Source organism: Labrus bergylta, chromosome 2 (assembly GCF_963930695.1).
Source record: "Labrus bergylta chromosome 2, fLabBer1.1, whole genome shotgun sequence".
Taxonomy (NCBI): Eukaryota; Metazoa; Chordata; class Actinopteri; order Labriformes; family Labridae; genus Labrus; species Labrus bergylta.
In genome coordinates this window covers 13633048-13693995 of record NC_089196.1, presented here as the reverse complement: position 1 = coordinate 13693995, position 60948 = coordinate 13633048, and the positions used below count along the sequence as shown (strand labels likewise).

At 40.4% G+C, this 60948-nt stretch overlaps 1 protein-coding gene across 1 annotated transcript; it reads left to right on the top strand.

Moving 5' to 3' along the window:
• Positions 1 to 431: 431 nt before the first annotated feature.
• si:dkey-40c11.2 (drebrin-like protein A) lies at positions 432 to 31435 on the top strand. Its single transcript, XM_065965242.1, has 17 exons — positions 432 to 762; positions 17979 to 18034; positions 18224 to 18274; positions 18339 to 18400; positions 19332 to 19406; positions 24815 to 24958; positions 25226 to 25303; positions 25434 to 25585; positions 25706 to 25760; positions 27060 to 27134; positions 27318 to 27426; positions 27546 to 28052; positions 28549 to 28956; positions 29131 to 29217; positions 29306 to 29442; positions 30103 to 30154; positions 30269 to 31435. Exons 1-17 carry the CDS (start codon positions 671 to 673, stop codon positions 30403 to 30405), a joined length of 2277 nt encoding a protein of 758 aa, XP_065821314.1. The 5' UTR covers positions 432 to 670; the 3' UTR covers positions 30406 to 31435.
• The last annotated feature ends 29513 nt before the right edge of the window (positions 31436 to 60948 follow it).

The following is a 60948-nucleotide window of genomic DNA, read 5'->3' as shown; positions in this document are numbered from 1 at the left end:
GAGAGAGAAAAAGAAACTGACAGATCCAGGGATGTGGCCCAGCCCCTTTAGACCCTTTAATAAACATCAACAATACTGCCTGGAATTTAAAAAAAAAAAGGTTAGAGCTCATTTACTGTCTTATTTTTGAATTAATTACAAAGCAAAAATGATTGTATTGTCCCATGCTTCCGACTGTTGGCCATCATTCATTAGTAGCATGATTATGAAATAGTATGCACCTAGGCAATTTATTGCGCAGGAAAGCTGTTCCATATAAACCAATATTAAGTTGATTATGGGGTAAAGTATGCACGTATGATCAGTACAAGTAAATAAGTTGTTAAGTTTCTTTAGAGTGACCCAGCTTGCAGTGAAGTCATTATGCTTTCCACTCTCTCAACGGGAGGTGGGGCTTTTTAGTGCAAACTTCTCCTTCTCCGCTGCACAAAGACCAGTGTGCAGTCTCAGTCTCCTCCACACTGAGTGCGCAGCGCCTTCACAGAACTCTCCAGTTTGGAACTTAAACCCCACACTGCATGAACTTGCAAACCTCCGCTGCTGTTTTCTTGCCTGTGAACGACCTTAAGTGTACCGCTGTGGCAGTTTTCCAGCAGATAGTCGGACCCCGAAAAGCGTCGGGACCAGTGAATAGAGAAGCTGCGGGAGTGGTCTGGAAACTCTTGCCATCATGAGCACCCGAGGGGTCGACCTTGATACCTACAGTCTGTCGCTGCTCACAGCCAAAGAGGACATCCTTAACCCCCGGTCCTCCACCAACTGGTAACTTCACAGTGCTTTTGAACTAGACTGCATCTGGCGAATATTATCGTTTTTTTCTTCTACTTTTTGACTGCTTCAGTGTTATGAGACTATAGCCTACAAAGACATTAAGATACCGTAACTATAGTTAAAATTTCATATTCTCCAGCATAGACATATACTGTCATTATTTAGTCGTTTACGCATAATAAAATGCTCGTAAGCAGAGGCTTGATTTCGATTAATCCAATGAGGGCAACTAAGTTGCCAACGCAGGGACTGCACGCAACCTGTACTATATTTACGTGCAGCAGTGACTAATGCATCCAGGCTTGTTAATTAGCACAGCGAGTGCTGTGTTAAATTGTGGCTAGTCGTCCATTACGCACGCCAGGCGGCTGGTGTGGACGGCACCTGGCCGGCGGCCCAGTTTGTCCTGCGCTCCATGACTTTGCTTTTCTCCACCAGGAGCCGTGAGGCTTCATTCTCTGTGCTGCAGGATCACGTTTCTGCTCTTTGTGCTGATCTCTGACAGGGTTTGTCTTTCAAGGAGAGGCATTTAAATTTGACAGCTTGCACACATGAGGAACATCCACATAAAAATATATAAAAAAAGATAATGATGATAATGATAATATCAACCAATAACTAAGATGTCTATAAATAAGATGTGCAGAGTTTTGAGAACCCATACACTATTTAAATGACCATTCAAGAATAAGTAAACACAAAGAATTTCTAGCTCACAGTTTAGAATCGACTGATCTTTAACATCAAATGTTGACATCATTTGTGATTAATTCTGCTCTGACATGTGTGAGACCTCATCATGCTACAACCTGACCACCTGATACCTCCCTCATTCTGTTACTTTGCCACAGGGTCTGTTACTATGGTCACCCATTCATCTTTTCCAAACATCAACACTCAACCTATTTTTTTCTTCTTCTCTTATGCTGTCTTTGAATTTGCGATATTGTCATCTCCATCGACTTCATGTTTTCATTGGCAATACTCAGGTAGAGCAGGAAGAAAAAACATCTGTTGTACTTTGATATTGCTCTTCAGGTGTCCACTTGTTTTGATGTACCATAGGTATACTTAAAGGAAGTGGGCCAGGGCCCACACACACAAACACATGTTCTCGTGGAAGTAGAGGACTGATGCGGTCCATCTCTTTTTCATCGTCCTCTGCCACAGGGCTTTGCTGCCCACTTTCCTTTTACCTTCTTCTAACCTCTTCATGATGAGATGGGACTTGGAGTTATGAGATCCAGCTCAAGTGAACTCAGTCCGAGTGAACTGTTGTCTTCAAAAAATTTGTGGAAAGAAAGAAATTCTCCACCCAGGCAGAAATTGCTCAGTTTCCATTCTTTCTTGCATTTGGAAGATCTTAAAAAGTTTCCACATTTAGTATCATTATGGAGGTTTTGTCCCAACACCTCCATAATGATATACCACGTATTTCAAGATGCATGCACATGTTTGGTTGTACTTAGAAGATAATAAAATAAGAAGGAAAAAGAAAGAGAGAGAGAGAGAGAAATCCCCCAGCATTCCCTAAACCCACTTGGCTAAATAACTCTGCTGTGACTGAATTGAGAGGTGGGAGGGGGACAGGATGATGTCATGATTCCCACTGTCAAACCGCAGACGAGCCAGCAAGTGTGTGTCTGTGTGCACTGAAGGGATTTTATAAGCGTGCATGTGAGTTTGCATGTGAATGTATTTGTGTCATGGTGTGCATATGCATCCTGCAGGGACTATTAAAGTGAGTCGGGGCTGTTGAGAAGTTTGCATGGGGTTGAAGGGTAGGAGGCTGGTTTTGCCAAACCATCCCGCCCCCACTACGTGGCCTTGAGGTTCCTATGTGTATTATCTAATGACCTTGTGTGTCCTGAATGGGAAACAGACCCTTTGTGGGTGAGGCTGTGTGAAGAAAAGAATAGCAATTGCAATGCATTCGTCATTCAGACCTCTTGGCTCAACATGCAGCCTTGGAGGTCTCCCCTCGGTCTCTAACACCACCGAGGACTGCGAAGTGTCTCACTTGTGGGTTGGAATTATACTATCTGCATGTGTTATGTTTTTGTGTGTGCTTGTAGACACAGGAAAAAGGATAACTGTAAAAAAGCTCTTCCCAAGGACATTGTGTAATCCTCCGAACAGGAAATTCCTCCAATTCCTCACCACAGAAACCACATTTATGTCCAGTTTACACCCAAATAAATGATTCAAATTGGCACTTTAGGTGAGCTCACTGTTGTTATTGTGTTTTTTAAAGCAACAATGCAGAGTTCTTTTATTTAGGCCTTTGTGTTTCAAAAGTTCTCTTGCTTGTTATTTTTCTTTTTACAGTACTATTAAACACCCCACGTCAGTGGTTCATTCTTCACATGTTAAACACACACTTTCTACTTGGCCAATAGCATTTTGTAAATAAGAGCAATTTTCCAAAGCAGCAAAATGCATTGCCAGGGGTGTCATCTTGCCAAGTATCACATAGTGCAGCAACCAGTTAAGAAGAAAAATCAGTTCAGACAAATGATTGTACAAAGCATATCCGATGGGAATTCCTATTGAGCTGTGGAGCAGTTTGAACTCTATTCATCAGATTGGGGCGTGGGCTGAATCCAAACATCTGTGGGCCCTGGTGACTTTGTACACACCTTCATTAAGACATCTATCTTGCAGTCCACATTTTGATACTATGTGCTTTAGTTCTAAGTGTATCAGCGTGTTCTCTTGCAGGGATCATTACAGGCAGTGACACATTAAGTAAATATCTGATTCATTGTAGTAACAGAGAAAATCAGTCCAGTGAAGCTTGTCTCTATTCATCACAGGTCAAAAGTCTAGTTCTAGAATTAGGTCAGATATGACTAAATCATTTACTGGCCATATTATGCTCAGAGACGTTGTGCCCCCCCCGATTCATTATTAATTTGAATCAGAATTAACTGTAAGGGACTTTGAGAAATACTTAACCTTTAATAGAAAACTCTAACATTGGATAAAAACCAACCAGATATACCGTATATAATACTGGCCTCCACTTCTGGTGCCTCTCTCCGGGGGCTTCTGGCTCATCCTACACTTTAAATTAGCTAATCATATGAGTGTCTGTTGTAACAATTGTAATAATTGTGTCCATCCTGTTTGTAAAACTGGCTGTGCGTTCTTTTGTGAGCTATCCTGAGGTGTCCTGTTATTGTAAATTGGTTTGAGTTTTTTGTGAGTAACTGTCTTAGAACTTCCTGTACAGATACATCCAGTATATTGACATAGATCGTATTGCTGATATGTTGATTAATGTGCATTTCCCCTTATTCATAGCAGAACTATAGCTGCAGTGTGATCTGCGATGGTCATGGATATAACAGATATTAGTTTTCTGTTTTAAAATTGTTTTGAATTAGAAATGCACCTCTGGCAAAACCTTAAGTAATCAATATGTTACACTGTTGCAGCTGTTAAAAACATTCCTCCATATCATCATACAAAAGTTAATTTAAACTTTGGAATTCAGAAATTAACTAGATTCAGAAAACAAGTGTGACAGACCTTTGTTGTATTTTTTCTTTAATTTTGACCTTCTGTGGGAAACTGAAGTAATCAATCATACTCATTTTCATTCGAGAAACAACACCCAATCCTCTTCTCTGCAGGGCCTTTGAGCTCATGAGAAGGGACTCTGGTGACGATAAAGGCAGCAGGCTTTATTTCAGTGCAGGCCCGGGGTGTTTGTGTTGCTGCTACTTGCCAGAATTTCCACAGGCTCATGCATGATTAACCACGACCTAAAGAGCTCCCGTGTCTAAAGTTACGTCGTATGGAAGACACCTGTGTGGGGACAAGATGGGAGGGAGGCAAAAAAGTACTGCCATTGTGCATGAATGCTTACCGAAGTGCGCCTGCATGTGTGCGAGTGTGCATTATTTACTGACTGCAGAGGGAGATTACAGGTGGAAGAGTGTTATGTTATCTTGTTTGTAAAGATAAATAACCCTATCATCACACTGTTATCAAGAAGTTACTGCTTAAACTTCCCTGAATATGTTCTGCTTTTTCAGTTCTCTTATGAAAGGTCAACTGAGGGTGAAAACTCTATCACCTTTCAATGTTTGAGCTGATGTGTTATCCTTATCCATTTTAGTAAAGGTTGTCATTGATGCTATGTTAAAACAATTCCTTCTGACCACCTGACTCTGCAGTCTCACAGGAAGAAAACAAGCAGTCTGGTTGGCTTCCTCTGGCTGTTCAGGATAAGGCTTCAAAGGTTGCTCACAGTGTTGATACAGGCTGGATAGTAATGTTTGATCGATCGCTATATAAATAGCGGTATATTTTAAATGGCTGGTCACACAATGGTTTGCCTGGACTATTGCCTGCTCTTTGCTGAGCTGCTGTCTCTTTCTGTTAGATAGGTTAGATGTCTGTGTGAAATGGATCTCCATCGGTTTCTAAAGACACATTCATCTTATCACATATCCTACTATTTTTAGTGTGAACCATTGCATCACCAGTTTTGATGTGTTTCAGTTAACCAAAAGGATAATGAATGAGCCTTAAAATCCAATATAAGGGCTCCCATTGATACCATGGTGTTCACAGACAATGTAAGAGGCAGTCATGAGAAACATACATTTTAGGGGATGCCAATATTGTCAAACTTTATGATTTTTTTTTTAGTGTGGTGATTGAGTAAAAAAAAACAATCTGGATTATTAATATGTTTGATGAGAATCAGAGATGTTAATAAAAGTTTAGCTTCTCATCTCCAAGCATCTAGAGTCAGTTTTAATCAAAAGCATAAAACTTCATGCTGAGCTCTCATTGGTTCGTAGCCGGGAAGGGGCACAAGTATTACACAGTTCAAGTGGTTGTTGTGTGACATTTGAGCAACATGGGCATGTTCCTGTTTTTATAAATGTTTAAAAAGCTATTTTCCACCACAAACACACTCCCTGTTTCAAAGATACTGTACAGGGTTTGCACCTTTGCACTTTCCACAGAATAACCTCAGCTTTCCTATTTGCTTGTGTGAGCATGTCTGTAGGTGGCATGTTGGAAGATGATGACAATGAGGGCTGTAATAGCTGGTATTTGAATGTCTGTTTGGATGAACTTAGTAAATGATTCAAACAGGCCCCTGAAAATATTGTTTAGATCCATCTGAGGTCTTAGATGGAGCTGCGTGGTAATAGTAGGTATCAGGCATGATGAGGCCTGACTGCAGGAGGTTATTCTCTTTGTGTAATGGCGAAAACTTAAGGGTGCAATACTGCCAATTCACATGTTGAGGTGTGACTTGTAACTGTCCTGTAAAAGAAAGGACGTTAATAATGTGTCATGACTTGGTGGCACTGCAGAGCTGTTATTCTTCCTTGTGTTGCCTTGTTAAATCATTCAGACAAACAAACTTCTAACTAAGATATGGCATCCAGCATTTGCGTGTTTCTTCTCTGCTTGTCATAGACGTTTTAAACACCATCATCACCACATCATAAACCATAACTATCTAAGTATTTCATTATTCTCACACCTGACCTTTCTGTCAGAATGCTCCTTTTCTTTGTTTCGGTGCCTCTCACAGCAGTTGACCTTAATCCAGATGCCTCCTGCACATTGTTTCCACTGGAAAGCTTCTCTTTATATTATACCCACACAACCACAGTGAACACTACAAATGCTTTATTGTTTGCCTTTGCAGTTTAAGATCCAGGCTGGGAAACTCTACTGGAAAATGTTGGCTGTCTCTATGTGAAAGCAGATGCATTTTTTTCTGCAGTTGTAATGAAAAATGGAAGCTGGATTGAGGTGAATTGTTTGTTTAATCTAACTAATGAGCTGTGAGTGTTGCAGGCAGTGCAGGATTTTATGGGTGTGTCAAATAGCTGTCTAAGAACATCTGTATTTTAGTGTTTTTGCAAACATTGGCAAGAGAATGAATACAGTGTACGGTGTGTGTGTGTCTGATTGTGTGAGGCACTTTTAGGGGATGTCTGAGCAACTATTTGAAATCGAGGGACTATGCTAAACTGCTGGAGTTTACTTGTGCTTGAGTAACAACGTTTTCCTTCCCTATCTTGATGTTGTTACCTTGGTTGGTTTGCAAAATGAATGAATGAATGAATTAGGAGATGGTGAGACACAATATTCTCTTCAGCTGTTTCATCTTCGTTCCAAGTGTAGACCACAGACAGCTGTTTAGGTGCTGAAGAATTAAGGTTGGTGTAGGCAGCTTTGATGAAAAGAAATATACAAGAATTAGGTTGATTTTGAAATGATCAACTCCCCTACACACTCCTTATATTATTTTGTAAATAACTTAATTACACAGGTCCTGATATTTTCAGGAATTTAACTTTCACACATGCATATCATCAACCTTGCCTCTCGCTCGCAGTGAATGTTCCAGACTGTTACCTGCTGCATTCACACATCAGCTCAATGATACTTTATGCGGACGTTTTACTCGGACAAAAAGTCTTCTTCAATCTTAGGTAAACTGATTCAGCAGTGTCCTTTCACATATGCATTCTATTCAGTGTCGGGGAAATTCTCAGGAGTGCAGGGCATGTGTGAAAGGGGCTTTACATTGTGAGTGTACGAGATCATTTCATACCTTGTTTGCCTTAGCTGGTGGAAAAAAAACAACTTTTCTCATTCACAATTAATGCATGGGCAGAATGAGGACAGACGGGTATTTATGGACAGGCTGATTAGCCTTCCAAACACCCATCATTTATTTTTTTCAAAAAAAAAAATGATCAAACCGGCTTACAGTATCTCAATGTTTTCCCTTTTTCGTCAAAGCATTTATTTTATTGATTGCTGTCAAGAAATCTTTTGGAATTTTAACAAATAGAGCAAAACAATTCTTCTTAACAAATTGCTTTCCATGTAGCTTTAACGTACAATACATATGGACCTAGAATCAGCCTTTATATAATGTTCAATTCTTATCCAGAAAATACTCAAATTTCATGTGTCCTCTCTTCTTTCTGGCATCTTTAGCTCCTGAAGTATCCAGAGCCTCATTGAAAGTTGCAAAAGGTGTAACAAAGTGCACATGGTCATGTTTTCTGTTGCTATGACCCGTCTATCAGTGAGCCTGCCAAACTCAGCACTCAGAGTCTGACAGAATCTGATACTCTGAAAGACCAAAACATATTTATTGTCCTTCTCTTAATTATTGATTTGATCAGATAAACACATTTACACTGTCACTGATATCTTATCCAATTATATAAAATTCAAAAACATATTGTCCAATTGTCCTGCTACTGTTTGTGATCATCAGCTGTCTTTGCTGCCTCATCACCATGGTTACAGAGAAGCGCCATGGTTATAAACACAACAGTCTGGGGTTAACTATATTAGCATCTTACAGGGCCTTGACTGGGAACTCCACTTTTCCTTTCTCTTTCTTATTTGTTCACTTGCTGCTAGTGCGATCAGGGCTGTGGGTGAGATGAGGCGATTCGGGGGGCTCCGTTGTCCTGACGACCCTTGTGGGAAAGCTTGGTTGTTTGTTAAGGGAGACTGAATAAAGCGGGTTAGATGAGTGGAAAAGGGCTGGGGAGGCTGGGAAAGGGGGAGAAAAATAATAGGCAAGGGCTTTAGATAAGAAATATAGAGGAATAACGAGATGAGGAAGTAGCAAGAGGGAGGAATCAGCCAAGAATTACAGTGCATAAAGACAAGGTGAAGTTGGGGGGAGTGACGGAGCAAAGAAGATGGTAAGATGAGAAGAGGACAGGTGGAGGAGGAACAGGAGGAGTACGATCAAAGCTTTAAGAAGGGCAGCAAAATGAGGTCTAAGTGGACATGTGATACTTGAGAATTTGCTTTGATGAACTGAAGGAAATGAATGAAGATAAGAAGTCATCATGTTGTTACTGGTCCTATTATAACTTAGATATGGTGACAGGAGACAGGAGGCTTGTGTGTGTGTGTGTGTGTGTGTGTGTGTGTGTGTGTGTGTGTGTGTGTGTGTGTGCGTGTGCGTGTGTGCGTGCGTGCGTGTGAGAGTAATGTAGTATTGGAGTGTGATTCTGCATGCACAGGAAATGCCAGAGAAATCCCAAAGGACCACAATTTTGGAGTTTTATCTCCTCTCCTCTCCTCTCCTCTCCTCTCCTCTCCTCTCCTCTCCTCTCTTCTCTTCTCTTCTCTTCTCTTCTCTTCTCTTCTCTTCTCTTCTCTTCTCCTCTCCTCTCTTCTCTTCTCTTCTCTTCTCTTCTCTTCTCTTCTCTTCTCTTCTCTTCTCTTCTCTTCTCTTCTCTTCTCTTCTCTTCTCTTCTCTTCTCTTCTCTTCTCTTCTCTTCTCTTCTCTTCTCCTCTCCTCTCCTCTCCTCCATACTTATACTTAGGTGTAAATTCTGTTGTCACCCCCCCCCCCCCCCCCCCCCCCCCCCCCCAGCTTTACTTCCCAGCTAGACACATAACAATTTACCCCATAGAGACCCTTTCTTTAAGACACTCGCCCCCAATAACCACATATTCCTCTGCCCCCTTGGAAACCTCCCACACACTCAGGGTGTTTCCCTTTGTGTGCTATTGTTTAAAGTGCCCCTACTAGCCTGCTCATTTATACCTATCTACATCCCCTGGTGCTTTTCATCTTTTCCCCAGCGTGAACCCCATCTTGTCGCCATCACTCTCTCTACCCTCACATCAACTCACCTATCTTAAACACACACTTGCAAGACATTGTACCACATGTACCCATCTTTACCTAACCCTTGAACACAGAATTGTACTACAGTTTTAGCCTCAAAGTGCTGCTGTCTTTTCCAACAAGTGCAAAAGTTATGCAAAACTGAACAATTTTAGCAACTCTTGTCGTCTGAAAAAGTACCTCATATCTTATTGTGAAGCCTTTCCTGTATATGCATTGATAGTATTTTCTGAAACACAATCTTCTCATATTTATTTTTACAATCAAACTAACAGAACAAATGTCATCAGGGTTTTTCAACAGTGTGTAATGTCTTACAGTGACTTGGTGTGCTGTTAACAGGCATTACAGTTTTTTAAAAATAAATAATGAATCTTATTTTTGATGGGCTCATAATGTTTTGATTATGCATTATTGTCATGTTGAAGCTATGTCATCAATATTCATTTGTGTCTATTTCATTGCTAGTTAGAAACTCCTCACAGGTTGATTAAGTAAAATATGATTAGGACAGAAAACACACCAGCATCCTCTCTTATCAGACCTCATTCTTCATATCACACAACAGGCGAGGTCTGTTTCCACGTTCTGTGTTGAAAGATACCTCGTGCTTTGAAAACAAGTGTGACAGAGTTTCTAAAGTTCCAACCTTTCAAAAGTAAAAAAAACCAAAACAAATACGTCATATAGGGTCATAAATATTGCCCTCAAATTCTATCTTTACAATTTATGTTATAATTGATGTATTTATGTTACGATTTACAAAAAACCCTGTCACACGCATACACAAACTCATACACTTGCATGTCTTGATGGTGCAGATTAGATTACATGGAGAGAAATGTGGTAGTCAGTTAATTACTGTGTGCATCTTCATACAATAACGGGTTAATGTTAACAGTGGATTAAGTCACAGCTGTAACAGGAGACAGACAGATCCACCACTTCACACTGCCTCACAGTTCATCACCTGATTGTATAGTGTCATTGTTGTTTCACGAGGTTTTGAATGGACATCTCGCCACACAGCCGCATGTTTGTTGTGTCTCTTTCTGCCTTTGTCCATGCCTCGCTCTTTTCCATCCGCCTCCGCACACAGAGGGCCGCTTCCTCTCACTGCTCCTTGGCAGAGAGTTAATTACTTATTTGTTTAGTTTGTCATATTGTAAACTTCTCTGGCTCTGTGTTTTGCTGAGAAGCGAAGTTTTTCCTCCCTCCCCTCCTCCTGTCAGCATTCCTTCCAGTCTCTCCCTCACTCTCCGCCTCTCACCCCCACCCCACCACAACCCACCCCCCAGCCACCACACTGGCTGATATTATATGCTCCCTGTCTTTCCCCCCAAATTCTACTGCATTTAATTAACCTACACTTTCTTTTCTTTCTTATAATTTTGTCTTCCCTGGCCTCTGTCATTTCTTCTACTATTTACCCGTTTCTTCAGGCCAAATAGCTGCAGTGGTCTGTAATAGTCTCCAGAGGAGTCTGCTGTGTCCTCCACCCAGTCAAATAACACAGATAAGTGAGTGTTACTCAGAGGGAGGATCTGAGCAACTTTTCTTATGGGGCAAATATGACGCCAACCTACATTTCACATTGACTTACACAGCTGTCTGTTTCATGTGGCGTTAAACATGATTTATAAACTGTATTAGACATTCTCTAATATCTAATGTAGTATAAAAAAAGCTTGGGCATCTAGATGTGCTACTCACAACATTCAAGTAGAAACAAATCATTTATAAACTAACAAGTAGAGCCAAAGCTGCGAGGAACCACCTTACAAAAACAGTTGTGACTTTGGGTGATTTAAATGAGGTCAGAGTTTCACCCCAACATGTCTCACTCCTGTCAGAAATGTACAGAAATATTTGAAGCCTGAAGAGCAAGCAGTCATTTTTGGATTGTGAGGGTCAAAGAGCCCTGTACGCTTACTATATTTCTTGATGTCTATTGATAAAATAAGACTTGAACCAGAAACCAGACATGTCTATGTGATGTTTACATTTGTTTATGTTTCTTGAGATAAGAAAGGCAAACCTTTTTTTGTAAGCTTTCAGTTTTTACGGCTTCTATAGGCAGGTGGGTTTAACATGATGCATAGCTGGTTTTGTGCTTATTTCCTTATCCTTCATTATATTTATCTAAAAAACTTTAGATAAGTCTAGACTGTTAAGTATAACCCTTTCATCTACTCTAACACTGCTGTAAATTACTGAATGTGAAGCTTTGAATGAATCCAACTTTGTGTGTGTGTGTGTGTGTGTGTGTGTGTGTGTGTGTGTGTGTGTGTGTGTGTGTGTGTGTGTGTGTATGTCAAGCGAGATATACTTACAGTCCAGTTGTCTGGTGTTAATGGTGTTGATTGGGGCTTGGCATGGTTCGGTAATTGGATCAAGGTTTCTGTGCTAGGCACCAGCATCACATCATAACCCTCACACAGAGCCTCTGCCAGGTTAATGTAAGACCTTTTCCCAGAGCCAGCTTCACTCCTGGCACAGTAATACACGTGTAGGAGACCAGACAGTCTAAGTTTTATAATAAGAATAAGTATTTTTACATGATTTTGTTTTATGTAGTCCTTGTCAATCAAATCTTACTGGGAGAGGGGCATGTTGAGTATAAACTTGGGATGTAATGAATGCAAAGAGATATTACACCTTGGATTATCAACTGCTGCTTGAGAATGTTTGGTTTGTATACATATGAGCTTTTCTCTTTGCTTTTTGAACACTGCATGTCTCATGACTCTAACAGCACATCAATGATTTTTTATGTTCCGATGAGCAACACATTTAAATGTTAATGCAATGTTCCTGTTCATTTGAAAACAAGTTACATTTCATTTGTAAATATTACTTCACTTATGTAATTTTAAGATTTCCTCTGGGAGTCTTTTGGTTCCGTGTTTCTATCCCCTCTTTCTCTGCAGATCTTATTAAGGGGCCCTGTAGCTTGGTCTGTTGGGATTACAGGTTACAGCCCACTCTCTGTAGGGCACCTGACTGAACTCTGGAGCAATGCAGAGAGCCATGAGTATGGGGACCAAGACAAAACCTTTTTTTTAATGCTTTTCCAATCTCTATTTTTCCATTCAGCCTTCCCTGTTCCCTAGCTGTTTTTCAAAAGAGATTGTTGCACATTTTCTCAATATTTCTCCCTCCTTATTGTGTCTCTTTTGTTCTCTTGAGCAATCTTCCTCTGAGTAATCTAGGTCATTGCGGGATATTAGGAAAGCACAGAGCAGCAGTGTTAACATAAACATCATCCTTCAGCATCAGTCTACATCATATTGACATTCATGTTTTGATTACGGAACCTGGTTAATACTGAACAGTCTGCATGCTGTTCCTTGTATTGATTAACTTTAAATACAAGGTGAAAACCGAATGAAAATGTTTTACGTTTTTAAGTGAAAATAAACCCATCAATATATTTGATCATAGCATTACTCATATGTCTCTCTGGTATCCAGTGTCAGATTTGAAGTCATGACGTTTGATTGGATGCATCACTGTACTGCATGAAATTCACAGGCCTCTAAACCAAACAAACATTATTCTATTATTTCTTTGTCCGTTTCTCTTCTTCTCAGTCACCCTCTGATTCCATCACTTCCTTTCTTACTCATATTTCCTAACCTCTTCCCATAAACCGCCACATGTTTCAGCAGTCCAGACGGACGGAGGAATGTGTGTACTGCTGGGGTCGCCGCATGGACACTATATGAGCAACATGCCGAACGGGGTGGGGGACGGCATTTTCAGAATTGCATTTGGCTGGACTTTTTTTGCCCATGTTTGGTGAGAGGAAATGAGTGCTGTGTGCATAGGGGATGTCTCTGAGTTCCCCCCACTCTCCAACACAGACGGAGAGGTAGACAGGCTAAAAATAGCTCTGAGGGCCCAGGTCAGCTTCGAGCCAAGAGTAAGAAGTTGGGGGTCTTAGCAAGGAGGAGAGAAAAACATATGATGTAAAATGAAGTGAACAGAAAGAAGCTTGTTGAAGGCAAAATTAAAGTGTGAAAGAAGTATGGGCATGAAATATGCATTCAAAAGAGTACGCTTTTAATATCACAGATCTTGATAAATGTCTGACAGAGTCTGTTGGACCACTGTGGATGTTTTTGCAATATGTTATAGGGTAAGAGCAAGAAAGAAGGACAGATCTGATGGAGAGCTTAATCTTGGCAGTGAATTCTGGCCAGAGCTCCCAACCTCTCATCCATTTTCTCATATCTTTCTCTTCATGCACCGTTTATCATACCTCCACAGTGTGCACTACCACAAATCTCTCATATCTCCCCCGCTGGCAAAGATGAACTGAATAAAATGACCTATGAGCCCACGAGATCCTCCTGTCAAAGAGACACAGAGGGAAAGAATTGTTGGGACGAGGGAGAAAAGATGAGGGTGAGATATCGCTTCAGTTTGTGAAAGAGGTATGATACATACCAGGATTAGAAGTTGATGGGAAAAAGATACGTGTTATAAGAGACAGGGTCAGAATAATGAATTTGCAGTAATAATGATTGTAAGATATCAACATAATATGTGCAGAGTAAGAATACGAGATATTGTTATTGGCTCTGGGTCCCACATGTGTTCTTATAGGTTCTTTGTGCTCTTTCTTATTGCACAATGTGCTCAATTGCAAAGGAATGTGTTCCTCAACAGCATCAAAGCAGAGCTGTTGGGGAGAAAAAGGGATAGAAATCTTTGTAGACAGTACAATACAAGAAAAGGGTGTACATTATGTTCAAATATTTCCTGTATGCTCACACAGTGGTGTACAAACAAGGCAGCTTCTCCACCAGAGCTGAGCATCTGCTTCTGTCATGTTCATCTCGAAATGGTAGAGCCTATAATGTTTGGAGGTATTACTGTGGTAGTCCAAAACAAACCATTGTTACTGGCTAGAGCTTACAATATGTGTTTGTGTGTGTGTATACGTGTTTGCCTTTATATACTAGATGTTTGTCTTTGTCTTAGTTGAGTTGCAGTTTATTTGTTCATTTAAGCATTGGCCGGCTTGCTGTGGTAGTGTTGCACAGAATCAATTCATCATTGATAATTACTTTTTAGAAAATGTGGTCGTTTTTTTTTTTTCAGATCATGACATCATTTTTCCTACTCTTTGCCCCACCCCCTCCCCTTTTTATGCTCCTCTCTCCCCTTAATGATGGCCTCGCTCCCTTCGTTTATAATGCCTCTTCTCTTTTCTTCTTTTCTCTCCTCCACCCTCTGTCCCTCCCTCTCTCAGAGCTGAGGTCATAGCTGGCTGAGGTTGGAGGTGGGCTCGAGTACAGACATAGGAGTGTGTTTTTCTCATCAGCCTGTTTGGCTTGTAAGAAGCCTACATGTGAGAAGGAGTAGGGGTCTGTCTGCTTTGTCAGTTGGGGGAGATTTTTGTACATACGAATACTGCTGCTGCTACAAATGCATCAAAGTAGAGCTAAACTCTACAGAGAGCAAAAAATGGAGAAGGATGTCCATTTTGATTCACTTAAGGCCGCACACCATGCCAGCTAATGATCAATAATGTACACTTGTAATTGTCAACTATTATGTCAGGAAATAGCCAGGGTTCCTCTTTTTTTTTTTTTTTTGACAGATTCACAGAAAAAAGAAATAATAAAATAGCAGGTTTGATTTCAATTTGAGAATGCAGAGCATCTTTTCACAAGGTTGAACAATCCTTGAAAGTAGAATTTCAATAAAGGAGATATATTATTTGGATCAAGGCAGACAAGTTAAGAGAGATGGTTCTTCCTTTGGTAAAAACTGATTTTATAGATTTTGACCATGCTTTTGTGAAATCATTGCATTTGTGATTCCCCTGGCCTTGTAAAAATCTAATACAGAGCTCAATTCCTGAGAAAGAAAATGCCAAAAGATTTGATTTTGCAAACTACATCTTGGAAAAAGCTCCGCAGGTAAAATGAGTCTACCACAATAACACTTTTTCCACATGTGCAAGCCTGTTCTCTGTGCGTGGAGAATTTGCACATGCAATTAAGACTCTTTCAGAGGCTCAGCGATCTTTGACCTTGACTGCTCATGAATGGTGACCTTTAGGAATGTGGATTCTTGTTTAAGCTCTGGATGCTAGTGAGAGTAATTGGGGAGTGCAGAATGCTGTTTCTAAAGTTATTGTTTCTAGACTAATCTGTGCAGAGCTATGGATGATGTGGGGAACAAGAAGCTCATGTTATGCTGGAGAGTCCTTGAGAATTATTCCACATTATATCTGGAGTGATACTTGGGTTTGCCTGATGATATAATAGACTCAGAAAACAATTGTCAATATTTAAGTAGAATAGAAAAATGACAGTGCAGTATCAGCCTCCCATATGCAGGGTCTGCCTACAGATTGCTTAATAGGGTGTACAATGTGGTTATTGTGTCCTCAGCACCCTCACGCACACTCACACACACTTAGACACAGTGATTGACTTTGTCTTCCTTTGTTCTTCTGGCAGACAGAGACTTGTTGTTTCAGGGAAAAAGATTTGCTTACTGAGCAAGCTGGCCTTTTTGGGCTTGATTGATAAACATTTCTTGTTTTTGATTTAGCTTCTCTATAGTAGATTAATACCCTTTAACCCCCCCCCCCCATTTCTGGTTTTCATTCTGAACCTCAGTGACTCCCTCCTCCGATCACACATCCACCATCACACACACATACAGCCTGTTCATGTTTGGCCCATTATAATAGCTGCTCGTGCCCTTACGCTCTCGCTGCCCAGCTCCAGATGTTATTGACCCCCCCCACCCCCCACCCCCACATGGAGACACACAGGCAGACATAGACCATAGACTCATGCACATATTTGTGCTCACACACACACACAGTCCCATAAAGCTTCACCAATTCTTCTCTTTACAGGCAGCCTTGTAAAGTCACACACACATTCACCCCCAGTTGTGCTAAAAAACACACACACATGGAAAAGGATTATGTTGTAAGCATGTCTGAGAGCATATTTTGGACTTGTGGAATAGATTAAAAACATGAAGTTTCATATAGAGATGTATCAATCTCAGAATTTAGTTGGTTGCATCAATACAGCTCTTTGACTGTTCAATTTCCTTTAACAGATTTTAGACACACCTTATAGTTTACCATGCACACCACCAGCTGTAGACTGTACCTTAATAGATTTCCAGCTACTTCCCTTCTCTTTTTTCAAGTTACGTTAGATTGTCTTTTTTTTTTACAAAATCATTCAGCTGGATGAATGCTTTTAGTACGCTAGTTAGCTAAAGTTAGCAACAGCTTGGCTTGCAGTTGTGCTAGCTCCTTCAAAGAGTGTAGAAACACAGAGCTTAGAGACACTGAGTTTTAACTTGACACTGCCTTTTTGAGCTTTTTCTTACTAGTTTTAACCACATGGTCTGTTTGTTCTTGAAATAATCCTGATAGAAACTTTGGAAATAATGAAAACTGAAAGAATCCTAACCTAAGAATCATGCTAAATACTGTCAAACAAGCTAGTGGCTGCTTCTGATAGCTTATTGGTGAGAAAGAAGAGTGTCGAAGACAATTTTTAAACTAAAACTTTTTTCAGTGTTGTATCTGGTAGGCTACTTACTGGAGATTAAGACTTAGTTTATGACGTTTACAGTTCTGCCATGCTAGTGTACAATGATACATCTAAAATACACAAATGCAAATCTTCAACTCATACAATGCAAGTGACTCAGGGTCATCTCTTAATTGGGGATTCCAATTTTTGAGTTTTGGGAGGCACCCTAGCACAATATTCACCAGACCGAAACTAAAATTGTCTCTTGGTTTGTATCTTTTTGACTGATTATGCAGCTATCTTGTGTTACTTTAGCTAACTTGTGTTATTTTATGTAATGTACCTATAGCTGCTTCAAAACAAACACTCTGCACTTAGTTTGTTCAGCAGGGGATTTGTATCTCAGTGGCCCCTTCAAACACATCATGAGTTGTTTAGTTGCTACGGTGACCTGCAGCTTGACTGACTAAAGGGTGTGGTAGGGCAGGTTTTCACCTGCAAAATGTCAAAAAGCCCTTAGCTGTGAACAGTGTTTAATTCACATTCAGGAGCCATCCATCTGAAGCTAACACTGTGATTGAAAGGTTTGTGCTGCTGAGCACCTTCCTGTTTTACACCCGTACTGTAAAGGTCACTGGAAAGCAAAGGTTAGAAAGTGAACAAGTGCGTGTCACAGTTGAAGATTATTCATTTTTGTTAGTGCATGGAAGAGATGATTTGCACCGCAGGGAGGCTCTTCATGGTTTAGACAAAGTATGTGCGGTTAAACATCTGGCTATGTGTGCGTGCCTGTGTGTGTCTGAAAACATCATGTAACCAGCTGTCCACATGCTCATGCAAGGATATGAATATTTTTGATGAACCCTTCCTTTTTGGCAACAGAAATCCAAAATAAAATAGATCGAGAAAACTAAAACTGTGTTTTCTTGACACATTTTCCTATATACCATAATATATTTTTTTTCATATGTCTCATTATACTTTTCATGTATAGCTGACCTCTTTGTGTGTCTGTCTGTCCACAGGGCCATATTCACATATGATGGACTCACCAACAAGCTCAAACTGGCGGACTCAGGAGGTAAGGCATGAAGACTTTCACAACAGGTATATGTGGTTTGTTTGAACTGCCAATTCTGTATTTGAAACCCCTATAAACAAATAAAAAGCTTCTCAATGTTTGCCTCAACGCAATAGTTGTAAAAGTCTTATAAACCAGTTATTTCCCTTTATTTCCACCAACCTGTCCCTATCTGTATCTCTATAACAGCGGGTTGTGTGGCAGAGCTGGCAGAGAAGTTTCACGTCTCCAAGCCTCAATGCCTCCCCCCCCCCCCCCCCCCTCTTGCCCCCCCCCCCCCCCCCCCCCCCCCCCCCCCCCCCCCCCCCCCTGTGCAAAGTCAGCAGCATGGAGACTGGAGGCCCCCGGATTGTTCTGATCAGCTGGGTGAGTGGCAGGCAGGCTCTTGAGCCTTAGGTCATGTAAGTCTTATTAAAGACATAGCAGTGCAAAGACAGAAAAACACATATGTTTATTTGACACAAGCACACACATACCAAAAGACTTGCATTCTTTGGCCACAGCAAAGTCATTTACCAGTCCCAAGATAATGGGTTTATCATCTTAAGTGGTCACATACTAAAATATCTATGCGCCTTTTTAATCTGTAAAATGCCTTGAAAAAATCCTAAACCACTTGGCTTATTCACATTGTATGTTTCTGTTTTGACATAGGCTTATCTGTAATCTGACATGTGGGAAAATGCTCTAAGATCATGAATCACAGGACAAGCTATCCCTCTAAATACTCAAATGTTGAGTAAAGTTGTGGGAGTTTAAATGTCTCTGATTGACTGAAAAATCCACCTTTTCAATGACAAAGTTTGGAAATGGCAAACCTAGAAAGCATGCACAGCATAATCACATATACTTATGTCCTAGTCAAAAGGATCATTTAAAAAAGGTTTACAGTATAGTGTTTGTTGACACTTGAGGAGGCAGCATGCATAGTTTGGATTTTGTTCAGAAACAATTACACTATTTAAAAAAATTCAAAAACGTATGCTGTGTCGCTCTATCGTGATTATCTTCTTTTTATGGCTTCAGCATGGGTGACGAGCCCAAGTAAAATGTCCCACCTTGTAGGACAAATAAAGTTTATCTTGAATATTTAGGTAACTAAATTTTTTTTTTATATATTTGATCTTTATTTTGGGAGTAATTTATTTTAATTCCCACTTTAGGAAAAAAGATAAGACTCAGCCACTGTAACGTAAATTCTATTGTTCCCTTTTCCTCTCTTCCTCTTCTTTTTTATGTCCCCTCACAGGGAGGTATGACATGAATGTAAGTGTCTACATCCTGTGTTTGTCTGCAGGTCGGTCAAAATGTGGAGGAATACAGAAAGACAGAGTGTGCCGGTCACATTCCAGCCATCAGAAACTTTTTCAAGGTATAGTAGATCAAGATGTGCCATATCTGTTAAATATGGTGGCATGCAAATTAACTTAGTCGGTTGTTGGTTTAAATTTTTCTCCTACAAAAAAGTATATTAGAGATGCCATCATTCCAGCTGTGACTGTTTTAGCTTTAAGGATGGGCAGAAGCATTAGAGTACATAAAACCCTTGTAAACGTACCATGGTAATCTTTGTTTTACCTAATATAGTGTTTGTTCTTTTGGGCTTCATCCCTCAGACTTTGTACTCACTGACTCTATATTTACACACACTAGTTTACTTTGTATTGTTTTGAGAGTTTCCTGTTCTGTGTCCACTTCCTGCTCCTTTGCAGTGTTCGTCTATCTGTGCTGTCACTGCAGAGGGGGGCAGGCAGCAGTTGAGTTTTGGCTTGAAGGCTCCATTGTTTTTGCAGTGTTGCATCCTTGAGTAACGTCATTGACTCAAGTGGTGAGAGGAGAGACAACAAGTAGAGAGAATAGAGAAGAGGCAACTCCTGTATATTTAAATGATTCAACATTCAACATTGAACATACGGCAGCATATGAGAAAGTCTGTCCATCGCTGTATTGCGGCAGCTTCTGCTCGCCATCTCTGCTCCTCAAACTGTGTTTATTTAGTGTTTCAATCGTACTGTATAGGGAGAGTTTCAGAAGACCTCTAGGTTTACTTGTTTCCATATAAAGGCATCACCAAGTCAACTGCAGAAGCATCTGTGGAATGTTTGTTGTTGTTTTTGTCTTTTCTTTTTAAACAGTGAATGTTGATTCTGGGATTTTGTGAGGCTGACTCTGTCTAACTGTGTGTGTGTGTGTGTGTGTGTGTGTGTGTGTGTGTGTGTGTGTGTGTGTGTGTGTGTGTGTGTGTGTGTGTGTGTGTGTGTGTGTGTGTGTGTGTGTGTGTGTGTGTGTGTGTGTGTGTGTGTGTGTGTGTGTGTGTGTGTGTGTGTGTGCGTGCGTGCGTGTGTGTGTGCGTGTGTGTGAGAGTGTACCCCTGAGCCTCTGTTCATTTTCATGTAGACTGTAAACTGAAACAAAGGGATTACATGGTCAATATGGCAAAGGAGTGAGAATAATCACACCACCATGGGGGAATTGTTGGAAAATTGTGTGTTCGAAACACACAGAACATAAATGGCCAGATATTTGTAACAACAATGAAATTAACCAGCTGTCACTTCTGTGACTGCTAACTCAAATCTCTGTGAGTGTCAACAAACAGGGAACAGAAAGGATTTATTTAGGACTAAATCAAGACCAAATGTCTTTTAGCTGAAAGTGGAAGACTTTAAAAAGAATATGATTTTGATATTCACTTATCTACGAGCTAATACGATGATTTATCCCTCTTAGGTAACTCAGAGGAAGAACACTCACCTTGCATCATCATAGCCAAACATATGGCTTGCGTTTGCAGAAATACCCTGACCTAAAGACCGCTTACATGAATACATAACTGTGCTGTTATGGCTCCTAAATTTTCCAGCAGACGTGACCTTTTTCACACTCTGTTATGGGCAAGTTATCGTGTTTCACAACCACCTGGCTAAAATTAGCAGAAAGAAAACGACCCATGAATTTATACAAACTGATGTAGTGTTTATGTCTGTGGGGAAAACCACATATTGACTCTTTCACAGGCTAACTTTAAATGTAATAATTAAAGTTTCAATTAATGTACCAATTAGCCTCAATATTTTATGAAAATAAAAAAATTCATTGCCATTTTATTTTTTCTCATATATAACGGAGAAAATGAAAGATAGCATTTATAGTTTATTTCCTCCCTAGTCGATGCACACGTGGGTAGCCATGTCATGGACACGGAAGCTTCAGTGTTTAGCCAGCTGTGCATCAGTCTTAAAACCTTTCTGTGTTCTAACCTTTCTCAATTTTTCAAAAGCATCTCCAATATTTGTCCTTTTTTTTACCACGTTTCTCATCGTGGAGCTTCTTAGAAAAATGCAGAGGCTTTTAAGGTTGGGTAGAATCAGTTATGTCTGAACCAGTTAGCTTGCTCGCATCCATCACTGCATCCACAGCAAACCAAGAACTGTTGGTTTGCTGTTTGCCAGGCGAACCAAGGGGCGTCTAAAATGGCTGTGTGGCCTACCTTCTCCAGTCAAAACAAATACAGACCAGTACGGACCAGAATGAAAACTTAGGACATACTGGCTGCTGCATTGTTGTCAGAGAAGCCAGCACTTCAGCATGTTTCCTTAATGTCTGATGAGATAGTAAGGACATTTTATGATTTAACAGTTGATATCTTACATAATGCTCCTTTATTCAAATTCAATGTCAAAATAATTGGTATTGCATGCTAGCTATGGATGTTATCCACATTTATGTTAACAACGGATGATGATGACTTAAAACTTAATTAGCTTGTTTCTTTTATTTCTTCATTTCATTGTCACAGTTGACATTTTCCTTTTCTTTTTGCTTTATTTGCCTCTCCTCCAGTCTTTTCTATTCCTGTTTTCACTTTATGCCTGTCTCTCTGGCCTGCTCTGCTGCTATGCTGCATGTTCCAGCTGGCAGTGAGGGGGTTTTGTAAAGGCAGGTCTGCAGCAGCAGAGTTTGTTTTGTTGCGCTCTGTACTCCAGTGTGGCTTTATGTTATGAACACAAAAATTTGAATAGAGTGCAGATGTTTCCACTGTTCTAAATTTCCACTACAATGATGGTAGGAAGAAGTTGTAACATTAGGGCTCTGTGAATGTGTGATTGCTGTGTGAGTGTGTGTGTGTATGTGTGACTGTGTGATTGCTGTGTGAGTGTGTGTGTGTGTGTGTGTGTGCGTGTGTGTGTGTGTGTGTGTATGTGTGACTGTGTGATTGCTGTGTGAGTGTGTGTGTGTGTGTGTGTGTGTGTGTGTGTGTGTGCGTGTGCGTGTGCGTGTGCGTGTGCGTGTGCGTGTGCGTGTGCGTGTGCGTGTGCGTGTGCATGTGCGCGTGTGTGTGTGGAGGAGTTGAAAAGATGAAAAAGGACCTTTCAAAAGGTAATTAAAACATAGGATAAGCCACATAATAGACTGGCACAAAGCCAAACATCTTTCAAGGTCGAGCTGCACTTTTGGAGTGCAGCAAAGAACAGTAGTTCTTTTGTAAATAAGGCAACATGTTCAGGTCAAGGCACTCAACCCTGAAGCGGTTCAGATCATTCAAATCTGTCATCTGGCCCTGACAACCTTCAGATCGGAGGATTTAGTTTCACATCAATCACCATATCCCATGATTGCTCCTTCTGATTTCAGCTGAGGAGATCTGATTTCAACTGAAAAGGATTTAACTGTAAGATGGTAAACATGAAGAAGAAATGATTCAAGTCAGATAATAGAACATTAATTATCAAAAATCCTAAATGCAAATAATATAAATTTAAATTAATAAACAATCAGCTGGGTCTAAAACCACTACTGAGTTTTGCACAATTACATCAGCTGTTATCCCCCTGTACTCCCTTCTCTACCACAGAGGTTATATTCTTGTACATACATCAAGTTTTCATTGCCACTGATCCTAAACTCTCAGGAAAATGTTCTGTGGTGGATTGTTAAACAGAGCCCATTTCAGTTAGGCAAGACCAGCCTGTGAATCTGTGTCTGTCAGGACGGTGTGACTCTGTGGTCAGTGACTTCAGAGCACTGTATTCTTATGTGCATGAGCTGGTTACCTATAGTAATTGTTCACTATTATTGACAGACAACACTATTCTTTATAACAAACTGGTGTAGTGTTAAACTGTTGGTGGATTTCACCACCGCAGCTCCCCTGGGTGGGGTTTACAGGGTACCATGCTGTGCCTGACACAGAAACACCAAACTGTGAGCCTAAGTCCATTTCAAATAGGCAGGACCAGCAGGGGAATCTTGTGTCTGTCTGGAAGATAAGACTCTGTAGTCAGGGACTTCAGAAATAAATGAATGTGTCTTGCTTTCCTAGTGGTTCTCAACCAGGGTTATGATATTCTAATATATATGTAGGTTTGAAGAGCGTCATGTCTGAATTAGAAGGCTTGGACAATTGGCCAGGTCGAGCCACTGGCATGGGGAGCCTGGTTTTTATTGTCACAGAGCAGTCATTGGGCCTTCGCACTGTAGGGATCTCTCACTGGCAGGATAGAAGAAATGTCCCCAGGTTTCCTAATGGAGCTGTATCTCCATATTTCTCTCTATCTCTCTGTCTTTTTTCCACCTCAAACCAGTTAAGCTGTGACACATTGCACAATACATCTGAATATTCTTTATGTGCAGTTTATCAACTATCAACCATCTATTTGGTTTGTGATATTTAGCATTTATCAACATTCAACATGGTTAATAAATTGATATCACTTTGTAAAAACACATACAGATTCAAGAATCCAAAGCCTGGATTCCATCATCATTCCATCTTGTCTATATTTGGTTCTGTGTCTGTGACAGCTCCTGTTTGATGTCAATAAACTTGATAAGAGGAATATGTCAGTGTTGTTTCAACTGGTTGATTTTTGCTGCCCCCAAGTGGTCAAAGTATCCGTTTTTCATCTCAAAGCTCTAGAGAATATTGTAGTTCTAGTTCTGGGATATTCTGAGTAGCTCTGGCAGCACTGTGGACGGACTGTCTGCCTGCCTGTGTTTGTTCAGTTGGCAGTGACAGCCAGAGTGATATGGATTATACACTGTACTGACATGTATTACAGGGAACATTGGGTGCTCTGTTCAGTGTATGTGTCAGTGTTGTCACTGAGATAAAGCTGTGGTTTCCTGTTGAAGGCTGACAGACCTGGCTCTGCATCAACAAGCCTGGACTGTCTCGACCCAATGGAAATTATTCTGAGGTTCTGACCACATACAAATAGAAATGCATTTGGAGATACATGGCTGAGAATAAATGCACCAGTTCATCTCATACCAAATTAACAGACAACTTGAGCAGCAGTGTCCAATAAATTTGATCCATTAAAAACCTTTTCTTTAAATCCTGGTATGTCCCTCAAGCTTTAATGCCAGGTTTTCAGCAACTGTTACACATTAGGTGAGACACATGCCTTCACACCCTCCATTTCTCCTTTCCCCCATCTCAACCCCTGTTGTTCATTTTTCACCATCTCTCTCTCTTCTATGCATAACCGTCCAAACCAATGCATTCCTTTCCTTACAACCGAAGCCAGGGAGTATTTTTTGTTCTCTTACATTCAGTGTAACTGAAGTAGTTGCACAACTTTTTGGCTCTGAGTTTGCATAACTCCAAGTCAGACCAAGAGAAAACCACCACAGGGACTGTGTGTACTTGTGTATGGATTTCGGAGCTTTGTGTGTGGTTGTGTGTGCGGCTACAGTACAGCATGTAATAGTGGATTAAATTCACATCTGTCTTGCTCGACTTGTCATCTCATTCCCTGCCCCTCCATGTTTCAGGAAGCACAAGCGTTCTTTAGTGCAGAGAAGGTAGAGGATGTGACGGATGAGAAGGTAAAAGAAGAGCTCAGCAAAGCCCAGGCCCAGACTCCTGCACAGTGGGTGAGGAGGAGCTCCAGGTCTGCAGACAAGGAGGAAATAGTGGTAAGTCTCCCGCAAAACTTCATCTGCCCACCAGATGGAGACAGACAGTTTTATGGAAGCCTACACAATATGTGACACGATTAGGTAGAAACGCAGTTTGCAGGTTATAGCCGAGTGACTTCAGTGTTTTACTTTTGCCTCTAGTATGTTATTTTGTCATGCTATTATTTATATTATAATATTATATTACAATTAAATACAATCTAAAAAAAAAAAAAGGACTCTTTAGGCTCTGAATTCACTAATAAATATTCTATTTTCTTAAAGGGTACAAATTATAGAAAAACCAATGCTGCAATGGAGATGAGACAAATAAACAGAGACTCCTTCTGGGCACGTGCAGAGGTAAGAATCCATTCTATTATGGTTATACGATTGGCTAAAAACGAAGTTCACCTGAATGTTTACTGCCTCTAAAATGTTCTTTTTTATGAGGTGGAAAGAAATCAAACAATTGTTTTGTTGTGTGTATCAGCGTGAAGAGGAAGAGAGGAAAGAAGATGAGAGGAGACGAGCCACAGATGAGAGACGTCGACTTGAAAGAGAAAGAGTCTTAAAAGAAAAGAGGGATGCAGAAGAAAGAGACAGAAAGATGAACGAGAAGCTACAGATGATCGAAGAGCAGAGGTTGAAACGATAGTGCCCTCTAGTGGTTGTATTTTGCATGGATAATGTACACTCATGAAGATGGTAAATGCTCCATATGTTAGATAATAATTGTATTTTATTTATTTTGCGTTCTGGCAGAAGAAAACAGGCAGCGCAAGAGGCAGAGCTGCGCGGGAAAGAGAAATTTAAATGGGTGAGTTAAATCACGTGTGTATATTTCTGGAATTTCACAGTTTTTGGATGTAAAATGTTATTGAAGTAGCATAAGTGGTCAAGCGGTGATTTTTTGGCCTTCTGGCTCAATGGTTTAATGACCAGCTGATCTGCTGGATTGTGGCTCTGAAGGATGGTCAAACAAGCCTGCACTCACTGACCTCTGCTGGGCTGGTTTGTTTGAGGTCTGACTCTACAACTGTAACTGTTTCTTTTATCCATGTACAGTGAGATACATGCACATTGGAAAGAAAAAACCCTACACAACTCATGCCCCACAATGTTTTAGCCCCTCTGAACCTTTGTGAAGTTTGTTCTCAAACGATTTCCCAACCATGATCTTTTGTAGACAATGCTCTGCCTGTCAGTGCAGAGTCACTCACCACAATATCCACATATACAGTATGAAGGCAAAAATAGAAATAAAAATACAAATTAAACAGGCACGTGAAAATAAAAAATACATACACAGTTAAATCAATCAATGAGACTTAACTACACAAAATAGATCTATTTACAGGACTATCAACATAGATATATTATCTAATGAATGCAGACATTGGCTTTACAGCTTTTATAAAGCTTAAAAAGAATGTAACCACACGTGTTAAAATGTCCATGTAAGAGCCAAAATCCGCTCGTGTGCACCGACTGAATTCACTATTAATTTAACATAAAAATTATTACTAAGTTCCCCCTGATCATACAGGCTTTATGTGACATTTTAGGTAAGTTGATTAATAATAATTTAATCTTTACAACCTGGCCAATATTTTTTAACCTCTATATGTCTACATTTTTTTGATACACTCTGGTTTCTGTTCATATAAAGTACTTAAAAAAGCAACACATGACAGACTTGTTGCCAACTTGATATGGAGTTAAACAGTAAGATTATTGCATACTTTTTACGATACGGTTTCGGTAAGTGTTAGCTGCTTTAATTTGTCTTACTTGGGAATGAGAGTAAGAAAACATACTGTTTCTGGGTTAGACTGAAGGGTTTTGTTAGGACGTTCCTAACTAGGCTTATGAAGTTAACTGACCTTTCCCTGAAGGTTTGAGGTTATTCCTATTTTTCAGTACTTACTCTGGGTTCAGGGTGGGCACTTATGTCTGTATCACTGCAGTAATTAGGGACAAAAACAAAATCACAATATCCAAGTCTAAAGATCCAGATATCTTCTAATTGTAGATTGATTAAAGAGACTTAATGCAGGACAAAGAGTGTGTTGATATATATAGATATATGAATGCTGCCATGTTTGTGTGCTGGCAGGAGCAGCAGCAGAGGGAGCATGAGGAGTTTATGAGAGCTCGTCTGAAAAGGAGTGAGTCCATAGAGAAAGCTGCAGTAAGTATGTCCTAAACTTCTAAAAACCTAAGGAACAAACTTTACATGTCGTAAAATAAGACATTTGCCAAAAAAGAAATAGGACACACGTTTGTATTTAAATTGATACTCACAAAACTGAACTATAAAACGAGCTAAATCATATCAACTACTCACTCATACTGTGCGTGGCCTGCCCTGTAGGAAGCAGCAGCATTAGTGTCCCAGCGCTCCATGAACCCCAGAGAGTTCTTCAGGCAGCTCTCATCGTCCTCATCACAAAGTCCCACGAGCCCCGGATCCTCCCGCTCAGGTGTGTACTACCTCGTAGGAAAGTCCAAGCAAGCAAAGATCAGCTGCAGTTACATTGCATGCAAGTTTTTGCCAAAACAAAAGGTATTTATCAACACCTCATACAAACTTTCTCTCTAGGCAAACCCCTCAGACGATACCAGCGCAGCCTGACGGACACAGCATTCATCTTCTCCAAAGCTGAAGAGAGCGCAACATCGTCCCCTCACAGTTCTCCCCTGGTCTCCCCCTTTTCCAGAGCATCTCCCTCTCCCTTCTTCCGTGCCACGTCCCCCCCCACAAGCCCTGACTTCCGCTCTCTCATTTCTACACAAAGGCCCAGAGCCCCCATTTCTCCGCCCACCTCACCTTTGCGCCCAATCCCTCCTTTCTCAGCCCTGCGCAGTGTCCCACAAACTAACAGACAAGTTCAGGCTGTTGTTGAAAACAAACCCAAATCACCCACACAACCTTCTGCACCTCCAGCATCCCCTACTCTCTTTGCTTCTTTAGACAACACTTCTGAACCACATGCTACACTCAATAACACCCAAACCCAGCCAGAGAACACAGCTTTCTGCTTCGAGCCCGGTGTAGCTCCGCAGGCTCCAACAAGCCCTCTTCCAGAGAGACCACAGACAAACACAGGTAGGCTGGAACAGAATATTAAGATGTATACTGCTGCCTGATTGTCCTGTCACAATATTTAGCAGAAAATGCACAGTGGGTGATAGTGCTATATGAAGAAAAGCATGTTAAGCTTATTTGTCATTCTCTTGCCAAAGTCATTATTTGCTATGGTCATTTAACTTTGATTCCTAAAAATATTCCAGGGTTAATTTATTTTAATTCTTCAGCCACAACCTAAACAAACTGCTCGAGACTGCATAAAGCAGACCAAAGACTATGAGTAAGGGGTCTGTTTTAAAGAAATGACTGTCAAGTCACAATTAGATATTCCTCAAGTAACCACACTTACTCTAAGTCATGCCAAAGCTTTACTGTAATGTGCACAACTTTGGTTCTTTATAGTTATGGTTTTCTACCACTGCCTTACAGTACAAAGTCTTTAACCACATCAAGGCTTATGAAATGAAATGTGTGTTGAAGTGATTAGAGAATAATGATCATTTACAATCGACAGACCTCATCACAGCCGCTCATAAGCACATTGAGCTGGTCTCAGACTTTGGCTACAAAGTACAGGCTGTGCTGGTGGAGGAGGACGAGGAGGACGAGGATGTGGCAGAGCAAGAGGAAGAAAAGGTTGAAACACAACCAGAGCCATGTGGTGTAACAGAACCAGTCCACCCAGAACCAGAGGAGCCGGAGCGAGAGGAGGGGAAGGAGCAGGATGAGGACAAGGAGGAAGAGGAGGACAGAGTGAAACTAGAAGCTGATCCGGCCTCACCAGAGGTGGAGGTTTTATCAGTGGATGGAGTGCAAGAAGAAGAGGAGGCAAAGGAAGAAAGAGATGAGAATAACCAATCAGCAGACAATAAGGCTCCTGAACCTGCAGAGATTTTGGAGAAAGACGAGTGTGCAGTCAAAGGTAGATCTCTTCTTCTTGTATCCTGTTATTGTGACTCATTTTTGATGTTTTAGAACCAGTATCATTAACTTTCATGAACAATGTATATTAAAATAATGTTCTGTAGCCTCTCTCAGAAGTTGAAAAGTCATTTGGTTATATTTTGCACAATAACAAAGAACGTTTTTGTTTCAGATGCCAAATCAGTTTGTCAAGACGTCAAACATGATACTGTCATCTTGTCCACCAATGGGATCATCAATGGAGACACACACAATGGAGGTTTGGTCACATATTAAACAGATAATTCATACAGTAATATATTTATTCTCTTTGCTCGCTGTGCTGAATGCCTTTCACTCTTCCTCAGAGCGATCTTTGAGTCCATCTGACACTGAGCTCAGCTCACCGGAGCTGGCTGTGTGCTTTGATGTGTTGGATCCGGCGGAGGAGGAGGATGATGATGTTGAGGAAGAGGGACATGAGATCACAGAAAATGGACAAGAGGTACAGTTTCCAGAAAAGCACATTTTACGTAGATATTTTCTTGGATTAGAAAGGATGTCCCAATGAAGTCTGTTTTTATTTTAAAATATTGTTGAACATTTGAAGTCCAGGAGTGCTATAATTACTTTCTTATTTTGAACAAAATCTATCAAGGACCGAAACCACAGAAGTGATAACGATGGACACAATGATGTCATTGTCTAGTAGACATTTGAACTCCAGGTTAAAAGATGTTGCCACTTTATTATTATATCCTAAAGACATTTACGTGAAATATCATCATAAATAGATTATATGTCTTTAATTATGGCCATAGAATGTTTATGTTTATTTGAGAACCCTTGACTTTAGCCTACCTAGAGCACCAAATTTGAATGAGCTCATCCTTCATCTGAGGAGATCTGTTTGAGTGTAGTGACTGAATGAACAAATAAACAATTATTGCACAGTTAATGAATACATTATTGCAAAAGGAAGTACTGAACAGTTAGCAGCAGTTAAGAATAATACATATTCATTTTATTAGGTTTTATGGAAAATCATTAGCCTTTTCTTTTAAAATGAGGGAAATACAATATTTTGGAGACATGCATTTCTTTTCCTTTCATCTGTCTTGTATTTTATAATTACAATCTTTCTCCATTTTCCTCTCTGATTCAGGTTTTAGCCGAGCAACAAATGTGCGTCCGAGCTTTGTATGACTACCAAGCAGGTAAGCTACCATTTAGAGGGTAATCACCACGAATGTGCACATAAAGTGGCTCCACTTACCATAATTACACTGTGATTAGTGGGTCTTCACCATGTTATCTTGCGTTTCCCACAGAGGATGAATCTGAGATCTCCTTTGAACCAGGTGACATCATCACAGACGTGGAAACGGTGGACAAAGCCTGGTGGAGGGGATTTAGCAAAGATGGCCGTCAAGGCTTGTTCCCTGCCAATTATGTGGAGACCATATAGGCAGGCAGAGACACACTTACACACAAGAAGAGTCAAACATACACACACACTCTCTCACACACACACACACACACACACACACACACACTCAGGGACACCATCTCCCATCACGTTTGTTCATGTTTTTACCTTAATCCTCCCACTGAAACTTTGACTCTATGTTCTCGAGGAAGAATAAAGAAAAATGTGACTCTCGTTTGTAGAAAGCATAAAGAACAAGTGTGAATCTGTATTTTGATATTTCTTTTTATCCAGAAAAACTAAACATTGTCACAAGTGTGTAGAAATTACCCAGCCTCATTTGCTTGGATATAATAGCAGAGAGCTTTTTTCTTGGACCAAAATAACTTATTACCTTTTGAGACGGAGCAGGAGTGTTGGTGGGAGGGATCCGATCACTGTGACAAATGATCACAAACTTGCTTTTCTTGTAGGAACAAAAAAAACAACTGGTTTTTATAGTGTATATTCCTCTTTTTGATAACAACCTTTCCAGTGAGTGTCACGTTGTTAAAAAAAATAAAATAATGTACTGATCTTGACTGGTATATATAATCAAGAAAAATGTATGAGACATCATTTTATAATCATCTTCCTGTGTTTCCTGAGTTTATTTTGTAGCACTGTATTTGTTCCTGACAGGCTCACAGCACATTTTAATTACCTAAACCACCAAAACAGCATTAATAAGGATAAACAAGCCGAGGGAAAAGGGCCTTGTATTGACACCTGTACGTCTCTGTCACTCTGTGAGATGGATGTATTTTGTTCTTTCCCTGATGTTTTTCCATACATTTTGTCTCCTTGCGTCTCAGATGAATTTTTCCTTGAGTTTAAGAAAAGTAAACACTATTTCCACACAGATGATATAAAAAGAATATTTCAGTTTTAATCTTCTGTAATATCTGTATGTATGTATAAAACACATCAACGATCTTCTCTTTTTCTATACTTAACTTTTATGTTTGTATGATGAATGTTCTTTGTATTTACTCCAAACTTACAAATATATACCATCTACAAACTCAAACTGCTTCATTATGTTTGTCTGCCACTTTGTTCTGTGCAATTCCGATTTAGATGATTTCACTCCAGTCATCAAGTAGTAATGTTACAAACTACAGCTGATTGATAAACATTTTATATAGTGAGTCAGTCTTCCATGAATATGTATTTGTTAGATTTGAAAACAGGACTCACATTTTGTCATAAAGGTCCGATTGACTACACCTTTTCAATTTTGAAAGTTTAGAAAAAAATGTCTTTCCAAAAATTGGATTTAATGAAAGACTTTTAAAAATGTTTTTTTTTTTTTCATGAAAAACAATGGTGTCAAAACATCTTTTCCACCCCTGAAATATCTTAAGTATTGCTTCTTAATTGCATTTGGTGAAAGAAAAGAGTTGTGAATTGTAGTTGTTTATTTTCACCAACAGGGGGCGACATTGTCTTTCCCTCTTTGTCACTCACAGCATTATTGAGGGAGCACTTCACTGAAGTGAACAGATTCCTCAGGACGAAAGACAAAATATTTTGACAAGCAGAGAGGAGGCTCATTGTTGCACACATTTAAGAAGCAGGGCAGCCAGACATTTCCAAAATGCTAAAAATTGCTAATGCTGCTTCACCTCAAACAGGATTTTCCCCTCAGGTATTAATGACTGATTGCATTTGACATTAATATTCCTTAACCATACAACTTTAATATTTATGGTGGGGGCTAGGTTACGCTCTTGTGGTGCCAGTTCAATAACAGTGTTTGGCAGATGTGCCTCTGTTCTGAAATAGAGAGGTAATGTCTGACATGGGTCTCATCCTGCCTGAACTGATGTCTGTTGACAGGGTGAATAAATCCATCCAGCAGACTATTCTGCAGAGGTTATCCCAGAAGGCTAATCAGGAGTGAAATGTGCGAAAAGGTGATGAGCCTCTTATGAAATACTAATTGGGTAGCATGGAGAAGACCTTGGAAAGCTTATATGAGCAAGATTGAAAAAAAAAAAAATTACTTAATTTAAGTTTGAAGTAGTCTGAAAAAAGGGGAACTTAAGATGAATCTTTAAACAGCAGTGTAGATATTTTTTAAATTGGTAAACAGCCAAAAAGTAAGTGAAGGATATATGGACAGAGAGAGGACATCTGTGCTCATAGGATTTGAAGGCCGATTGATCTTGACATTTGTGTCTCCCCTTATCTCTCTTCAGCCATATCCCTGTTCCCATGGTCATCCCCGCAACTCAAGACATCCCTTGTCTCTTTAGATTACGCAGAGTGATACGGAGACACTGGATAATGCACCAGTCAACTTTCCCTACCCTTTTTCTTTAGGCTCTTCCTTCCCTCCCTGACCCTCATCAGTTACAAAAACACTTCAACAAGGATGCTTAACTAACAGAGAAAAATACCCCTCCCCAAGTCCTGGTTTTCCCCTTTATCTCGTATTCAACTGACAGACTCTATCTGACCAGCAGAGGACTGACAAGTGTGGGACAGGCCGAGGTGAAGTGGCGTTAGGGAAGTGCCACTCATTGTAGTGTTATCAGCACAAAGGCCACCAAACGACAGACACCTAATCTGACCTGGCTGCTGATGCCTCATGGTTTATTGGTTGGGTTTCTGCTCTAAGGGAGATTCTGGTAAACCCTAAGATAAGTACACACACACAAACACACACACACACACACACACACACACACACACACTCAAATGCAAACATGTGGGTGGGACACACACACCGAGACACAAACACAGACACCCACAATTTGAAGAACATATTTGGGAAGCAACCTTCTCTCCTTGTCGCTTCTCAACCCTTGCCTGTCATCCTCTAACTAATAGTTTGCTGCAACTTTCTGTGATTAATTACACGTTTGGCAGAGGTGTCACTTTAATGTTAACACAGCAGTCTTGCAACTGTGCGTTTAGCCTTCTTTCTTCACTGTTTCTGCAAGCGGCTGTGTGAGCCAATGGGACACATTTTGGCTTATTGTGCTGCAGAATGAGACTGTCTTACGCTACAGGGCTAGTAGTTATACATTTTTTTTGCTAACGGGCTGTCTGGCTGAATCTTCTGCACTCAAAAGTGCTCGAGTTCCCACAATGCTCTGCTATCATAAAGGTTCTTTAGCAATTCTGCGTTTTTCTTAAAATACTTGAGATGCTCCTGCTTTCCCCTTCCCTTGCTGAAACACACACCAGTGTTTGTAAGCACCTGAATGTAAGAGGACTGACTAAGAAATGGTTCTCATTTTCTCGTTCAGCTCTTTGTTCTGCAGGGGCAACAGTTACCGCAGTCAACATTTCATCTGTTGGATCAAACACTACCCCTCGGCGATAGAGACTCCATTGCAACCCTTGGTGGTGCATCAGAATGTGAATCTAGCACTGAAGCTGCTGTTTTCTTGCGAGATGATCTCAATGCTACAACTGTTATCTTGGAAGAATTTCTCTCAACTATTATGCCTCCTCAACATAAATCAGCTTTAGCTTGGTGATAATTCCATCTGTTATAAGTCTTGATTAAACCTTTACTGTAAGACATCTCTCTTGTTCTTGACATTGTCATTTTCTGTTTTCCTCTTAAGATAATCTTCAAAACCACTGAAGAAGATAATGCCTCGCAAGCTCCTGATGGCTGCAGCCAAGATTTTACTGTTAGCACAGAAACCGGTCCATTAACTTCTAAAGCCCTCTTTGGCAAAGCTCCCCTTCCACTCTTTTGCCATCAAAAAGCTATTTCCTTTGGCCAGTCCCACACAGCACTAACAATGAACAGAGGATTAGAACATCTCTCTGTCTTGAAGGGGGGAAAAAAAGGTAAAAAATGAATAAAGAACAATCTCTTTTTACCAGTCATTGGTGAAGAATAAAGTTGGCAGCATTTCCTCCAAGGGATTTTTTTTTCGCTTTTATGATACAATTCCTGTGCTTGGAATCAGCCAACATGTGGCATTGTGATCCAATCACACAGATTTATTTTCCCCTTCGGTTCGTAAATGGTTAAGTCTCTCAGTCTATTGTGCAGGAATCTTCAAAGTAGCTAGAAACCACAGGGGAACATTGCTAGATGTTAATTAATGCAAAAAACTTTGCGCAAATGCTTTATTTTCCTGATTCCTAAGATGAAAAATACAATAATGCTTTGAATCTAGCAACAGGCACATCCAAATCTGTTACCTCATCTTAGATCCTGGAGAAGGAAAAGCTGTTGTTTCTCTGAAAACCATAAATGATTTTTATTAACTCTGCTGTGGTTCCAGAAGAAATCCCTCTCTCCCTCTCTCTCTGGTTTAGCTTTATTGGATTTTTGTTCTTACCGATCATTTATGTTTCCATTCAGTAAATTGAGGTAAAATGTGTTTTGCTAAAATGATCTTCTCTGGTCTTTATGACTGTCATTGAATGTGAACGAAATGGGAAAGATGACAGAGGCTGTGGTAACCCGCTGAAAGGCAACTGAAGCATAAATCGCCAAAATAAACAATGTATAATAAGGTTTAATCTTAAGATTTAAAAAAAATTGCTTTCGATCCATCTAATGACTTTAAATCTTTTGGATTGCTTATGATGGTACAATACATATTTATTTTATTAACACACAAAATAAACGATGACTTCATATAAGAAAGACCGAGAAATATTCTCAGAGTAGATCATGACCTAAAAATAATTTGGCCAATAAGGGGGTGAGCTGTTCCTCAACCCAATACTAGAAGGGGTTAAAGCCCATTTACCCTGTCTCTCTCTTTCAAACACACACACAGACACAGACACACACACACACACACACATACACGCGCGCACTGGCTTTTCCACACACTCTGCCTGTGGCAACACAATCACTGCCAGATGCAGACAATTCATTTCACAAGTATCCAAGTACCTTTGAAGGAGCGATGCCGATGGTGGCATTTGAGGGAGACAAATGTACATAAGTGTATGTGTGTGTGTGTGTGTGTGTGTGTGTGTGTGTGTGTGTGTGTGCGTGTGTTGGTGAGTGATGGGGGATTTGCCGGTGGCAGTGTGCGAAAAGGACACATATGAGATCAGATAAAGTTGAGACTAATTCCCAGCCTGGCCTGAAGACATTAAGCAGGATAAAGTGAGACATCTTTTCTCACACCATTTAGGCTAGGCCCATGGGGACACTTTGTTTATTTCTTGGCTGAACTACATGATTTCAGGCTAAAAGCTTGATTTTTAAAACAGAACCATTTTATGTAGCTGAAAGAAATAATACAACAATAAAAAAAAATGAAGGAAGGGAATACACGTTTCTTTTACTGCTTTTTTTTTTTTTTTTTCACCTTACAGATTCACAATTCAATTTACACCCTGCAATAGGACAACTTGGTGCTCCACACTCACACTACTGCTTCAATGATTGTGATGTTAACCGTGCAGATTTATAGTGGATGAGACATCCAGAGCCAGCCCTTGGCAGCGCAGGCACGGTGCCCGCCCCAGGGGAGGGGGATGATGGAGAGCAAACAGCTAATAATTAATATTGTGATTACACAGGCTGCAACAACACAGGGAGACAAACCTTAACACACGCAGGCGGGGACCTGAGCAAGACTGATAGCACAGGAGCATCCAAGTACACACACAGATGCACAAATATACAGTCACAGACGTGTATCCACAATAGCCTATCTGTGACACACACACACATACAGCAACCAGGGCTAGCACTCAGACAATTCATACCTCTTTACTTTTGTCACATTAAGATCAATTAGAAAATATGAACACACCACGGGTAGGGGGTAGTCCTTGTGATTATTCTGATCACAAACGTAATCGCCTCAAGTAAATTTGAGAAGAAAATAATATGGGATAAAATCCCTATTACGTACACTAGTGGCTTCAATCTGACTAATATTTATAACCCATTTGTAAAAAAAAATTATGCACCAGTCAGCAACAGATAAGTACAATTTAATGTGTGGGACCACATTACAGAAGTCATCGGCTATCTTCTGATGACCTGACCATACTGTATGCCTCTCCGAGTTATGGGCAACTTCTCTGGTGTAGTCAGTGCTTAACTCCTGGGTGAGACTTCCTATTCCATGTGTAGCCATCGTATTGGCCAACAGTCCGAGTAGCAGGAAAGCAATAGAGTTGGAGTTGATAGAGGGACGTCTAAGAGTGGATTATTTGCAACACTTCCATGCAGGTAGGACTATCTGATGAAATATATTAATCATAGATTAAGAAGACGATTTCAGCATCAAGCTAACGCAATTGTCAATCCATAAATATAATTCAACAACAATATAGATCAGCAGATTACTTATACAGTTACGTAGTCATTTTGAGATTATTTGGCAATTAAATAGAAAATGTATTCCAGTACGGTGACTTTTATTTGCGTGTGGCTGGCGAGCTCTGTGATTGGATAGCATAAGAGCTGCAATGCATTGTGGGGCAGTTTAGAATGACCAGTGTGCCCCTGATTCATACTTGAAAATTCTGCCCAATTCAGTAAACATCCGGGCATTTCTTTACACACAAAATTGCATACTATGATTTTGAGTCGTACCAATTGTGACGTTATATTTAGTATAAATAGTATAGACGCAGTTTCGGACACAGCCCAAGTGTCAAATCGATTTTTGGAGACATATTAACTGAAGGGAAAATGGATAATTCTGTTATTTTCACAAATGAGGGTGCTAACTGCTACTGGAGGAGATTGGGGGATGAGGATGATGAAGATGAAGACATTCTGAAGGAGCTGTAGCTTATAAATACTGTTAGTAGGCCTTGTCATCCTGAGCTGAGGGTTATTTACTTTTGTCATGGGCTGTGTGCTCCAGGCTAACATTAGCTAAAGCTAAAGGCAGCTGCAAGCTAGCTGGACTTGTTCATTGCTGTATTGCTATTCCCATGCTGTCATTAGAGAGTCTGCTTTACCATTTAGAATGTAATGCACATTTAATAAGGGGCAGGTTAATAATATGCATGACAACTGAAACCTGTTCTTTCTGTAGAAATGTTATTTACAATTGTTTTGTCAAAGATCAATAACATCTGCAAACAATTCAGCAATCCACCATGTAGCTCTCCCAATCTGAATTCATGTGCACTGTTAAAATCACTGAAGCCTCAACTAAATAAAAAACAATACTTAATAGGCCACTAATTATGTTATTTTCAAATGGTCTGTGCCGCGTACAAATAGAGTATGGAAAAAAGCGTATCTTCTTGTCTATTCTACGCTGCTTATTGCACTGTCAGCATCAGTCCCCATGTGTCAGTGTGTCTGCTGAGACATGAAATAAATCCAGCATGCTAACCAGCCACTTAACCTTACCTGCAACGTGTACATCTGAATCCTAAATTCAAAAAGCTAAAAAGACCATAAAAATGTGTTAAGTCTGTTAAAATGCCGCTTAGACCCCCCTGTGAGTGTGGACTAAACCACCCATCCTGTACAGCCATTACCTAAGCCACACAGTAGGATAACAACATAAAAACGCCACCCCTCACCCTCATTAGCAACAGGGACGGAGTTCCTATTCTTTGTATGTACACGCACAGAATCTGTGATGGCTTCCATATGGGCCCAATTTAATTTTTTTAATATAACAAGCATCACGTTACTCTGAGATGAGGTGTTCTTAATTCCTCCAAAACCTCAAGTATTAGTCTAAATGTGCCTGACATGTCCGGGATTTCCTACAATTTGAAGGGATGCAGGGGCGGTGTGTCTTTTCAATACAATGTGGCTTTCCGAACTCCCCTCGTAATTGTGTATATGTGTGTGAGAGGTGGAGTAAGACAGGTTGAGTGCAGTTATGTGCACTTGTGAACGTGTGTGGAAGTAACGAGATGCCAGCCATAGAGGGGCCGCACAAGGCCCATGGCCCACAACCCTTGGCCGCCACATCCTCCCCCTCTGTGCCACATTGACTATGTTTCCATTACTGGCAGTGGAAGGAACAATAAAAGGCTGATGTGTGGATGTGTGGTCGTCTCGCGCAGCAGAGGCCTGGACAGCCCAGGACAGATTGGACTGAGCTGCTGAGACCTGGACAGCTTTGTGTGTGTGTGTGTGTGTGTGTGTGTGTGTGTGTGTGTGTGTGTGTGTGTGTGTGTGTGTGTGTGTGTGTGTGTGTGTGTGTGTGTGTGTGTGTGTTTATGTGTGTGTGCATACAATATGGGCTCTACCTGGCGACAGCTTGTCAGACTGAGAAGAGGAGAGTAGAGGATTACTGCACTAATCTTATTTTAACACCTCATACTGCTAGGACCAGGTAATAATTGAGCACAAGTTCTCAGAATTGACCCATCTAACTGTAAAGTTTTTCTTAAACTTGACCTAGATATATGAGTTAATTTCTAATTCAGTTCTTTGTACCATTTAACTACTCCTGAACACGAGCAAAGATGGACGAATTGAAAATATATTTAAATTCAAGTCAATTCAAATCAAACTAATTAATCAATCTGAGTAGCGGAAATGGGTTTGGAGCAGCTTATAGATAAAACACGTGTACAAACAACAACAATCTATAAATAAGAGCTAAAATTTGTTATTCGATCTAAAATAAATGCTGACATCAAGTATACTGAGTTATGTATTAAAGGACTTATTTATTTCATTTATTTATTCATTAAAAATAGGGACAGTGCACAGTGATGAACATAAACATGTAAATATGCCAGATTGTAGCCATAAGATCATTTCCAACTGTAGTGCCTTGGCAGGTTGGAGGTTCAAATGCATACACATTTACATAAAACCACAATGATAAACTATAAAAAGATAAAAGGATCATTCATGATTAAAGTGTAAAAAGTCTGTTAAGAAACATAATACCTTGCAGTTGTCCCTTGCTAACTTTTTTTTTTGTCAGAAATGAGCTGTTTGGATTCGAAACTGCAATAAAATGACAAAATTCTATTAAACTTGAACCATCAGCCTGGCAGTAATATTCCTGAAAAAATCAGCTTGTATAAAGAGTTTCTCATCTCTTTGATGTTTCTTTGTTTAAGGACATGATGACACATTTGATCCTGTCTCACAGTGTCACATGTCAACCTTCTCATGCCCTGTCACTGTGACAGCTCACAGCCCGCTAGGCAAAGGATCATGGGTGCTGTGTCAGACACAGCGGGGAGGTTGCAGGAAGGCAAGCTAAATGCAAGTGTGTGCATGTGTGTGTCTGTCTACGTGCGAGTGCATGTGTTTCAGTCTGAAGGGATGGATGCATGCCAAAGGCGAGAGCAACACCATGTCAGAGTGTTAGCAGACGATGCCCGTTTCAGATGCACTAATTCAAACAGTCAGCTCAGCCATGAAACCATTTCCTCCCATGATCCCTCCACTACCTTCCTCTCTGCTCCATGTGCGTCAGCGCAGAGCTGCAAAGTGTAGCAGTAGCCCTGCCTTTGTCAAAGTGAGAGCAAATTTCACCTTTCGTTTTAATTAGCTTGTAGCTGCTTTCAGAAAAGTAGTTATCCAGCTTCAACCTTTTCACCATTAGTACTTTAAGAAGTTAGAAAATCAACAGAAGATAGTGCAACTGGTTTACAGAATGTCACACAAGTCACAAAGAAAAGGTCATACGTAGGTTATCAGTGTCAAATTCTGAATTGAAAATAATGTCTTGTTATTTTTTGAGTCATAAGGGATTGTGAAATACTGTTCTTTAATCAGTATTTAATCTCTCTCTGAAGCTGCCAAGACATTACAGTACAAAGATTTTGGTCATGACACATCACTCTTATATTGTAAGTGTTGGGGGATTTATTTCTTTGCTTTGTTGGTATCCTGCAGAAGCTTTTCACCTTCCATCGAAGACGGCTTCTTGATGATAAAATGTTCGCAAAATAATTACAGGATAGATTTTTTTAACTGCTTGAAACACATAAATATTATGTGAGCAATAAGTGTGGAAATGCTATTATAACAGAACCTGCTAAAGTTGATATACTTGTGTTTCTGCTGTTGTTTAACCTGAAATCCACCTTCCAACATCTCCAAACTAATAAGACAATAACTATATATAAAACTGACCAGCTCCTTATGGGCAAGCAGGATTTATTTTTCTTACTCTTGGCATTTATCGAAACATAGTTTCATTATTACTCCTATGTTTTATACTGTAGCATGATCCTTCCTTCTTCATGGACATTCCTTTATACACAAACCAATGAAATATAAATAGAGTCATTCAAGTCAGTCAACTGAGGCTGGCCTTTAATGTCAAAGAATGTCTTCCTTCAAGGATGTGATGATTTCCTCGTCCCTGCATGAGTGACAAAAAGCTGTCAGAAGATATGGACATAAATTCAATAAAATGAAATGCTGAAAATCACCATTTAAGCATGAATGGGACAAACGTCACTGATATGGTAGCAATGGTATTTTAAATGACCAAGCCTAAAATATAATTACAGTACCCATCACAGCCTGGAACATTGCACTATTATGAGTTCTGTCCGACAAAGACCATTCTGTAGTTTAAAACTAGAGAGCAATCATATTACATAGCTAGTATGGAAATTGTGATGGCCTCATGCAAAGATATGAATAGTAGGCCTATAATAGTTGTGGCTTTGCCTGAATGATCCCTTTTGAACCACCAGTGGGTTTTAGAATTGCCTTCAAATCGCTTAAGCTGTCCGCCACTGTCTGACAGAACGAGCAGCGCCTACTTTCAGTGTTTTGGTCAAGACATAATGCCTTCCACAGGTGTAGGAGTCTTGGGGTAATTGGTAATGGGAGCGGCAACTGGAGCCTTCGTATGCCACCTGGAGAATCACAATCCTGCTGCCAACTACCACCTATTACTTCCCACAGACAGCACCCACCCCCAAGTCACACACACACACACACACACACATGCACACACAGTGCAGATGCAGAAGGTTGTTCCTTGAAAGCAGGAAAAGTGAAAAACTGGCTCTGGATGAACCGTATAAATAGTGCACATACTGCACAACATGTTCTGTTTTCATGTAATTATGGTGCAGGAAGAGCTGGGTTTAGTAGGGAGTAGTTTTGGGCAACCGTTGTAGGGTCTTTAACAAGGGATTTGGTGAGGAAAACGGTTGCACCTGGTGGAGCTTGGTGTTCTTTTGGAACAAGGAGGAAAAAGGAATAAAAAAATAAAAAACCTAGATAAAAGATAGCGGAGAGTGTAGGACGAAGTATCCAGAGAGACTCAGACACTTTCTCCAGGACTTACTCCTGTGCTGTTGAAAGAACACCTGGACTTGATGAGTTAAGCCTGCTTTAATGTTTAGTGGAGAAATAAAGAGGAGCTGGAGCATGATGTTTACATTTATAATCACATTCAAATGGATCATTTAGGCCCCACATGCAAGATGTTGTCACTTGCCAACATGTTGGATTGATTCAATTTTAAATAATCCCCTGGGAGCAGTTGGCTTGTTTACAAAAGTGCAGGAGACGGACATTTCATTGGCAGACTTAATTTATTTCTTATTGAAGGGGAAGAGAATACAAAATGAGGTAAGTGTGCAAAAAAAGTAAGGAAATGTGATGTTCAAAACTTTGCTCAGGTATCCATAGTGACAGAGAGCAATATAACTTGTATTGTAACCTGGAGTCACACTGTCCTACTGAGTATGATTATAGTGTATGAAACCAGACTGAGACAGGATTAGAAGCAGAAAAGAGTATGCTGAACACAAGGGGGAGCACTTATCCTTCCCCTGTGCTCCTCAGGCTGTCACTTTCACAGCGAAGCAATCTTTTTCTGTCCATTGTTCCCTCTTATAAATCATGAAGTCCTAAATGTGTGTTCCTGTGAAAATATACTGAACACAACCTAATCAACCTAATCACACCCGCCCACACACACTGTCTCAATATGGGCTTTAAAACAAGCAAAAGGAGCCTTTAAAAAGTTATACAAAAAAACTAAGCCCTGCCCTCAACCTGAATCTTAGAAGATGTACACAAAAAACATTCAAACTAACAAAAAAGGCAGCGCTGAAACAGTGAAATGAAAGCTGTGCCCTTTTCAGGACATGTAAGGCAACTGTAGTAATCCCAAACACAATGGAGCTCAACATGCTCCCTCTTAACACTTGTTCAGGCCCGTGGCACTGAGTGATTTGAATTCTTACTCTGGTGAGTTTCCCCCTCCATGAATTAATTAGTCTTTGCCAAAGCGGGCCACATTTGTCATTCGAATTTATGCTAATGAGTGCTGAGGTCTCGTGGAGGAGCTGATAGGCCGCAGCAGCTGCTCTGTCCTTGCGGGGCCTAACTGTCTCCCCCTTTTTTAACTGCTCAATCTCTCCGTCTACTCCTCTGTCTGCCTCCTCATCCCATTTCTCTCTTTCAGGTTTTGTCTGCCCCCTCCCCCTTGCTCTCCCTCTCTCTCTCTCTCTCTCTCTCTCTCTCTCCTTTTCCTTGTCTCTCCTCCTGTGGCCTTATCATCCCACCTCCTCCTTTTCTCCAACCTCCCGCTGGTCCTGGGCTCCATGACCTGTCAGTGGAGAGGAGACTGCCCGTGTCCCAGGCTGATAAGGCAGCTAATTATCCAACACGTCACACACCGGGGGGAAGTGGATCGGCAAACAGACAGGCACACACATGCAGAACTATAAGGGCTGCAAAAACAGTCACACGTATGCATGCACTTTTAGGATACAGTGAACACAGATAGATAGATAGATAGCTAGATAGATAGATAGACAGACAGATAGATAAATAGATAGATAGATAGACAGATAGGTTAATGCACACATTTTAATACAAAAAAGTAAAACATCTGAATAGTATTACTCATGAAATTACCAAATTCTTAAAAAGAATAAAAAGGGGAAAATGGTCTTAAAAATATATTTTTGTTGTAAATATCCCCCCCGAAAGAGAGAAAGAAGAGGGGCCATCCTATCCACTCTTGTCTAATACTGTTGTAAGAGAAAGCTAGTTGAAATGTCAGTGGTATATCTTGGCAGCAATTTTAGGAGCTGAGCACTCCCATTCAGCCTCCCAGGCTCCCCATTTGATGGAGTAGAAATAAGCACTTTGGTGCTCTTTCTGCGATGTTCAAATGCACCATTGGTGGAGGGAGAGGTCCACATTCTGTAATGCTCTATTTTGAAGTTTGCTTCAAGTAGTGGCCAAGTGGTTGAGACAGTATGTTAGAGGACAATCCAACCACACTAGATTATGCACTTTTCTTTTTCCTCTCCTTCTTTGCCAGGATTCTCACAGTTTTTGGTTTGAGTTGGTGTTGCAGATTTTTAAATACATCTTAACAACAAAATGCGACTTTGACAGTGTCTTAATAAAGTGTGTGTAAGCAGTTTTTTCTATAATGATAATCTATGTCATGTTGGTTTGGTTTTAAAGCATCTTCAAAAGAAATGGTAGTGGTCATTGGTGGAAAAGTTTCTCATATTAAATGTTCACTGTTTTTAAGGAAATCTTTCTGCAGCTAAGGAACTTTACTCAAACTATCACATGCACCCAATTTCGTTTAATGTAGAGCTTCTAATTGGCTTAGTATGGGATGCTGAGCAGACACCATATTTATACTTTTTAGACTTAATCAAATTACATTGGGAACTTTATGTGTTTATCGCATCGTTCCCAACACCCTAGAGTGTCTTCAGTAATTTGGCTCAGATACATTCCACCTACTCAAAGAGGAAAGTGAAGACTAATGTCATTTCGAGGGGATTATTGTGATCTTTCAACACATCTTTGGGGGGTTAAGCATGCTGTTAAAGAGAGGAAGGGAAGAGCAAGAAAAGTGATAAAACCCTGCCATAGAACCTCTGTTTTAACTTTCACATTTTCTCGCCTCTCTCTCCTCCTCCGATCTCCTTCTCTCCTTTTTCTCCCTCACAGCACCAAAAGCCATATTATGTGCTTGTCAAGATGGATAAACCCCTCAGCCAAACGTTCAGATGAAAACAAATAAGTAGGAGACGTTCATGTAATCGCTTCTGCCAGAGAAAGGCTTTAAGAAGAACATAAACACTTTCTGGAAATGTGCCTCGCATGTACTAATTCCCTCATGCTTTTGTTTGAGTCTCATTCAACTTCAGCACCATTTCATAGCACGCCATGACGAGATGTCACCATCGGAGACACGCTTAAAACTACTTTGCAACACGGTTAGTAGCGCTGAACAAAAATATGAGATCATATTACCTTGCTGCTTGTAGAACTGTCATGATTATATTCTGGGGAATTAAGAAAAGAAGTCTTTAATTAACCTGGCTGCGATTACGAAGATGGAGACGGCAAAGAGAAAAAAAAGGGGGGCGGGGGATATGCCACTTCTTTTTGAAATGCGTAACCTCAGAGTTCCTCATTATCGGGTCATGGATGCTTTTTGTTTGTAGTGCTGTGTTTTTCTTGTGGACGACTTGGCCTTTTCACATGAGAAAAGTCCCTCCACTGTCGCTGCACTCCCACAATCTTTTCAGCCAACCCCTCCAAGTTCCCATGGTGGTCCTTGGAGTTTTCTCAGATTGTAACACCATACTGTGGCTTTAACTCCTGAAGAATTATTGTTTCCCACATTTTGTAACCTGCAGTATTTAAATTAAATGCCACACCATATTATTTTAAAAATCTTTAATCATACATTTTTTTTTTAATCCATTTTCTTTTTGAGGATGACTGAAAAATGTCTCTTTTCCTAATTTAAAAACTTTCTTCTGCTAAAAATGGCTATCTGCATGATTAGCTATAAGGATGAATTTTTATTTAAGATCCATTGCATGCTCCTTCGTTCTTTTTTCCCATGTCTGATGCAAATAATGTCGTCTGAAGCAAAAATATTACAAAAATAGCAGACAGTGAAAGAGAGAAAAAAGAGAAAAGAGAGAGAGAGAGAAGATGGCTTAGTGAGATGAGAAAAAAAATGCAGTGACCAAAAGGATGCTAAAAAGTTTCAGAGAAAAAGCTCTCCTCTTGTTAAATATTAAAGTGAAAGGACACGCAACTTTTACACCAACTTCCCCGGGTTCCCTCAAACTCACCCAGTGTACGTGCAGTACATCGAGTCCATTTCTCTCCTGAACCGTGTCCTCAAACAAAAAGGTCTATATCTCTGCCGTGCCTCAGTGCTCACATTTAAAGCTTTATAGAAACGTCTATTTCACCTTAATGTCACATCTATATCAACAAATCAAGATAGCCTTACATGACTTTTAAACTCTTAATCTACAATTGTTTTCTGTTTACATAGTGAAATGGAGCAGCTACTGAATCGATTTCTCCGCAGCAGTCAGACATCTGAAAAAGAAAAATAGGTCTGTGTGATGTGGTTGGAATTCTAAGGAAACCTTCTAGCCCTGCGACGGGTAAATCCCAAAAACTAACACTTGGGTTGTTAAAAGGAAGCATTGAGCAGTCAGTGCTTTGGACTAGCCTGATTTCAAAGTGATGTAATACACACAGAACGCAAATAGCAACTGGATGAAGGGCTGTGGCCATGACCTCTGTGTCTAGGGAACTCATTTTCATAGTAACTAAACACGGCTTAAATGTCTTCCCTGGAATGAGCCAAACCAGAGCACGGAGCGTCCAATAAAAGGGATCGGGAAATGAAAATATGCTGAAAAGGAAATCATATCGGGGATGTAAACTGAAACTGCGCAAACCTGTACTAATGACCTCTTTAATTTCCTCTGAAATACATTTCATAAATCACTTATTAGGTTTTGAGAATATTCTGGAAGACACACTGATAGAAATAGAAAAAAATATGATCTAGATTTGTCTGCTTTGCGAATCAGAGACATTTTAATAGATTTAGGAAATCTCTGGCAGCATTAATTTGGTTGGGAAGAGAAACTGCGTTTAACCTACTGGACCTCAGATTAACTGTGCTTTATAAAATGAATTGCTCTATTTTCCCATCCAAATGACATTATCATATACTGAAAGCACAATGTGGACGTTTACTCAGATTCTTTTTACTTCAATTACTCCTCAATATGACAACCATGAGGATTAGGCTGCAGACAGCCATGTAAAGCCTGGTTTTAGATCTGTGGTGTGTTTACTAAAAGGCAGACAGAGCATGTCAGGCCTGTGGTCCAGCTGGCAGGGCTCTGGTGTTTGTGTTGTGCTCATCGGGATGTCAGGACAAGAGTGGGCTGAAGGGAGCTGGAGGGGCTACGCGAGGACCAGGCCTCCTCTGGACTTGGCTGCTCGGACTAAATGGACCAGATCAATCACATTGGACGGCCCTGTGACAGTGAGTTAAGGTTCTGCGGCACGGCGCAGCGTTTTTGGACACAGCGGCCCCTCGGCAAGGCTAGCTGGCTGGCTTGGCAGACGCGTACACCCGTTGGTCTCGCTTTCCTTGAGCTCACCAAGCAGATGGCGTTAGCAAGGACGGAGGCGACAAGCCCACCGTCAATCCCAAGCCCCCATACATCCAGAGACAAGTGATGAGAGAGATTAGAGCGTGGGAGATGAGGAGAAGGATGGAGGGGATGGACAGTGGTCGTGGGCTGGCCAGGTCTGGACTGGATCACACACAGCTGGGCAGGGCTGGCCTGGCCTGAGGCTTCTTCCATGAGGCGTGGCACGGGATGGTGGTTTGGGGATACAGTGGCCATGGAGGTCCCAGACAGTGGAGCAGTATGGTAACATGTCTGAGGTTTGCCTGGCATGGTTACTGTCAGAATGTGTGTGTATGTGTGTGTGTGTGTCCCTAGAGGAAGTGCCAGCTCTGTGTTTAGTGGCATCCAGAGTTGGGGCAGAGCTAGATTCCTGCTGAGACACTCGAGAGGCAGAGTTGGAGGAAAATATGACCTACATTGCCATAAGGGAGGGAGGATGCTTAGCTTTCAGAATATATACTGAAACAGACTGAATGCATTTAGGGGAAAACACCTCAATAACATGTTTAACTTTCCCTCAGATGTCCTTCATAAATGATCCTTCTACCCACATATTATTATTAAATATTTCCTTAAAACATACTCTTGAAAAACATACATTTGACATTTTTTTCGAGATTTGATATCGATGTTTTAGAACAAGTTTTCATTTGTGTAGTAGGACATGCAAGAAAGTCTGACTTGATTTTCAAAAAGTGTCTGCTTAAGATCCACTGAGCTGTAGGTTTTAAAAGAGTCAATGATATCAAACAGCAGACTTCATTTACACCATTGGTTTCCTTTGGTTTGTACATTGGCAAAGCTCTCATCTATACAGCTGGAAGGTGCTTGTAAAATGCCACAGGCATTTTCTTCTTAATCCAGATTTGATCTGATTCTTTGTTGTGTTATAAAAACTCTCTCGCTCTCTTTCTATGTGTTTGTGTGTGTGTGTGTGTGTGTGTGTGTGTGTGCGTGTGTGTGCGTGTGTGTGTGTGCGTGTGTGTGTGTGTGTGTGTGTGTGTGTGTGTGTGTGTGTGTGTGTGTGTGTGTGTTGTGTGTGTGTGTGTGTTTGTGTGTGTGTGTGTGTGTGTGGGGAGGGGGTATCAGCTTGTCACACTGCTTTGTTGACTTGCTGACAATGGATCCTCCCACTTACTTCTAAGCAAGTGGCAAAGTGTGTTTTTTCCCCCTGTGAAGCCACAATCCAAAGCTCCCACGTACATCACATTTTTTGTGTGAAAATCTGTAACATATTCACTCTGCATGAGGCTTTGCAGTGTTCATTGATTTTTCTATAATAATGTTGTCAGAATGGATTTCAATTATTATTCAATTCCATGTGTATCAAGAGAATCTAATCCAGCTATTGAGCGTCCATCATTCATTTTAATGTCCTGTACATCTGTTTAAAATTGTTAAATGGACCGAAATGAAGGGCTTTGTGAAATGATTTTAAACCATGCACATTGGTTGTAATATTAAATCCTGGATGAAGCTCTGGCCCCTCAAATTCAAATTACGTGTCAGAGTCTATGATATTTTCCCATCCTTAGAACATTTACAGCCATAGTTAAATACAAAAAAGGTGATTTCAAAAGCACGAAAAGTGTAAAGAAACATCATAAAAGACTGTTCCTTAAATGTTATTGCCATGTGCATTTAACAGCTCTGTTAGAACTAAGCCCTTATTGTTTTATAATTTCCCACTCTGTAATTTAAAATCCAGATGAGACCCTCTGGAAAAGTATTTAACTCATCTTCCCCAATAACCCTGGATGATGACCAGCACCAACCAATGGCTTCTAAGAGACATTACACATATTTACTATAAGTGTTGTGCAGTCACCGGTGTCTTGCCGTGCTCTGGACACTGTTACTAATTGGAGATCCTTTTTTGTTATCGCTTCTCTCTTGGTGGTTGAAATGTAAACAGGGTGTTATGAAAGTGCCCTTATAGCGTGGAGGGAAGCGAGCGAGGCCACTCTGGCACTTACACGGCATGCCTTATAAATAAGTAATGGTACTGGACGTGTAGCGGTTAGTCATAGAGGAGGAGGGTCTGCGCATCAACCCCACCTCTGTTTGCCTTGTACATATTTCATAAGATGCTGGGGTGGAGGGAAGTGGTGGAGGGGCTGTTGGGCATATGGGAGGGTGGTTGAAATAAAAGGCAGCTCACACAGGCTCCTCTCTGTTCACTGTCATGGGTCTGTTACTATTAATAATACCAAGTGTCCTCTCTCTCCACTGATACAAGTTCAGGGTGCTTTTTCTCCTCCCTCCCTTCCTGTATTTGACAACAAAATAGAGCCAGCAGCCCGTGTGCCCATTGTAACCCAGGGAGAACATAGCACAGGTCGCCCAGTGTTAGTTTAAACAATTAAGACAAAGTTTCCTTTACAGACTCCAGATGACCATTAACTCAAGAACCTTTGATTAAACTTGGCATGGAAAAATATGCACAAGCTCTTATACTCTAAAAATGAAACTGTGAAACTCATATAACCATTAATGTGCTCTTTGTTTTTTCCCAGTATGTCTTATATTTTACCATTTACATAAGCATTTGAAATGAAACTTCAGATCCATTTAGTAAGTGAGCTTTGGTTACAGTGTCATGTATTGATTGGAGGCTGCAGGGGCTAGTTGATCTCCTTACCTCTCCATGCACAACCATGCTGCCTATTAAATGGAGAAAGTAGCTAACGATTTCACACCCAATCAATGGCCTTCATGTCTTCATGATAAGATAATGGAGGTCATGTTATCTCAATAGATCAGGATCCTGTTTATGTTTACTCACTGCTCAAGAAACACCTTGAATAATTGATTGGAAGGAAGGAAGAACAACATTAACCGATCATGCCGCACTGAAGACTAAAGAGAAAACTCAGAACCACACGAATGAATGACTATTTCACACAGGTCAAGATAAAAAAAGACATATTTAGGTTTAAATTATTTCCTCTGGAACCCAGATTACATGTAATTATAGAAAAAGTAATGTGACAGACTTAGCTTGTATTCCATAGATATTACAGGCCTTCTTTTCCAAACCTCAAACTCTAATTTTCTATGCTCCATCTAGCAACATGATGAATGGCCATGATACAGATCAATCCCAGACAAAAGCATGCTTTTCACAAATGCTGTGCTTGAATAATGTTGTGAATAGTATTTCCACCTGAAGAATGAGCACCGTGAGCCTGAACACTGCATGCACATATTTGAAAAACTACTCAAAGTAAAAAGGTTCTTCTAGGACACAGATTAAATATGGCAACCTTCATACTTAAAATAAAAATTGTTTCAAAGTTTTTGATTTCCTTTCCCCTTCCTGCCTCACTTACATTGTGTTGAAAATATTTTATATAGTATATCGATCAAGCAAATTTGCTGAACTGACTGTATCAACCATCTTCAAGAGGCAAATCCATATATATTTTTTTACCACAGCACACAATCAGTGAGAACTTGTTGCCAGGTTACGCTTCCATGCAAAGCACTGACTCTCAAGGTGGACTGAAAAGCAGAAAAGATGGCCACCTCACCTGTCTGTTTGAATGCTCTCTTCCCACTCTTTTGAGAAGGTAAATGGAAGCCATTGGTCATGTTGTTGGCTGCTGATGGCAAATAAGGTGCAGGCCCCCACACAACATATGGCCCTGTGTGGGTGTACCTGGTTATGAAATAAAAAAAAAATATATAATTTTCGCCCCTATGGATACGTTAACAAAATAAAGGTGATCATTTCTCAGGTCATTTCATCCCCTGGAGCATGTTCATTCGTTTCTGCTTGGTGACTATTTTACTGTGGATAGTAATTTTCACATAGACTTCACTCTGGCTGACCTCAGACAGAGTTTGTTTAATGCAGGTCAGACCGGCCTTCAGGAAGTTTGGAAATCTAAATGTTTGTGCTTTTCTATTAAGTGGCAAGCTGATTGTTCACCCGAATTGAATTTTTTGATCCAGAACCAAATATGAACTTGCAGAAATCTAAATGTTTGTATAACTTACTTCTGTAATTAGAGATGACCAAACTACTAGAAGACTGCACCTAAATTATAATACTAATAAGATGATTATTCCTTTGGTTTAATGTCCTCACAGGTTCATGGGTCATTTTTGGACAGTCTATACAGGCATGTCATTATGTTGCTCCTAGCTTTGGCTATTTAAAACCATTTTTTATTTGCCATGTTAATTGAGAATGTACGGTAAATCTCTTTAGTGTCTAAAAGCTGGAAGTCAGGACAAAATGTCACCAGAAGTGTTTGTGAAACTCAAAGTAAGTAGTCCTGTGAAACTTCATGTATGCTGGTACAGTACTTTACCTAGCGTTGAGTTATGTGGGTCAGACATTGTGCTCCTGGGGGCCAATTCAAGCCTGCAGCTGAAGGATTCGGCTGAGTCAGCATCTCCAGTCCGCTCTCTGGGACCAGGATGCAGCACGGTGTTCCGCTGTGACTAGGCAACCAGCCTCAATGTTATGTGCACACATGGAAGTCCTGTGCCTCCCTCTAATTTAGGTGTGGCTGTGTCCCACTTTTACCTCATACAGTCAGGACAATGAGGCTATACTTCATTGTACCAGTCTACAGAGGTAACTTGTGCACAGAAAACAACAGTGTATGCTGTAACAGTCCTTCATCCTGTTTTAAATTGCTTCATTGTTTTATGACTATTTTGCCTTTTATCTTGTCTTCTGTTTTAGATCAAATTTTCAATGCAATTCATGTTGCTGCAGGAACGATTAAACCCCCAACCTGTCAGTTGAGAGACAACCAACTCTACCAAATGAGCCACAGCCGCCCCAAAACAACATTCAAGGTCAGTAACAGAATAGGACTTTTAAGAATCCATCTAACCTAATCCACTAAAGAAATGTCACAAATCATACAGGCAATACCAAATAAGGCTGCACATTTTGTCCCAGTTTCATCACTTTCACAACAAAGCATGTACTTTAGACATCCCAAAAGTCTGAATAGAACAGCAGATAGAAACTTTGAGTTATGGCTAATAGTGTTGCATGGTACAGTTTACTAAAATTTGTCAAAAGTTTCAATGCTATTCATCCGGTCATTTGCCTTTAAGAATAACAAAAGTACCAAATTGTCTGTACTATTTTGGGACTAGTATTGAACAATGTTTATTTTGCTCACACCATGCAGGCCTTATATTAAACCATCAACAAGTCTTTAACCTCTATCAGGTTTGTTAAGTTAGGTATCATAATGTAAATAAAATTAAGTTATTAATAACCTTGTGTCTTAACACTATAGATATAAACGCCACCACCCGCAGACACATGAAGGCACATACAATAAAACTTCTCTCCACTTTATACAAAAGTTGAAATCAAGCAATGGCAGAGCATTCTCCTCCGGATGCAGAGATTTGAAGGTCTGATAGAACTCAATTCTTAATGCAATGGATGACAGAGGACTTAGTTGTTGGGCTGATGCAAATGGATATATTGTGTTCAGTAGTTCACCCTGTCAACCTTGTGATGAATAATAAAGTTTATTTCATTTCCTCCATCTCTGCTTCTATGTGATGAAACCTTACACTGACTTTTTCATCATTTCTTCTTTATGATAGGATACATGCAGGTGTCAGGGAAGTTTAGAAATAAGGGAGGGTTGTTCAGCGCAGTGATGGTTGCTTAATTTTGGATATCAAGTCAAACATTTCAATGAATTTAGCTCCACTAAACGGACTAAATATAAACAACACCTAAAAACATATATTTTATAAGCATTAATCCACTCATTCTCAGATTTTACTGGAGTAAAAGCTCACTTTCCGTTACATTCTTTTGGTCATAAAGAGGCTGCATCTTCTCTTCTACTTCTGTCCATTCAGATGGGGCCTTGTTATACAGATATTACTTTCCTTCAGAAAGGTTACCATGGATACAAAACTATTACTTAATCGCTCAGCTTGTGGCATTTTGAGTCACCAACTCACCGCTAGCTGCCCCTGTAATTACTCAATTCCAACAATTCCATCCATTGGTCTTGTTCAGCAGTGATTTGAATAATTGTACAGTGAACCGCTTGTGAGCCCTGTGGAGTGCCCTGGATACTGTACTGGGTCACTGTCATTAAGAGCCAGTGAGTAATTTTGGGAGTCAATTGAGGATCAAAGCATTGGATATGACTGGCCGTCTGTCTCTCTGTTACTGATCAACACATTGGTTATAGTGGACATCATAGTATAATCAGTCTACAACAGTTTTTTTAATTGAGTAATTTAGCGTGCTGATATCCTTCTTAATAGGATCAGTTAGAGAGAGATTATGTAGTGACTAGGCCTGCATGATGTAGGTATAAAACTGACAATTCAATAGCTTTAATTTCTGCGAAATATTGCTATATTGCTATATGAAAGATCTGAAAAATCAACCCAGATAAATGCAGGTAATTTTATGAACATATTGATATATTTTTTAAATTAATTCCGAATTCAAGTCTCTTTTCTGCTAACAAAACAAACCTAGTTTTACAAATAGATGGGTGTCGCAGTTGTTACCTATGTCATCAACGATGCTTGAATGTATGGAAATTAGTGTGACAGACCCATAACTGTAGCTATTTGCTTCCAGCCTATGACTCAGGGCGCACTCACACTAGGCAATCTTCATTGAGGCCAGGCAGGTTTGACCCCCAAAGTCCAGTTCGTTTGAATAGTGTGACTGCTCCGTTCTGTGCTTAAACACGGGACACTTCCTTGGCCCTTGCACGAATGGAAGAGGTGTGCCTCAGCGTGGTACAGTTGCTAATGGACGAGCACAAGCACTAGTACACAGCTTGAACATGAAGTATAGTTGATCCCAGCGGGAGCAACTTGGGGTTAGGTCGCTTGACCAAGGACACATTGGACATGTAGCTGCAGGAGCTGGGGATCGAACCCCAAAAATGATTCTACAACTGATCCGCAGCCGACCCCCTACAACCCAATTCATTTACAGGCTCACATTGCAGTAGCAAATGTTACGATGCAGCGTGCAGCCCTAGTTGAGACAATATTATGAATGTGATAAACACACCAAATCTGCCTCTTTAAATCCATAAAGACACAGTACCCATTTACTCACATGTACAAACAGAGTGTAAAATGTAAAAAACTTACACAAAAACAATAGATTTGCCAGGTAAGTTGGATGAAGGTTTGGATCTCATGGTGATGAAGTGATTCAAGACAAAAGCAGACAGCAGCCTTTCATTTCATTTACAATCATGCTTCATGCAATCCTTTATGCAGGGCTGGACTGGGACTACAAAACAGCCCTGGACTTTGACTTGGCCGGCCCACAACAATCGGTACGCGGAAAGTCATCAATGCCTGGCACGGGTGTCACAATACTTTAATCATGACTCATGACTCTATACCATCCAAATTACAGCAATAGCACTGATGTTGACTAGATGTTGTGTTAAGAGCATAGTATTCTAGTCTTACTTGAATACTCACAAAGAAATGAAGGTGTCATCACACTGCAGTCCCTCTACTGTCAGGTATTTTGTCTTCTTCTGAGGGTGGTAAGAAAAAAAAACCTCTAGGCTGTGACTGTCTGAATTGGGGCGCTTAAAGTAATTTAAGGTTGAGCTGGCGTGGGTGTCATCCTCTGCCCTTGGTCTAAGCTCAACCTGAATAAACAAATGATGGAATGGATTAAAAAAAATAAACAGGTTTTATGTATCCAATTGATCATAACATCATCTATCCCATGCAATCTTATGATTACTTTACTACTCTATAATCTTAATTAATTTATGCAGTAATTAACTTACTGCACAAATTATAATGAAAATACACCACTACAAATGTAACTTCTGTATTCAAAGTCTTCAAAGTTTGTAAGTATTATCAGAAAACTGTAACGTTACCAAAACTTTAAAAAGTAAAAGCACAACAGTTTTTTATATATACAGTATATAGCCTATTTCTTAATACAAACTGGGTATAGATAAAATTGCAGCAACACCTGAATAACATTTGCTAACATCAGCCAGCAAGTAACTCTCTTTCTCCCTCTCTCATGCCATGTTCCATACTTACTTGCCCTGAACTTCCACCAGCTCATCTCTCTGTCCCTCATCATCACAGGTGGCCCTACCATGCTGAGGCTGCACAACTGTGTGGCTCGCCCTAAACGCTCTCTTCTTCACGCATGCTGCTAACTTCTTGGATGCTGCTGCTAACGTCAACTTGTGCCTCAGTGCTGCTGCCAGCTGTGCTGCTGAACATTTCAGTGAGCTTGTGAAATTTAGCGGCTTCACTTTCTAAATGTCGCATTTTTTTTCCCTCGCCTTCTCAGCCCCACCCTTTTCTTTGCGTTTTTTACCGACGTTATCCATATTTTTGTGCTTCACTACTACTAACAAAGATCGTCTTCGCTGCTACTACTACTTCTTCTTTTCAAGTAGCTGGTGGGCATGGGCGGCTGCCGGCTGGCATCCAACTTAAAAACGCATTGTTGCCACCTACCGGACTGGAGTGTAAAACAGTAGATTAGCAGGAAAAAAAAGGAGTACCGGCCGTTCTGTGATTCTCCAGAACACACAGATGGCCAGTCCGCTCCTGCCTTTATGGACCCCAGAACTCCTTTTTGTGTGTGTGTTTGTATACATGCGTGTCAGCAGCTAACATTTCAGACACCGCCTGCTTTACAGTAACTCCTGATGACAATGCCGTGGTACACAAATTACATTCTGATTTTTCCCCTCAGCCCTCCCCACAGGAATAACAATTTGTTTCACCCCAACACAAACACAATGCTGTAATAAGGGCTCATTATGAGGCGACCAGATTCATTTTGTGTGTAAAAGGAGAAATCACTGCAGATTTAACGTGACAGCTTCTTTTCCAGGATAAACATTTCTCTTTGATGCATTGCTGAATTGGTACATGTGTTGAATTCCAATATCAACAGCAGTTCACTGAATTATTGGACAGAAAAAATGATGTGTATGCTTTGTGTTTGATGAGAGAGGAGCGTCATTATGCACTTGATTCAGTTCCCATGGCTATTTTATTTTCCAGATTTTTGGAAAAGAGGCTGATGCAGAGGACCAAATGAAAGGTGACTTGTGTCAAAGTAACCCAGAAATGGTGAGTGTTAAACACTCTCAGCAGACTTGGTCTTCAGTCGATGAAAATCAAAGAAACTGGTTCTTTTCTTTTGCGCCCCCTCTGTGCCTTTCTCTTCCTCTAAGCCCTTGGTAGTTCTCAGCAGACAAGAGCAAGAGGCCGCTTGCTGTTAATGCTCTTCAGTGTAGAATTTATTTTAGAAGGGATACAGTGCATCATGCCAAAGGGAGGACTTCCTGACCCACAATCCGCTTAAGCCCCGACCAAGGGCGCAGTGAGTTACGGCTCCCCGCAGCACGGTGTCACTCCAAGAAGCATGGTGGAGCAGAGGTCTGGGGAAGAGCGAGGCGCGTGGCAATCGATTTCTCCTTGGGGGAATTCAATACAGACACTGTTGTCGCTGCACTGATTCTTCTCTTCCACCTCCCTCTGCCCTCTATCACTCTCTCCTTTTCTCCTCCCTCTCAATCTATTTATTTACCCTCTCTTTCGTCTCTCTCTCACCTCGCTCAGGCCCCCCTGCCAGCCTCAGATTTTTGAGGGGTTGCTCCACTGTCTGCTTCCTCGAATCCTGCAGCCTGAGCTTTGTGCCTGTGTCCTGACCCAGGCCTAATTAAACACAATTAGATAAATCCCATGGACTTGGGCGTAATCCTCTGGACTGCAGCGGGAGCAGAAGAGAGCACGAGCGGGGGAGATAGTCGAGGGAAGAAGGGAGCCTTGGCAGGAGAGGGGACAGAACATCCCTCCAGAACAAAGCCAAGCAGAGCGTCTAATGTATCAAACACATGGATTAGCGGTTAGCTGGGAGAGCTGGGGCCGAGCGAGAGCCTGCGGTTTCCAGCTTTCTTGGAGGCTGACTTGGCCCAGTGAGAGACGGGGGGCCCCTGGTTAGTCTTGTGGGAGGCTGAAAATCCATTTCTGAATGTGTAAATTGACAACTGTGTAAAGAGAAGTAAATATATCATAATTCTGTCCAGGAGGATTTATTTTTGTTTGAAAAGACAGGTGCCTTGATTATTAGTTTTCCACATTCATGAAACCAAAATCCCATGATGAAACATGGAAAAAGGAAAGACGTAGAAATAAAGGACTGTAGTTTTACTTATTCAGTGCTGGACAGGGGCACTTTTCTTTCTCATCTCTGAAATAGGTGATATAAACAGACCTTCTCCTTTCTCAGTTTGGGGTTTGTAACATATAACATTTCTTTATGAAATACAACACTTATTTGGACAGGCATTCTTTGAACAGCATTACATCAGGTATTCAAAAAGATTTGAGGAACAAATTGTTTTGAACGAAGAAAAGTGACTGTGAGTTTCCTTCTTACGATCATCTTCTCACCTCTCCTATTGTGTTACAAAGCCGGCAATATTTTCATAACCGTAGAAAGATAATCTCGCACTTGACTCCCAGTATTGAGTCATTTCACCAGACCCACTTTTGGCCATGTATTATTCACGGGTATTCAAGCCCCACTCTGGCCCAGAGAGGAAGTGCTCTCTCCCAGTCTCCGTCACAGGATATCAGCCTCTTATTCATTATTCAACACGCTGGAGCAAGGCCACTCAGTCTAACTCAGAGAGATGCTGCCCGGACAGGAGAGGAGAGTGAGGGACTGTGCAGAAGCTGCTCTGAGGCCTCATGTGATTTCCCTTTTCCCTTACTAGATGGACCAATGGATGGATGGAGATATCTTATTTCTGGATTTTAGGTCTTGTAACAGAATTGATGCTGTGGGGTGATTATCTATCACTGTTGTTAATTCAACAGATGAAGGCAAAAAGTTGATGATGCAGCTGTGGCTACTGCTTCTGTCAATAATTGATATGATATCAATGGTTAGAATGCATTGCAGTGAGTGCAATGTTACATATTCTATATAACTTATGTATGCAATATTTGAAATTGTACTGCTGCGTCTTTATGACTTGTGCATCTGCAAATGTTATTAGTTTAAACTCATGAGACCTCTCTAATGATTTGTTGAAACATTTAGGCTTGAACCAAACTTTGTATACCTTAAATATTTTTCTTTATCATCATCAAATATCACACATGGGTATTAAGAAAAACATATACACCCAGTGTGCTTTATGAGTTTGTTATTTGATTACATGGGCGGTTGAGGTAGAGACTGTCACTCAACTAGAAGGTCAGGGTTCGATCCCCAAGCTCCTGCAGCCACATGTCAAAATGTCTTTGAGCAAGTCACTGAACCCCAAATTCCTCCCACTGTTGTGTCAGTGGTGTGAGAATATGTATGAATGGGATTCAATATGGTGGATGCTTTAGGTGTAAAAATAGCTTTGAATGCTGCAGGTGTACTGCTTATACAACAATATTATTTAAGGTACAGAACAACAGTTGAGTTTTGTTCATCTCAGTTCCCCTTCTCCAATTTTGCAAATGATGTTTATCTGAATGAGATTATTCCAAATTTAAATTCAGATGAGTCCAGCAAGGATAATGGATTTAGAATTGCCATAATCCAAAATGTAAGAACAAACTTTTGTAGTAGAAAAGCGATGTGATTTCTAATACTTTACTGAGATGACATGACGATCACAGATTGCACAAGTACAAAATGAAAGCTAAATTCTCACAGCTGCATCGCTACATCTTTGAGTTGTATCATCTTACCTTCAAAAACATCTTTTATACTAATGTTGTACATTAATAATTTCTCTTTCAGCAACAGAATATATAACAGCCTAGTTATCTATGACAACCAGTAAGACTTCCTTATCCTAAATGGTGGATCTTAAATTTTACAGCTGTTCCTTTTACTGTATTTTTCAGTTCTTTTGATATTGCTTTTTAATAACTGCTCACTCACAGTCACACAAATGCCTTGTGAAAAAATAACAGGACAGACAGCTCTTCAATGATATTTAATAAAAAGATAAATAGTTTTCCACATTTATAAAAATAGCATATACGTTAATGAATAATAGGCATAACATTGCATTTTAAAATATAAGCATTGTACAAAATAAAAGTTTCCAGTCCAAATATGCGGTTATGTGGTGGAGAGAAGTGGCGGAGAGGTCACATTTGAGAGCTTGGAAAAAGATCAATCAAAGTGAATTAGGTCAGTGCCATGGAGGTCTCAGGAGGTGGACGACAGCAGGGAGACTTTCTGGTTTTGGGTCATCCGTGCCCCTGACAGAGCGAGCTGGGATCCAGTGGGCAAACAACAGACCAGACTATCAGTATCCCCGCTTCCTTCCTGAGATTTTCCTCTCATTGCTGTATTTTATGGCGCTTTGCTCCAGTGCATCACTGTCATCCTTCACTCATCCTTCATATCTCTCACTTCCCTTTCTCATTTCCCTCTCTGCCCCATTATAATCACCCTCTCCATATTTTAATCATTATCCACTAAAACCATTAAACCTCCTGTGTCCTTTGTTGGAACAATAAATGAGAGAAATTAAAAGATACATTCATCCATTTCATTCCTTTTCAGACACATTTCCAGGTCTGTGACAAGGGGGGAGGGGGTGCCAAGATGTTTTTCTTTACTGTACTCTCAGATCCCCTTTGATCTAAGTCGTATTCTTCTCTACTGGATGAAATCTTATTTTGGCATATTTCCCCTGGTGGTAAGGGGTTCAGAGAGTAAAAATAAAATGCTCACTCTAAAATATAAAAATACATTTCTTTTGCGATTTGTTTTTGTCTGAAGCTACATGGCCTGTGTTTATGTTTGATAGATCCTCAATAATTGTAATGTCTGTTGTTTAGGGGTGTTTTCCACCTCCTGCCAATACTTATTAGGCAGGCAGCGATAATTTTGTTTTGGGGGATTTCCTCCATCGGCAGAATATTTGTCCCTGCTCTGATTTTCTGGGCGCACCCTCAAAGAGCAGAGCATTTTCAGTCAAAAACAGTTTAAGATGTTTGATTAAAAAGGTGAATTTCTTGATTGAAGCTTAAAATTCCTAGAAAGCATAAAAATGGTGTAGTTTGAATTATAACATACATGGTTAAGATTAGGTTCAAATGAGTTTGACATTTGGACAACTAAGCTTTCCTGTCAACTGTCTTATAAAAACGTGATTTGATGCTCATGCCTTGCTTTTTGAATAGGAAAAATTCCTTCAGCAACTGTATTTATCCTGATTTTCATCAGAATTGCAATGCCTATTGTGAAGTAAATAGGGTATTGCTCTATTCATTTTAAACTCTCCAACAGATGAACATCAGGTGGGTACAAAGGCCAAGGTTGATCTAATAATTGTAGTTTGCTCTACCACTTTCTCTGAGCATCTAAAGCACAGGTGCAGGATGGAGGGGGCAGGTACCAGATGTGCCTCCACCACAGCCTGTCTGTGAATGGATAGGGACAGGCAGCTCCAGTTGCCTCTCATATCATTCATGGCTCATTAAGTCCAAACTGTACTCAGGACATCTGCTCTGCATTTGTGCATGCAAGTGTTATTACTGTCTGTATTTATACACTTTACATGTATACTGTCAAACACTGTACCTCTTTTTCCTGTCCAAAATTGAGAAAATGCAATCTACCCAATGTGACAGCAAGGCATCAGTGCACAGAAGAGAGATACTGATTGATTAAGGATAATTAAAGCTATTCAGAGGTTTTAATGATCCTTTTCTTAAGTGAGAGTGATCTCAAGAAAACCTTCCCCAAGGCTAAGGCTGCTGTTGTGTAAGAGCATGAATCTAAAAGCCTTTTTCAGTCCATGAAATGTTATCCTATTTGTTTTATTCCACATATAGGTTGCAAAGAGGTGTATATGATGAATGGTGGGTAAACTGGATGCATGGCTTTGACACTGGATGTCAGACATTTGGTTGTTTGTTTTTGGGGTAATTCAAATGATTTTGTTCATTTTAAGTGGGGCTATGAGCGTATAAGCTCGAATCGAGATGAAAGTCAGAATTTAATAAATCAATCTTTTTTTACAATAGTGTTAATGGTGTACTGTTTTTGCTGTCATCCCAGTGTCCTCCTGCTGCAATGACATCACACAGGTTATGTGCTTGGCAACGAACTTCCTGCAATTTTTCAACTATTGCACATTTGCAATCATGATGGTTAAATAGTAATGATAATAACTT

Excerpts from the sequence above, each read along its gene's own strand:
- si:dkey-40c11.2 (XM_065965242.1), top strand. The coding sequence starts at position 671 with ATGAGCACCCGAGGGGTCGACCTTGATACCTACAGTCTGTCGCTGCTC. Across the intron at positions 19,407-24,814 it reads CCATCAGAAACTTTTTCAAG|GAAGCACAAGCGTTCTTTAG; the intron begins GTATAGTAGATC and ends TCCATGTTTCAG. Across the intron at positions 28,957-29,130 it reads AGACGAGTGTGCAGTCAAAG|ATGCCAAATCAGTTTGTCAA; the intron begins GTAGATCTCTTC and ends TTTTTGTTTCAG.